Source organism: Callorhinus ursinus, unplaced genomic scaffold (assembly GCF_003265705.2).
Source record: "Callorhinus ursinus isolate GAN/ISIS: 27379988/994484 unplaced genomic scaffold, GSC_fseal_2.0 scaffold35, whole genome shotgun sequence".
NCBI lineage: Eukaryota > Metazoa > Chordata > Mammalia > Carnivora > Otariidae > Callorhinus > Callorhinus ursinus.
In genome coordinates, this window is record NW_027397097.1 from 877,330 (window position 1) to 949,418 (window position 72,089).

The window sequence follows — 72,089 nt, forward strand, 5'->3', positions numbered from 1 at the left end:
AACGAGTTAGAACTACGGTCCTGATCCAAGCCCTCTTCCAGGAATTCCTAGGAAATTTCTCAGGGAAATCATTTGTTTACAGAGGGTAGCCAAGCTGGAGGAATTGTTGTCCTCATGAGTGCAAAACTCAGAAGGCAGCTCAAAAAGTCTGTGATCTATACATAAAGGTCTTAGTCAACAGATGTGGTACACTCAGGCTGAGAAGCCTGTAGCCTAAAGTCATTTCTGCTTCACTATGTGGTCAAATGGTAAGTGCAATGGGGCCCAACATAATTGTGCCTTATAGTATGGCTTTGTATCCTTAAGTGTGTCTGAAACTTGAGTACCCAAAGAACTGGGTACTATGCATAAGGGGACTGGGAATGAGGAGCACTGCATGGAAGCTGATATAAGGAGGGCTAAGAGGTGAAAAATAATTAGTTAATTAGTTAATTAATTAATAAGATTGCAAAGAGGGGAAGGGAATGGAGGGAGCTTTTCTCAGAGCAGTGTTTGCCTGACAAGAGGAGAATTTAACTTAAATTTGGAGAAGAAGCTATGAAAATTAAAAATGTACTGAATCTTCTTTTAGCCATCCACTGGCACTGTTCACTTCACCCATCCATGGTTGATCTTAGAAAGCATCCAGTTGTTCACGCAGTTAGACAAAATGCTAGACAGAGTGAGAGAGGGACTGGGAAATAGGAAAACCAGTCTGATGAAAGCATAAAATTTATCTGGCTAGATTAAAAACAGAGAGGGAAGCAAACCATAAGAGACTCTTAACTATAGAGAACAAACTGAGGGTTGCTGGAGGGGGGATGGGTGGGGGGATGGGGTAACTGGGTGAAGTGTTTTAAGGAGGGCACTTGTGATGAGCACTGGGTGTTACATGTAAGTGATCAATCACTAAATTCTACTCCTGAATCCAATACTACACTATATGTTAACTAACTTGAATTTAAATTAAAAAAAAAATTATCTGCCTAAGCAAAGAATGGGAAGGTAGATATCCCAGGTTGAGTCAGGCCATGGGTAATAGGGTCTCAGTCGCTAGACTGGAATTACAGGAAGGGCTTTAGTCTTGGAAGAAAGAGCAGCTGAGATGACATTATAGTCTCAAGTTATTGGAAGAACTTTGGAACAGGGACCAGAGGACAACCGAGTTAAATTAAATGAGTCACAGGAGATTGGAGAGGAAGTAATATAAGGAGCAGTAGAAGGTAGTGCTTGGCATCTGGCAGGAGAATAAGACACACTTGGGTTTGAATTCCAGTTTCATCCTTTTCTAGCTGTTTCTTTCTTTCCTAATTCATAAAACAGAAATAATAATAATACCTGCCTCATGGGGTTGCTCTGAGAATTAAATAAAATGATGTACACAAAGAGTTTAAGGTACCATTCATCTAAGAGGAAGTATTCCTGGATTTTAATTCTTATCAGTAATAACATTTAAGACTTTCTCTCAAGACAGTCAATTTACTAAAGAAATATTTCAGTAATGTCTCTGCATGAGGCACGGTACTTGAGAAACAAATGCATTGGGCCCTTTTTGATAACTATTTTTGCAGGATTTCTCTGCCTTTAGTGCCTGCAGTTCTTGGTGACGCTGCTTCGAAGAATGAAGAGGTAGACCAGACGAAGAGTGGTGGGCAGCAAAGCAAAGTTTATGGAGCAATAGTACAAAACTCCCAAAGAGGGAGGGGACCTGAGAGGGTTGCCCTTGGAGTTTCTAAGTGTAGGGGTTTTTATGAGCTCTTTTGCAGAACTACTTTAAGCAATCAGGGTGTGCTGAGTCGTGCCAATCAGAGCTTTGGTCACAGTCACCTATCTACCTACCTATTAGGTTAATGTCTATGTGCCGATGGTCTTTTTTTTTTGCTGACATCTGGGGACTTATGTCTTAATTGCCCCTTGCCCATGATACTGACAAATGCTTTGGGGTTAATTGACTTATTTTAGGACATTTTGCAAAAGTCATGTCTGCAAAGGCTGCAAAGCAGAATGCTAGTGCAGTCCTGTCTAAGCTACAGAACAGGATATTAGTGCTGTTTTATTTTAGCTGTCCTGACTCCATATTTCTTTATTGGGGACCCTGGCCCTGACTACCTAACTGTCCAACTAACTCCTAACATTATTGCTGGTAGGTTTATTTTGTTTCAGACGGATCAGGGCTTTGCCAGTAACCATATCTTCAAAGAAATTCTGCTACTTTGCTCTCTCCTGTTCATTAGTAGGGCTGTGAGGCTTCACAGATATTTATTTCCAAGTTCACATAAAAATGTGAACAAAAATTTTGAAAGCAGAAATAGCTACATGTAAAAATTGTCTAACACAATGTTTAACACATAGTAAAAGTTCCCAGTGCTTTCTTTTTTCCCTATTTTTTAAAATACCTACACCACTTCTCCCCCCTCAGCTTAAGAACCATCTCTTACCTTCCTCACCCCTTGATCTGGCTAAACAGGTACTGATTACATACTTTTGCCTTTACTGTTTCACAGTAGGTTCTATTTGCTGGATTTTGCTATCAACAATCTCTGTTGGCCTTTTATTTCTCATCTGAAGCAATTTTGTCAGAAATGAAATTGAAATGACTTATGTTGATTAAAATAGCTGAGGAGGTAACTCTATAGGGCACTGACACTGGAATGCGGTAAAGTTCAAGGCTTCAACCTTTTTTGCCATTTATATTACTTACTACCAACACTAATTTTTTATGTCTTCCAACAGAATGCAATTTCCTTGTGATGTATTCAGTTTTTAAACTTATTAATTAACATGAGATAGGAAGCATGGTATAACTGAAAAAGCTTGAAATTCAAATGACATTGGTTCAAACTGTAAGCAGAAAGAGTCATGAGTCCCCAGAAAAAGAAAGACAAGATGCTGCATTCATGACACTAGAGAAGTCATTTTAGGCCCCCAGCTATTTTCACTATCTACACCCTACTTGGCCAAGCACACTTCTTGCTAAGAACTTCCTAAGAGTTGTCAGAATTACAAAGAAATGCAAAAACCTCAGTAGTTAAGGACTTTAAGGGAACAAAGGAAATAATGCAAAAACCAACAGTCTCTCTGAGGCCAGGAAGTAGCCTGACCAAATCAGAGACAATCAAGCAGTGATAAATCTCTTAGTGCTATTTCAAAACAGAGCAAGACCCTGCCTTCCTTACCCAAGATAAGGAGTCCAGTCAGTTTAGACCTGCTCTCAAAGCTTGCCCATAGTCCCTTCCCCTCCTCTGACAGTTACCTCTGCTTCTTTATAATGTCCAAGTCTCTGCCCCCAAAAAAGCACAAGCTTCACTGACGTAAGACAAGATGCATGTATGGGCATGTTTTCTAAGTACTCCTGCACCACTTTATGCCCTCCTTTACGTGCGATGACGAAGCTCCCCTTTCTGAATATTCATCCTAAACCCTAAATAATAGGAACCCACTCACCTCTGCTGGGTAGTCACTGCTTTGGAAGTTACTCCCCTTGATCTTATTTGCTGCAAATAAAGTTTCCTTGTGTGACAACTCCCCCTGGTGTAGTCTCCACCTGTTACTCACCAAGGAGCAAACTCATGTTAAGGTTACAACACCTCATGTCTGTTCATAACAATATACGTTTTTTCAAGAAATTAGTCTCTCTATGCTCCCATTTTCAAATTTGTCAATCAGGAATAATAATACCATATGAGGATTAAATGAAGTAACAAGTATAAACATCCACATAATTCAATAAACCCCTCCTGTTTCCCTACTTTCTCTTTCAATCCACTCTACTGTTCTTCCTTTCTTCTGTAGACTTTAGAATATGGGGATAAAATGAAGTGTTATATCTGTCTTTCTATGAAGTGATTTATTTATGCATTTATTAATTACCTAATGACATACACAAAGGTTAATAAGGTATCTTGACAAGTGTATTTTTTTAGTTTAAGTATTTTATTTATTGCCCTTAAGTTCAATTATTTTAATATTTTATAAAGAATATACTTTTAAACTAATGCTAATCCCAAGATCTTCTAATAAAATGTATTTTCAAAATACAAAAAAGACTTTGTTACTATAATAAATCCATTGATATTGTCCTTAAAAGATTTTTTCATTTATGTAACAAATATTTGAGGATTTACTGTATGCCAGAGATAAACAAACTGAAGTTAATACTGTAATTGGATCTGAGCAAGGGAATAGAACAGGACCGAGGCAGCTAGGGGGTTCAGGGAAGGCCTTTCTGAGGATGTGACTTCTGAGACAGCTGTTAGAGCTGAGGAAAGGGCAAGTATATTAGGGAGATAGCAAAGCCTCTGGAATGTTTGAGGATATTTAAGACAAATATTTAGGGGCATAAATGCTTTGTGAGTGAAAGAAATTAGTCATTGCAATATTGTGATTTATAATAAATATATTTGGTCTTCATGCCTGTGTTCGGCATTGATTTCCCTTGGAATTTGCTGTGTGATGAGAGAGATAAAGTTGTCTTTTCTCATGTTAATGTGATAACTTTTGGACCTCACCCAAGATTGGGGGCTGGTTGTCTGGAGAATCAACCAGGTGATAAAAGGGTTGGAATTCTCAGTCCCATCCCCTGACCTCCCAGAAGGAGAGAAGATGAACTAATTGAAAAGCTTGTGTTTCTGATTCCTAATAAGCAAGAGTGTTCTGTCAAAGCCCAAGCTTCTCAATTAAACCCTCCCTTCTCTAGGCAAAGGGGTAGAAACCAATATGCTCTGTGTATCGTGGAACCCGTTGTCCCTGATAAGTTAATCCATAAAGAAAGAGACAACTCTAAGGGTGCCTGGGTGGCTCAGTCAAGCGTCTGCCTTTGGCGCAGGTCAAAATCCCAGGGTCCCCCACGTCAGGCTTGCTGTTCAGCAGAGAGCCTGCTTCTCCCTCTCCCTCTGCTTGCCTCTCTGCCTACTTGTGCTCTCTCACTATCTTTCTGTCAAATAAATAAATAAAATCTTAAAAAAAAAGAGAAAACTCTCAAAGTTACATAGTGAGATCAGTTGTCTATAAAAACAAACAAACTACAGTTGTAGAACATCTATTTACCTTATGGAGTCAGAAAAAAAAAAAAGGGCAGAGAATACCAGTCTCCCTCATCACCAACATACTATTGTCTCTCACCTTGCCACCCACCATGGCTGGCCTATAGTCCAGTTGGCTGAGTCACTTTGTGTTTATGAGAGTATATGTTGGCCTATAAAGCAAGTCTAAGAAAGTCTCTCTCCTCCCATGCTCATGATAGAGAGCACTGATATGGAGTACTCATTTTAAAGAACATTCTATCTGCTTCCATACAAGAAAATGGGGTTTTCCACTATACTGTAAGAGAGGGTTAACAGTCAAGCACACACGACCTATTTTCTGTCCTTTCTTTGTACCTCTTCCTACGGAGAGCTTGTGAGTAAGGTCAGCTTTAGAAGCTCAAGTCCTGGCCTGAAAAACGTTTGGAGGGAAAGACTATAAAAATTGGAGAAACCACTTAGTATCTGCTCTCTTAAAAATCTACTTTTGGCAGTTTCCAGCTTTTTTTTTTTTTTTTTAATTCTGGGCTCACTCTAAACCAAGCAAAAAGTGTTATCTATGGTTCAGCCTAACTGTATAAAATTTTTCATTGGATTGGGGTTGGGGAGGGGCAAATCCTAATAGAAAAGGAGGAATTTATTTGCAGGTCACTGCTCTTCACGTAGGTGTTTTTTTCTGAGGACTTCTTTATGGAGAAATGTGATTGGTTAAGATAGTTCCTATATTCTCGGTTCTCCTTACCAATTAACATTATCTGACTCTATTATCAATAGCTTGTTCAGAAGAAATACTTCCTTCTTTTATTTCTTGATCTGAGTCCTTCAAAATTGCATTTCCTTTTTTTTTTAAGATTTTATTTATTTATTTGACAGAGAGAGACACAGCTAGAGAGAGAACACAAGCAGGGGGAGTGGGAGAGGGAGAAGCAGTTTTCCCGTGGAGCAGGGAGCCCGATGCGGGGCTCAATCCCAGGACCCTGGGATCATGACCTGAGCCAAAGGCAGACGCTTAATGACTGAGCCACCCAGGCGCCCCTCAAAATTGCATTTTCTTTATGTCTCAGACCAAAGTGCTGAAAGGAGGGAAATGAGCATAACAGACTTATGTTGAAAGTGTCATTTCAGATCTGGGAATAAATACTTTCCAACTGATGCATCATGCACACTCTCAATTCCTCTAAAATTGAGATCACCACCTTCTTCCTGATTGGAATCCCAGGACTGGAGCATGTTCATGTTTGGATCTCTATCCCCATCTGCCTCACGTACCTGGTGGCCATCCTTGTCCATTGCACCATCTTCTTTGTCATCAGGACAGAGCCCTCACTCCATGCCCCCATGTACTATTTCCTCTCCATGCTGGCTGTCTCTGACCTGGGCCTTTCCCTCTCATCCCTCCCTACTATGCTGAGGATCTTTGTTTTCAATGCTACAGGACTTTCTCCAAATGCCTGTTTCGCTCAAGAATTCTTTATCCATGGATTCACAGATATGGAGTCTTCAGTGCTCCTGGTCATGTCTTTTGACTGTTTTTTGGCCATATGCAACCCTCTGAGCTATAGCTCTATCCTCACCAATGCCAGAGTTGCCAAAATGGGACTGGTGTTTCACATTAAAAGCATGCTTTTAGTGCTCCCATTTCCTTTCACTCTCAAAAAATTGACGTATTGTAGGAAAAGCCTTCTTTCTCATTCTTATTGTCTGCACCAGGATGTCATGAAGCTGGCGTGCTCCAACAACATGGTCAACTTTTTCTATGGTTTCTTCGTTGCCCTCTGTATGATGTCAGACAGTGTGTTCATTGCTGTGTCCTACATATTCATCCTGAAGACTGTGTTGGGCATTGGATCCCATAAGGAGCAGCTCAAGGCCCTCAACACCTTTGTCTCCCACATCTGTGCTGTGCTCATCTTCTATGTGCCCATCATTGTCTTTGGCCTCTATGCACCGTTTTGGCAAGCACAAGTCCCCAGTGGTCATGATCCTCATTGCTGACATTTTCGTGCTAGTACCACCTCTGATGAACCCCATTGTATACTGTGTAAAGACACGGCAAATTCATGAGAAGGTTTGGGGAATATTATATCTAAAATGAAGGTATGGGAAAAAGTAAGGCAAAGTCAGCCAAGATCAGAGAATAAAATAATATATTTCAGATAGCCACTGATCGTTAACAACAAGATAAATACAACTATGGATATTTTTTCTTATTATGGATATTTATTATGAAAAGTATTATGGATACTTAGTCTTATCTTCCTTAACCATTCTTATAATCACTACAACATATGAGCTGGGCACTGAGGTCTGTGAGCCTAGGACTGACATGGGCATTGACAGGTAAGGATGGAATAATTTTACAATACTATTTTTTAAAGATTTTTATTTATTTATTTATTTGACACAGAGAGAGAGAGAAGTTTTGCAATACTATTAAAATCACGAATCAATATACTGATTTGGAATTTTAGTTACGCTATTTATTACAGCACAAGGATAAATACACATGGGAGTAGAGCTTGTGCCCCCTTATAGAAAATGAATACTAAAGGAACTGGAAGTTAAAGGATGTTACCCCAATCCAATTATGGATTTCTTTCAGGCAGACTTCAGACATGTATCTGTTGAGGGGTCTTCAGTCTATTTAATGCAAATCCTTGATTTTCCATTTAAGGAAAGAAGTGTATTGTCAAATACAAATTGGTTAAAAATTTCCTCTTTGCTCTTTCCTTAGTAATCAAGTAGAGACAATCAGTGATTCTCTTTTATGTTAGAGCTTTCATAGCCTTGAAATATGACAATAAGCTCTCTCATAACGTTCTTTAAGACAGACCAGATTTTTTTCTCCCTATTACAACAGGGTTCGAAGAAATTATAGTTACTAAAAGGAGAAGAGAGGAACAATTCTGCTATTGGTGGAAGACAGGAAAGCTAGTAGTTCAGTAATTTTTAAAACACTGATATTCTTCACTACTTTAAAATAATGGAATTCATGTTTGTTTAAGCACTTGGTATTTTGAACTATGATATATTCAATAACACTAAACAAGCTTGAAATAATTTTAAACTAGCAGAAAATATGACCATATGTTAAGCAATATAAAATGATATTCATACATATATGGTTCCATTTTTAAAAAATAGTCAACTAAATTAGATTGGCTATCTCAATATACTCGATAAAATTCATTTGTTTCCTGTTCATCTTTTATTTGTGAGTACTTCATAGCAGACGGAGGTATAAAACATAAAATTTAGACTAAGTCAACCAAAACCCTTAAAAAGTTTGTACTGTGTATTGGGAAAAAAACTATTGGTAATCAATTTTAATGTTTTATTGCCTCTGTTGAACTCACAAATAGTTAGTATTATTTGTTCCAAAGAACCATTTTTGAAGAAGTTGTTCTCTGATGAGTAAATATTCATATACATTTTATGTCCCCAGGTGAGTTTAACTGAGTTCTTATTGTTCAATAGCTGACCTTATCTAGATGCCCATAGTTTAGTCAAGACAAACTTTTGGGCTTCCTACCAGGTTGTTTCCAATTATGTTCTTAGTTCACCTGTCTGTTTTTCTTACTTATATTTTGTTTCCCTAAAGAAACTGTATACCTATCATATTTGTTGGCATATAAATGACATGTGGATAATAGTCTGACACATCTCCCAACTTGTTTAGAAAAAAAGACCACACAGGCACACATACAAAAAAAACCTTTGACAATTCAGGATATGATAATAAATTACAAGCATACAGAACATCTAAAATGATTAAAAAAAAAAAAACTATTGCCAAAATCAGTAAGGAGTAACTATAAATTTTAAGTCAAACAAGCTGCCCTGATAAATGGTTCATGTCCTGTGTAGCCACAAGGAAAAGCAAACAGGTTGTCATGTGAGAAACAAGACAGAATATTTATCTTCCATTCTTTAGTATTTGCCCTCAACTCAGAAATTCAGATCTTTACAAGAAGAAACTGATCAAGTCATAAGGTGTCAATAAATGTTTTTCTGGATCATAAGAGTGAATAGGCTACAATCTATTTTCCTCAATTATAATAGAGGTTTAATGCATTTCCAATCAAGCTTCCAGTAACATTTCATTGAAAATGTACCAAAATAATTCTAAAAACAGATTTTCAAGTGTCAACCGGGAATATAAGAAAAAAATAAATAGCAACTGTAAAAAAGTTTCATAAGATAGTGAAATTTATTAAACAGCTATAAAATTGTATGTAGTTTGCTCAACAAATCAATGGGAAGAACAAAGAAGGATAAACACACTGCAATATACTCTAAATGATATGAAAATAATGTATAATTAAAGAATATCAGAACCTTATTGAAAATAGGTTACTCAAATAATAGTGGTAGAAAAAATTACAACCTACTTTAGAAACCATATTTGTGTGTGATCTTTTATTACACACAAAAATAAACTAAAATAAATTAGGAATTAAGTACAAAGATAAGTTTTTATTTAAATTCCAGTTAATTAACATACAATATAATCCAGCGTTCACCAGGCACCAGACATTAGGCTATATACTTACTTGTATAAACTCATTTAACTTTTGTAAGAACATGGGAAGGCAGATTTTATTACTTCCTCCTGTTTCATGGATTAAGAAGCTAAAGCTCTGAGAACTTAAACAATTTTTCCAAAAACAAAGAACTATAAAGTGTTAGGAGCTTTATACACCCAGATAGTACATTTCTAGAGCCTACAACCTCATGCACTACACCAGACCAACTATTATTTTGCTTCTTTCTAAATTTAGTAATTCATATTCTAGGAATCTAAGAACATAATCAGAGGTGTGATCAAATATTTATTTATAATGTACATCAAGGATTATTTTCTATGATAAAAATACATAAACTACTGAAATATTAAGTAATAAATGATAACATAAACCATGATATACAAATAATAACAAATATTATTCACCTATGCAACACAGCATCAACAACTAAGTGGCATTTGCTAAGCATTGTATTAGATGTTAAGGATTAAATGAAACAAATTTAGACTTGCTATATCAAGGAGCTTACAGTCTGGTGGTGGGGAAATCAAGTAAATAAATAATTAAATTCACTGAGTAAAGTGTGGTAAGTTTAAGTACACATATAAGAAAGCAAATAAAAGACTGGTAATGCCTATTTTAGTGGAGAATCAAAGGAGAGAGCTTCCTAGTGGAAGTAAAGTCTAATATAAAAATCTGGTATATTATTAACAGAAAATGATAAATAATATCAAGCAAATAAGTAAGATATATATTTTGAGTATACACTACTATCCTAGTTTATAAATGTATGTGTGTGCAGGGGTACCTGGGTTAGCTCAGTCATTTGAGCATTCAACTCTTGATTTCTGCTCAGGTCATGATCTCAGGGTCCTGGGATCAAGCCCTGAGTTGGACTCCATGCTCAGTGGGGAGTCTGCTTGAGGATTTCCTCTTCGCCTCTGTCTGCCCCGACCCCTGCATATGCTCTCTCTCTCAAATAAATAAATAAATTTTTAAAAAAAAACTATGTGTGCACACATGTTGGTTATTAAAAAAAGATTCACTTATATATCATAAAATCTCTCATTAGTAGATTGTGAATGATTTTTGTTATCTTTTTAATCACAAAATTTTAATTATATATAGTATATATAGGTGTGTATAAGTATACATTTATAATCAGACATGACATTTATAATCAGAACAACCTCCAAATATATTAAATACATTCCTTGAAATAACAACAAAACAAATTCATGTCCTATTAACAATTGCTAGGGGGATGAAGAACACTGATAAAAGTGTTTTTGGTATTGAGCAGGTGAGTTGCCTTTTGAGCTAGATATGAAAAGCACATTTGGAATAGTAAAAGATGAACACAAATGCAGCACACTGCCTTAAGTATTGACCATCATAAAACTGGAAGAATGCTTGCACATTTCTACAACTGTTCAACTAAAACTCTTGGAATTCAGAATTTTCTATACTCTAAAAAGGCCCTACAACCCTGAGGCATTACACTAGCTTGAGCTGAACAGAAGGCCGGGGCAAACACACCAGAGTTTGGAAATGGTATTCCCTGTCTGCCAGGAGTAGGAAGTTGATATAGGGAGAGGAGACAGGTGGCTTAGATCAGAATATCTGTTTGTTCTCCTGTGCTCAGACATGAATTATCCTGAGTGGAACAAAGTTTCATAACTCTATGTGAAAAAAACAGGAAAATTCCAACATCCCATCAACTCAATAGTGAGGTTACTTCTTGACAAAACAAATATTGTTAAGAAAGGTACTCCAAAGATTTCCTACTAAGAAGCATCAAAGTCACTGTGCAATTCTACAATGACAAGTACACCAAAAGGTCGAGAAGCCCAACAGATAGGTAAAAAATTAACTACCCAAGAAACAAGGGCAAATGGAAAAAAAGGTGCTGTTGGGAGGCCGAGGTGACACGGAAGAGGTGTTATGGAATCAGAATCAAGAACTGTATTTAGATTATCTAGGCAATGGGAAAAATAACGAAAGGCAATATGTGACTTTAGATATTGGACTCATTGGAGGTATAACAAGTACCAATTAGTTCTGTGACAGTTTCACTTTTGCTAAGGAGAGAAAAGATTCAAGAAAAGATAGAGGTTCGGGGGGTACATCTGTAAGGAGATGGGGCTCCCTAGAGGTGACTTTAGGAACTGAAACCAGTGTGCAAAAATTTCCTAGTTAAATTACACATTGCAGTGTGCATGTCTTTGCACACACATAACTCTTTCATTTACCAGCTCAAGGAAAAATCTGTGATGCCCCCTGGGAAATTTGACCACAGAAATAAATGATTTTTGGTCATCTGAGCGCAGACAGAAAATTATAGTCATTTATTTTTGGCCTAAGAATTATCATTTTTAAGCAGTTAATTAAACTGTTCAACCAGAATAAAATGACCTTATTTTGTTTTTAAAGTGCATTTATTTTTGGTCTAAGAGTTGCCATTTTTGAGCAGATAATTAAATTATTCAACTAGAATAAAATGATCTTATCATGCTTTTAATGTGCAGAGGAGTTCCATGTAATTGTTTTAAATGTTTGAGGGGCAAACACAATTAATTTGTTTTTGAACTGTGGTGTTTTGTTTTGTTTTGTTTTGTTTAACTTTTCAGTAAGTTTAGGGGAAATGTATTCTCCTCTTTCTGCTCCAGTGATTTAATTGAAACTGCCTTAGTAACCAAAATGCCTGAGGATGACACAGACCCAAATCCCTTTCCTACTTAAATGTAACTTATCTCCCCCTTCAATCCCACTGTCCTCTAAGACGCCTCACACTGGGGGTCCGTGAGCCCTTAAACCGGAGCAGCTGGAGCATAGCCTGGCAGATCACCTTGGTCTTCAAGCTATAAATGATAGGGTTCAGTACAGGCGGTAAAAGCAAATAAACATTGGCCAGAATGCTACAGACCACTCTTGGGGTGGAGCTGAGAAGGCGGTGTGTAAAGGATAGGCTGATCATTGGCACATAGAAAACAGTGACAGCACAGATGTGACAGACACAAGTGCTCAGAGCTCTTTGTTGCTTCTTAGGGGCCACGATGCTCAAGACGGTTCGGAGAATCAGAACGTAGGAGGAAAGAATGAACAGCAAGTCAGTGCCAGTCAGGTAGAGCTGAAGAAACATGCCCAAAAAATTGTTGATCCAGGGGCTGGAATATGTGTATTCGATGATATCTGGGTGGTAGCAAAATGGGTGGGAAAGTTCTTTGCCTGAATGGAAAGATACACTCTTCAAGGCTAGAACCATGGGAAAGGTGAAAATAACTTGCCGCAGGCAGATGACCAGTCCCATCACCAAGATTATCATGTCTGTGAAGACAGTGGCATACTTCAGTGGGTTACAGATAGCCATGAAGTGGTCAAAGGCCATGGCTACCAGCACTGAGGACTCCAGGAAGGAAAAGCCATGCACAAAGAACATTTGAATGAGGCAAGCTTTCAAGCTAATTTCCCGGGCATGAAACCAGAGAACCCCAAGCACAGTGGGAAGGGTTGAGATGGTCAGACACAGACCAACAGTTGACAGCATGGAGAGGAAATAGTACATGGGCTTGTGGAGACTCCTCTCAACCATGATGATAAACAGAATCATGCTGTTTCCCAAGAGTGCAATGATGTAGAGACAGCAGACAGGGATGGAGATCCAAAGGTGAGCAAGTTCCAGCCCAGGAAATGCAGTGAGTAAGAAGTATGGGGAAGATGATGTGGTGTTATTGAAAATTACCTTGGTGGATTGAGAACACACCCTGAAAAGGGAGACAACAAGGATAATGTTTGTCATAGTGATCCTTTTTTCAAGTTCTAACTCATTTATAAACTCTTCCCAAATTACACAGTTGTTTCTCTATATTCAAAGCCCCCAGTCCAGTTATGGTACCTATCACATAATTCCACAATATCTTCAATTTTTCTTGTCAAAACTTGGCCCCGTTTTTCTTCCTCTACCCTCTCCCAACTACAACCATCAATCTCTTTAGGCTCGTCCCCACCCTACGGCCCAGACTAGTCCTGAGGCTTGAAGTAGGAAATGCATATAGGCTTATGTCATACACATGCACATACACTTGCATACACATACACCAACAAAACAACAACCAAAATTACAACTAATGGGTCTTTGCATTAAGTCTCCAAGCTGTATAAATTGCTTAGGAAACAATGGACAAGCACACGAGAGCCACTGGGCACGTGTGATAGCATACTCCATAATGTCTTTGCTGGAAGCTGGTCTGGGATATTGTATCCAGAGGTATCCTTGTACTTCTATCATCAGCCACACCCTCCTAGTAGACTCTATTAGAAGTCTCCTTTTGGTATCAGGGTTTCTTTGTTCCTTTTCCTATAGTGGAATAGTCCCTATAATTTCTCCCTTCCCCACTCCACATGTGTATGGGACTTGAATTTATCTTGTGTTCTAATTCTGTTTCTCCATGTACTTTTCCAGGTCTACTGAAAATAACTAGGTCTAGATCTTTTCTTCATCTTACATCTTGGGATACTAGTTTCTACTCCTTTCCATGGATATTTAAAATTAGCATGTGACTTTGGACCAACTCACTATGAGTAGACTGCTCCAATGAATTCTGTGAAAAATCCCAAAAAGTATTCTGGAATACATGATTTCAGGCATCCTAAGCTAGGCAAAGTAGGTAAGCCTAGACAAAACACCAGTATGAAATTCATGGGAAGCACTCAGCAACATGTGATGAGTGACTGTAAAAAGCATGGGTGGGATGGAAGTAGGGACTAATAACTAAAAGGGAATCACTGCAGGACATGGAAGGCTGAGGTGACATCAGAAATCTGGAATGTTGGAATATCAAGTAGCTCACGGAGTGAGAAAGTACATAGAAGGGCAGCTGCACAGAAAAGAGATGGTGTTATAAAGGAGGCAGAATCTGGAATCCATATTTAAGATGACCGTTGCAATTCTATTTAGGACTTGTTCACTGAATGCTGATGCCATCATCGCTGATTTTAAAATTTGTATGTAGGGCATTGAATCATCAATGGAGAGCTAGCAAGGAATGATGTACTCAGCCCATGTGTTGTGTAGATATGGCCAGCCATAAAAGTATTCTTATTTTTCAGTATGTAGGTTTGCTGTCTTGTGTCTGAGTGGATGCAAGTAATTTGCTAGTACCAGGCCCTGTCAATTGTTATATAAACATAAATATAAGGGATTGTTGGTTATTTTCTCCACCTCCTCCAGTCTACTGAAGATGGTGATAGAAAGGACCACTTGTTACTCCAAAGGGGAAAAGAAAAGACTAATTGCTTTTTCTGCTATAATATTTAATATTATTATATTATACATGGTTAAAAAAAAACACTAAGAATCAGGAAAACTAATGCCAAATGAGATATGGATTACAAACATGCTGAGTTATGTCAGCCATTTAGACTCTAAATTATTATTTTAATGTCAGTTACTGCTGATGGCCAGGGAAACAGAAATGAATAAAGAACAGTTTCTGCATGCAAAACTCCCTCAACTCGGTGGAATGATAGTGTGAGAAGCCAAGGCAAAATATTAATGAAGGGCTATTACCACATGGGGACACACGGGAAGACTAGCCAGAAAGGAAAACAGAAGGCTGTTGAGATTTCTGATTTCATTCTTCTTCTTCTCAACCTGATGAACATAGATATTAAGAGTGAATCTCTAACCAACAATTACTGTGTCATCACTGGTGAACTCATATGAGGGAACTTCAAGGATGAGAGGTGCAGATCCCTTCCTGATCCTGCCAGAAGTATAAGTGTGACCCATGGCAGGGGTGGTTAGAAACCTGGACTCAAGTCCTAGGCTCCTTTCAGTCTTCACATCACCTCAGAAGACTTATAAGCACGCCTTCTGTCCTTAAGTTGGTTGATTTGAAATATTTAAGAATTGCTAATAATATATTTGCAAACATTAATGTGAAGTAAATTGAATTTAATGTTGAATGTTTTCAATCATTCACCTAATAAAGCCACTGTTAAACATTAAAAAAAAAAAGGAGTGAATCTCCTCTGTGAAAACCTTCCAAGAATCTCTCTGCAACACCAAATCACTCAATCTATTGACTTTCCTTCAATAATACTTTACATATATTTTTTTAAGGCACTAAAATTCTATTGCTTGATCACATTTCTTTCTCCCTCTAGAATGCTGGCTCTCTGGGAATATAAAACATATGTGTTCATCTTTGTATTTTTTCTAGAGACAAGCTTAGTGATTGGTACATGATAAAAACTCAAATAATCTAACTTACATTAGATGTATTGATGGGTAGATAAATAAATGACAGATGATAGAGATATGGATAAAGACTAGATGAGAGAAATATATATTGAGCCTGGAAATTTTGAGGGAAGGATTAGCTAGCCACCAGGGAAACTAAGGAGAGTAATATCCTCTTCACTGACTGGAAGAAGGAGGGTAGGTTAAGAGAAAAGGAGATGAATTAAGAACCTCTGTATATGTCAACATTTACTAGCCATCTTACATATAATTTTATATAATCCCAGGAAAAATGGATATAAACGTTTTTATCCTGTTTTAAAGAAAGGAAAGTGGCCTAGCAAGATAAAACAGTATGGCAAAGGTAAAATAGATAGAGATTCAAAATTCAAAACCAGATTTACTAACTCTAAGGTCCATTATTTTTCATTAAACCATAAACCATTTAGAAAAGCTAAGCTTATGAGAGAAGTTGAGTAGTTGGACAGTGTGATTTCTTTCTTTTAAAATATAAGAATTGTTTATACTCTGTTGTATATATATGTATATAATCATATATATATGTGATTTAGAGGAGCAATAGAGATGAGAAATCAGTAAAAGACAAAACAATATCCTCATGGCTTATTTAAAGAAGAATATTTGGGACATCCATGTGTGTTTAGAAATATGTGTGAATGTTTATGTTTATATTGTGTGTATCTCTATGTTCTGGTATATGTAAAAGGAGTTTTGGAATGGAAGAGTAATCGAGAGATAAGGTGATCATAGAGCAGATTCCAGTTATCTTCTGTTCTTTGAATTGTATCACATAAAGGACCAAAAGATGACACTGGATGATGTGAGGGGGTAGAAGGAGAGGAGACAATGGCTCATTTTGCTGCTGGAGAACATGTTCCCTATGGAATGTAGATATGTGGACAGGAGAAGGAGCAGAGGGCTTCCTCTCTGGTCCAGTGAACTCATATACTCCGGAACCAGTTGTAGGATAAAGTTCAGTGCCTCAGTTCATCAAGGTTTTCTCTGCACTGCCCACTAACCAGAAAAACAGGCTAGTGCTTTCTATTTTCAGTTCTCCATCTGAATGGCCAGAAAGTAATGTCTACCAATTCATATACAAAAGCCTAGATTAAATGACTTGGATAAGATCCACCCAACTCAATAATTTAGTGATCCACAGGTCAACATCCCTGCTTTCCAGCATCAATAAAGGTAAAAAGCAATCCATGTTATCTACCAATCCCAAACCTTCTGGTCCTTTCTCAACACTGAAATCTATTCTCTTCACAATCCAGAACCTGCCCTGACAGCTCCAGGATATGTTAACCAAAAGCCTCCACTTCTCTGCACCACTTCATGCTTGGACCTTTCATTTGACTCTTAATATTGAGGCATGGCTGATATTAGTAATTTATATAAGCAGATGTAATCTTCTTTATCTGCTTGGAAGGTGAGTTCCTCAAAAGTTTGGGCATTCTTGTGTTTCTAATGCTAGCCACTAAAGTAGGATCTGGAATAATAGAAAGCTTCAATTAGTAAGGTTTACTGATGGCTGAATGATCTTGTCCATAAGAAGAGAGTTCTGGTGATGGGTATTAAAGAGGGCACCCACTGAATGGAGCACTGGGTGTTATACGCAAACAATGAATCATGGAACACTACATCAAAAACTAATGAGGTAATGTATGGTGACTAACATAACATAATTATATATATATATATATATACACACTGACCAAAAAAAAGAGAGTTCTGAGTCTCATCTTTTCTCTTTATCCTTCTGTTTCCTCCTGTCCTCTATTTCCCTATCTCAGTTTTATCCAGGCTCCATCACATCCCTCCATTTCTTCACCCCAGCTGACATGTAGCCCCCCTCATTCATTGTTCTTCTCCCTTCCCTCTTTCTCCTAGCATTTCTCACTCCTTAATCCCTTTGCCTCCTATCCCTTTCCATTTACACACTCTTCTTACCTGTTCACATCAGCAGGAAACACCACCAACTTCTCTTCAGACTCATCACCAAGCAAGGACTAAACCAGCTCCCAAGAATGGGGGCTTTATAGGAAAATGAGTAGAGTCACCAGGCAACAAAGAGCTATCTTTATTAGTGAGTGTACTGGGTGGAGCAAGAATTATGGGACCCATAAGAATATGTTCCTCTATAACAGCTCAGACACATCTCCCTGACAGCTTCAAACCCTGCTCCCAGGCACAAGCAAACTCCATACATCAGGAGCTGTAAGCATAGTCCTGGCCCTGGTGGCTGACAGTAATGGGTATCTTCTAAAACTGTCTGCTTGGGTCCGATAACTACAACCATTCCTCTTCACCCTGCCTTAGGCTACAGAGTCTCAGCCAGGGATGCTCCCTGAATGTCAGAGCAGGATCAGGAGGGTGCAGGCAAGTCCTCCCTCTGTTCTCTGCTCCAGTATGTACTATTCTTAACAGGTCTCATTGTGCCCTGGCCATTCCCATGTCTCTCCTCTTACCCAGGAGCCCCTCCTAAGAAGTCAACCTATTCATTGAGTCACATTTGCAGCCCACCTACCCTTCTAAGCATAATTAAACTAGCACTTGATGAAGTCATGATACACGCTAAAAATTGCACTACACCCATTAAATACATTGTTGTATTTATTCATTATCAAGTTTACAGGTTAAGTATTATTCTCCATTGTTTCACAGATGAGGAAACTTAAACTCAGAGAGGTTTAGAATAACTTTACCCATCTAAAAGTTAGCAAGTTACAGAGTTGGCATTCATGTCCATGTCTAACTTACTCTAAAGCTCTTAAGTCTATGCCATACTGCCTCCTATAGTCAACTGCTTCTACTCTATCTTCAGAAAATACGGTTGAGGTACATGTTCCTCTACCTATCCATTCTACAGATTGCTTGCTTCCCAACTGTATGCCCACATCTGGTTTAAGCCTCATTCTGACCAGAATCCGCTTCTCCATAGTGGGCTGTGAATTAATAATTCTGACCATGTATAATAATCTCTGACTTTCTAATCCTCCTTGAACATTTTCCGGTCCATACTCTTATATGTTTATTGGGCACACTGAGCAAAGATATCTATCCCAACAAGTATCTGGACAGATTAATTAACTCCATAAAATTACACAGTAAGTAATGTTCATATCTATATGTAAATACCACCCCTTTCCACTGGTTCCCATCAGCAAAAATGAATGACTCTGGAAATTTCAAATGAGACTTACTAATATCAAATGAAACAAAGAAGTTTGGAAGCATGAAATCAATCTTGATAAAGTACAGTTTTCATTCATTTGTTAATTCAAAAAAATTATATATTGAGTGTCCATCATATGTTCTGAACTACATTAAGTACTTGGGAGAGACCGAAATAAAGTTAAAAGGGTACCTGTTCTTATAAAGTATATAGACTAGCAGGGAAGATATACTATTAGTAAGTTATGGTATGGTATGAGAAACTGTAACATAAGTAAAGAAAGCCATGTCAGAGAAGCTTTCTGGACAAAAATGAAGTCAAAATTAAAATCTAATGTATATGTAGGAGTTCCTATTCTTCCAGCTCATTGACTGCACCATGCTCTCATACTTTACCTGCCATTTTCTTTTTAATATTTTTCTCTCTTGCTTCCAGCCTATTGTACATACACACTTTATTTTTATAAAAAATACTCAAAGAACCGGGCGCCTGGGTGACTCAGTCGTTAAGCGTCTGTCTTTGGCTCAGGTCATGATCCCAGGGTTCTGGGATCGAGCCCCACATTGGGCTCCCTGCTCAGCTGGGAGCCTGCTTCTCCCTCCCCTACTTCCCCTGCTTGTGTTCCCTCTCTCGCTGTCTCTCTCGCTGTCAAATAAATAAATAAAAATCTTAAAAAAATACTCAAAGAACATATAAACACAAAAGGCAAAAGAACAGAAATGTCTGAATCCCAGAGTGACTATAATGGAGCAAAAACAATCTGGGGATTTTTCTTGAAAAAATGGTTAATGACATACAATGGAATAGTGTTCAGAAATAAAAAGGAATAAACTACCACTACACACCACAGCATGAATGAATCTCACATGTATTATGCTAAGAAGCCAGACCTGGGAGACTACATACTGCAGGGTCCATGATACTCGAAAAACAGAAATTATAGGTATGGAAAACAAATGAGTGCTTGCCAGGGATTGGGTATGGATGCAAAGGGGTAACATGAGGGAATTCTCAATAGTGATGTATTTATTCTATATCTTGGTGTCACTGGTGGTTACAAGAGTCTATGTATTTGTCAAAAGTTGATTAGAACCATATACTAAAAAGAGTGAATTTTATTGTACATAAATGTTGATAAGCTGTGGGGTGCCTAGCTGGCTCAGTTGCAAGACTATGTGACTCTTGGGGTTGTGAGTTTAAGCCCCACAAGGGTGTAGAGATAACTTAAAGAAATAAAATTAAAAAAAAAAAACGTTGATAAGCTGTTATATACCATTTTACGGAGAATTCATATCTCTCAAGCTACCGAAGATAAATTATTGCTTTCATCAAAACCATTATACAAAGGCATATTATAACCCATTAGATTTGTACTATTCAATACAGTAGCTTCTAGCTACATGTGACTACTTAAATTTATATTTCAATTAATTAAAATAAAATAAAATTTAAGTATTCAGTTCCTTGGTTGTACTACCAAAGTTTAAAGTGTTCAATAGTTATGTGTGGCTAGTGGTTACTGCATTAAACAACAGAGATTTAGAACATTTCCATCACTGCAGGAAATTCTATTGGACAGTGGTACATTTGATCCTCTTCCCTGACTTGATTGCTTCTACACAGAACTCATAGATGCCATTAAGGGCCAATCCTGTCCCCACAGAACACTCAGACAGTCTGCTGCCAGATCTGCTTGGTCCTAACGCCGTACACAATAGGATTGAGCACAGGAGGAAGCAGCAGGTAGACATTGGCCATAAAAGTGTGTACTATTGGTGACAAATGCTTCCCAAAATGGTGAATCAGAGTCATGCCAATGAGAGGCACATAGAAGAACAATACTACACAGATATGAGAGAAGCAGGTGTTGAGAGCCCTGAGTCTCTGTTCTCGGGAAGCAATAGCCAGTACTGCCTGGAGGATTAGAAAGTAAGAAATTGAAAGGATCACGACATCCAGTACAATGATGAAGATCACAGCCAGCAGGCCATAGATGCTATTACACGGGTGTCAGTGCAGGCAAGCCTTATGACATCCTGATGGAGGCAGTATGCATGGGAAAGGACATTGGAGTGGCAGAAAGGTAGCCTTTTGATGAGGAAAGGCACAGGGAACACTGCACCCACACTTCGTAGCAGAACCTATTGCTCCAATCTTCCCAATGACTCCATGACTGAGAATGGTAGCATAGTGCAAAGGGAAGTGAATAACCACAAAGGGATCAAAGGCCATGGCAACCAGAACACCTGATTCTACTGCCCCAAAGGTATGGATAAAGAACATCTGAGTGATGCAGGCATCAAAGGTTCTTGAGCGCCAGTTGAACCAGTGAACACTAATCATGGTGGGCATGGGAGATAGTGAAAGGCTGAGGTCAGTGGCAGCTAGCAGAGCCAAAAATAATACATAGACTCATGGAGACTTTGCTCAACCTTGATGACAACAAGGATAATGACGTTGCCTAAGAACGTGGTACTGTAAAGAAGGCAGAGGGGCAAGGTCATCCAGAAGTCTTTCTCTGGCATTCCCGGAATCCCAGTCAAGGTGAAGTTCTGGTGGTTATCAGTAGTTTGGTTGAATGGTTACATAGTGGAATGAAGGTCTGACTGGGCAAAAAGAGAAGAATTCATTAAGTCAAACAGCTTCAGTTGGAATCAATGACTATAAGTATTGAGATAGTAGCCATAAGAAGGAGTAACTTCAATATTATTCTAATACACTTATGCTCACAATCTGATAGAGAAACTGATTGTCCTACCCCATGAGGCAAAAAATCAGTGACCATTATATGTTAAAATATACTTAGGAGAAAGAAAAAAGAAAAAACTTCAATCAACATCTGCACCCAATAGGGGTATAATTCATCCAGAAACATCAAGGAGTTAGCTGACTTGCTTCCTTGCTAAGAAAGAATTTTATACTATACATTTATGTGCGTAATGACACTGATGCCAATAACCAGAAAGGAAATGTTAGCAAGCACAAATGTGACATAAGGGTTGTTCATAAACACAGATATGCAGATGTGTGTGTCTTTATCTTGACTATGATATTAAATTATGATGATTTAGACATTATGCTCATTGCAACTCAGTTTTTCCACCTGCATGATGTGGGACAGAGGAAGAAATCTGCTCTTTAAGGACTGTAAAGTTCTAACCTTCTGCATTCCTGGGAGTGTGTGGGTACTAAAAGGACCTGAGCTTGCAGCAGGTGATGGAGGGAGAAGTTACTCTGGCTGCCAAAAAACTTTATTTTATTTTAAAGATTTTATTTATTTATATGACAGAGAGAGACACAGCGAAAGAGGGAACACAAGCAGGGGGAGTGGGAGAGGGAGAAGCAGGCTTCCCACCGAGCAGGGAGCCCAATGTGGGGCTTGATCCCAGGACCCTGGGACCATGACCTGAGCCGAAGGCAGACGCTTAGCGACTGAGCCACCCAGGCGCCCCACCAAAAAACTTTAGAAGGACCCATTATGGTAGGCAGAATAAAGGTCTCCAAGGATGTTCAAATTTTAACTCTTGAACCCTATGAATATGTTAGCTTACGTGGCAAAAGAGATTTTGCAGATGTGATTAAAAGCTAAGGATCTCAAGATGAGGAGATTATCCTGGATTACCAAGGTAGGCCAAATCTAATCATATGAGTCCTTAAAATTGAAGAAATTTTCCCAGCTGCAGAGAACCAGAGAGATAGCAGCATGAGAAAGACAGCACAACTGGTGAAGGTGTATATGTGCTGCTGAAGTGAGCACACAACTGGTGAAGGTGAAGGAAGGGGACAGAGAGTCAAGAAATATGGGCAGCCTCTAGAAGCTGGAAAAGGCAGTGGAACAGAATTTTCTCTAGAGTCTTCAGAAAGGGATGCAGACTTGCTGACGCCTTGATTTCAGCCCAGTAAGGGTTTTGTTGGACTTCAACTTTAAGAACTGTAAGATAATAATTATATGTGTATTATAAACCACTATGTTTGTGGTAATTTGTTAATGGAAAAAGTAGAAAACCTTACCCAGAGGAGCCAGAGAAGAGTTGCTTTAGCTCCTTTTCAGAAATATTCCAACTCTTCTCCTTCAGTCTTTTACTCAGGCCCTGTCTTTTTCTTTGGTAAGAAATGAAATGAATGAAATGAAATGAATTCCACACATAGAGGATTCCAAAAGACAAGGTCCAAATATTTTTCAGATTGGTGAAGTCAATATCCCTGGTGTTAAAAATTCAACTGGACTTAAGTTTCCCTGTCCGTCCATAGAGACTTCTCCTTCTCCGCATTCCATACTTCTGTGAGGCTGTTCTAGTAAACTCCACCTTGAGTCACCAGTATCTGTATTTCCTACTCTGAGTAAAACCTACATAGACCTGTGGGCCATTCTAGACATTAATGCCTAATACTCGCAGTGACAAAGATCAATATTAAAATCTTGGTGCCACACAGCCCTCTTCTATTTCAATTATTTGCTATTATCTTCAGGAAGATATATCCAAATGTGCACCTGAGCTAATCACTTTTTGGGCCAGTCTAGCCACAATTGATAAGGGTTAAGGATTAAATGAAAGAATAGGACTATCATGGCTCTTATTGTTTGAGTTATGATGCTTATGAGAATCTGATGGAGAGTCTCCCAAATAAGAATGTTACACACACACACACACAAATACAAGCAAAGTTCTGTATAAAAATTAAGTGAATTCATGTATTATTTAAGAGCATCTCAGGACCCATGTTAGAGAAAATGGAACAGGAGCCTAGGTCACAACAAGGAGAAGTCATTAGACAAATTGCAAGGGGCAGAAAGCTCTGGGTGCTTGGGCATGAACAGACACCAGACAGAGTTACTCCAAGTTTCTTGTAAGTCAGTAGTTTAGTTCTACACTGTCCAATATCATAGCCACTAGATATCTTTGCCTATTTACATTTAAATTAAATTAAAACATCAATATCTTAGTTTCACTAGCCACGTTTCAGGTGTTCAATAACTTCATATGGCTAGTGACTATTGAACTGTGTGGTACAAACATAGAAAATTTCCATAATCCAGAAAGTTCTATTGAAATTTGAAAAATTGATCCTGCAGACTATAGATTTAAAGGATACCAATATTCTAGCTGACCTCTTGACAAATCTTAGATCCAATTGGATTTGTGCATCTTTTACCTATATACTGTATAACCTGTGTCTCTTTATATACTTTTCTCTGTCTTGTCTCTTTTCTGGAAAAGTGAATAAGAAAATAGCTTTAAAACTAAAGACTCTGGAAGTAGATCACCTGGGTTTAAATCCTGGCTCTGTGATCTTGAACAAGTTACTTAATAATCTCTATGCTTTTTTCCTTACCTCTTTAAAATTAAAATGAAAACAATAGTATTTACCATGGGATAGTTAAAAGTATTCACTGGAAATATCAATAGGTTATTTAGGTGAGCACCAGGCAAAGAAGCAACACTCAATAAAGGGTAGCTATAATCAATGTTCATCTGTTATCTATAAATTTTGTAATGTTTGGTTAACTGTGAAAACTGTCCCTTGAGGTATTTATAAGCCATGAAATGCATTAATATACTGCTAAGTTTATCTACCTCTCCATATATTAGTTATATATTTTGATCAAATTCTATATTACCCAAATCTCTCCATGTCTCAACCAGTTTAGCCCAACACTGAAAATCTGTGGCTTGTAGGTAGTGGCTGTTGCAGTGCTCAAGATGGGAAATCTATGGGTCTGTGCTCAGTGATTCTGCACTTAATTATGAAGGCTTACTGTAAAGGATTTACTGGAAGCAGGTCCTAGGTAAGCCAGAGATGAAAGAATGATATGCTAGTAGGAGTCATGAGTAGTGAATATCAGTAAGAAGAAAAGAATAAGGATAATTGATTCTGAGGGACTAGCAACACCACACTGACCATCCAGGGAGCTCGAGCCCAAAGAGCAGCACAGTCCTTCCAGAATCCAAGAGAGGGATTACAAACTAGGCTCTTTTATTTATTTATTTTTTTAGAGAGAGCGCAGGGACAGTCAGAGGGAGAGAGACAATCTTAAGTAGGCTCCATGCCCAGAGCGGAGCCCCACGTGAGGCTTGAACTCACAAACCTGAGATCATGACCTGAGCCGAAATCAAGAATCAGACCCTTAGCCAAATGAACTACCCAGGCACCCCCAAACTAAGCTCTTGATTCCTTAAGATCTTAAGAACTCAGGAAGAGTTTTCATGTTTAATTAATTTATTGATTAATGGTTTCATATTTGTCAAATGCCTACTAAGTAGTAGGCATGCCATAGTAATCAGAGGACCAAAGGAGCAACTTCTTTCCTCATCAAAGAAAACATGAAAAACAAGAGCAAAAACAGGAGTGGAATATGTGCCTGGGGTTGAATGATGACATGCTTTACAGAAGGGTCAATATGTCCAGCTTGTATCCCCAGCTGGACTCAGCCTAACTCTGTTTCTGTCAATACCAGTGACAGACCATGGACAGAATCAAACCTAAACGTTCCTCACAGCAAAAGGGCAGGAGCTTCTGTGGCTTATGAAGCATATGTGGGGATGGAGGTGGAAGAGAAGATAGGCAACAAGAGTCTTTCTTTTCTATTGCTATGGAACTACAGTTCAATGCTCTTTTCCACCCAGGAAGCCAAGTGGAAGAGCTATTCTCTAAAGGACAGGACTGAGCATAATATACTCTAAGTGTCTGAGCTACAAGCTGAAGCACAGTTCTGGCCCTTTGGATTTGTCCTCTGTAGGAGCCATGGACTAGTCTTTGACTTGGGGAAGGAATATATTTGCTATTTACCTTGAGCCAGGACTGAAGGAAGGGCAAAAATTTGCAGATTCTTGATTCTCTCATTAGGCTTTGGTAGTAAAATATACTCACCACTGAATTCTTCATATGTATAGGTCAAATTGTTATTTCTATTTTTTTAATAATTTTTATTGTTATGTTAATCACCATACATTACATCATTAGTTTTTGATGTAGTGTTCCATGATTCATTGTTTGTGCATAACACCCAGTGCTCCATGCAGAATGTGCCCTCTTTAATACCCATCACCAGGCTAACCCATCCCCCCACCCCCTCCCCTCTAGAACCCTCAGTTTGTTTTTCAGAGTCCATCGTCTCTCATGGTTCGTCTCCCCCTCCGACTTACTCCCCTTCATTCTTCCCCTCCTGCTATCTTCTTCTTTTTTTTTCTTAACATATATTGCATTATTTGTTTCAGAGGTACAGATCCGTGATTCATCAGTCTTGTACAATTCACAGTGCTCACCATAGCACATACTCTCCCCAATGTCTATCACCCAGCCACCCCATCCCTCCCACCCCCCACCACTCCAGCAACCCTCAGTTTGTTTCCTGAGATTAAGAATTCCTCATATCAGTGAGGTCATATGATACATGTCTTTCTCTGATTGACTTATTTCACTCAGCATAACACCCTCCAGTTCCATTCACTTCGTTGCAAATGGCAAGATCTCATTCCTTTTGATGGCTGCATAATATTGCATTGTGACTATATACCATCTCTTCTTCATCCATTCATCTGTTGATGGACATCTTGGCTCTTTCCACAGTTTGGCTCTTGTGGACATTGCTGCTATAAACATTGGGGTGCACGTACCCCTTCGGATCCCTACATTTGTATCTTTGTGGTAAATACCCAGTAGTGCAATTGCTGGATCGTATGGGAGCTCTATTTTCAACTGTTTGAGGAACCTCCATACTGTTTTCCAGAGTGGTTGCACCAGCTTGCATTCCCACCAAGAGTGTAGGAGGGTTCCCCTTTCTCCACATCCCCGCCAATATCTGTCGTTTCCTGACTTGTTAATTTTAGCCATTCTGACGGGTGTGAGGTGGTATCTCATTGAGGTTTTGATTTGGATTTCCCTGATGCCGAGCAATGTTGAGCACTTTTTCACGAAAGACATTATAAAATTTCTAAAAGAGGCCTTTGAAACATCAAATGTCTCTGGGTAAGAAGTAGGCACAGGCAACTTTTTGTCAAAAGGGAGTTAGTTGACTTAGGGGATGGAAACCAGAACTTGGAGGTTTGGGCAGAGCCCAAATCCCTGAAGAATTAGTCTCAAGGAAGTAGCATCATGTGTCCCGCTGTATTTCAGAATTGTTGTGGACTAATGACTGCTGTGTTCCTCCTGCTTTGCCCTACTTAAATGAAAGGGTGTACAGCAAATGTTCTATGATCCCAGCATTGCATCGATCATGTGTGAGGCAGGTAATGTGCCTATCAAATACACAGGTGTTCACATTAAGAATCACACTTGACAAATTATATCTAAGGAAGCACACCTGAGGAAACTCACCACCCCTACAGCTAATTTAGATGAGCTCCTTGGCCTGGAGCCTGAGTCTGATGCTGAAATTGTATGAAACCATTTTGTAGTCTTCAGAAGGGGTGAATGTATTTCACATGTGGAAAAATGTATACCATTTTTGGCCAGAGGGCAGATTGTACCAATGTAAAACATAGCTCCTCAATTTTCAGACATGCCACCCATTGAAAGGTGGAGTCCATGTATGCTTCCCTTAAATCTGAGTTCTGTACCTCCTTGACTCATAGAAGATGGCAGAAGTGCAGAAGTGATTTCATGCCAGTTTCTAGACCCTGACCTTATGAAACTGGCAGCTTCTAAGTTCTGTCTCTAGCAATGCCCGCTCTTAGAATTGAGCCACCATGCATCTCATGGTAGCAAAACTCATTAGATTGAGAATCACATGGGTATTTTGTATTATGTCAATCAATAATGTTATCTTTGTTGTTACTGTGCAAGAAGAAAAGATGCAAATTTATTGTCATTTTCATATATAGGTCTTCCCTCAGTTTCTAAAATTGCAATTGTTAAGAAAAGATAATAAGGGTTATATCTAGTTTCAAAATTTAAACAACTAGGTTTTATTCTAAGCTACTAATTCTCAAAATTAAACTGCTGCATATATCCCCAAGCTTAGTGATGAAGTTTACACTTTCTCAGGGTTACTCTCATCCTGGGCAAAAAATAACTCTGATACTGATGAGGGTAGGTACAGGTATGTGTAACTTCACCTAGGTTTTAGAAGAAAATGTATGCCCCCTTTCCTTAGCCCAACAGTCACCCCTGGTGTGGGATGAGCCAAGAACAGTTGTACTTATGATACTGTGTGTAATTATGTGAATATAGAGTTGGATAAAGTTATGTAGGTCTAAGAATACCTACCTTCATGAGGTTTCAAGTGTTTAAAATTATGTTGGTTTTATACCAGTTGTATAAATGAGTCAATATTTGAGTGATACAGTATGTGTGCATATGTGTTCAGAGATGTGTGAATCTATTTCCTTTGCTGTATGGAAGTGTAAATGCGTGCATTTCTGTGTGGGTACACATCTCTTTGTATAAGTTTATGTGGAAGTACCTGCATGAATTAAAGTGGATACACATCCTTATTCATATCTCTATGTGTGCACTTTTCAAATGCCCACCAATGTATGGCATTCATCTATGAAAATATGGATACAGAAGTGCAGTGACACCATGTCCCAAAACCTGTTGCAATACAATTTGGAATCATCTACTACTATGGATTGCCTGTATTCTTTCTACCTCTAAATAATGATTACTTAAGAGCTATTTTCTAAGGTAATGTATTTTTTCAATAAGACAGTAGATACTGCTTTTTGAAAAGTATAGCGTGACTGCTACCAGGGGTGACTGCACAGTGTCTAAGCATGAGTTCAAACAGAATCAGGAGATGAACTTGGAAGTGTGCCTATCAGTACACAAAATCCCACCTTTATTTCTCCATCTTCAACGTTGGCCCCTATACTAGTTTCCTATCGCTGCTGCAGCAAATTACCACAAATTTAATGGCTTAAAACAATAAAAATTCATTATCTTACCATCCTGGAAGCCAGAAGTCTAAAATGAGTTTCACCAGGCTAAAATCAAGGTGTCAAAAGGGCAGTTTTTCTGGAGGTTCAAGGGAAAGTTCATTTCTTCTCATTCTTTGACTTATGGCCACCTCAAAGCTAACAACAGCAAGTCAAGACACCTCTCATCACATCACTCTTGCACTGATGCTCTGCCTCCCTCTTCCACATTTAAAGGGCTCTTGAAAAAAATGCTCAACATCACTCAGCATCAGGGAAATACAAATCAAAACCACAATGACATACCACCTTACACCAGTTAGAATGGTAAAAATTAACAAGAAAGGAAACAACAAATGTTGGCAAGGATGTGGAGAAAGGAGATCCCTCTTACACTGTTGGTGGGAATGCAAGCTGGTACAGCCACTCTGGAAAACAGTATGGAGGTTCCTCAAGATGTTAAGAATAGAGCTACCCTATGACCCAGCAATTGCACTACCAGGTATTTACCCCAAAGATATAGATGTAGTGAAAAGAAAGGGCATGTGCACCCCAATGTTCATAGCAGCAATGTCCACAATAGCCAAATTGTGGAAGGAGCCGAGATGTTCTTCAACAGATGAATGGATAAAGAAGATGTAATACATATACACAATGGAATATTATTCAGCCATCAGAAAGGATGAATACCCACCATTTGCATCAACATGGATGGAACTGGAGGGGATTATGCTAAGTGAAAAAAAATCAAGCAGAGAAAGACAATTATCATATGGTTTCACTCATATGTGGAACATAAGCAATCGCACAGAGGACCATAGGGGAATGGAGGGAAATCCAAAGGGGGAGAGATCAGAGAGGGAGATGAACCATGGGAAACTGTGGACCCCGAGAAACAGTCTGGGGGTTTCAGAGAGGAGCAGGGGGAGGGGGTAACAGGGTGACGGGTATTGAAAAGGGCATGTGCTGTGATGAGCACTGGGTGTTGTACTTAACTAGTTAATCATTGAACACTACCTCAAAAACTAATTATGTAATATACAGTGGCTAACTGAACATAATAAAAAATAGATGGGAGAGGAAAAGATGGTGGAGGAGTAGAGGACCCTATTCCAACTGGTCCCCGGAATTGAGCTGGATATCTACCAGACCACTCTGAGCACCCATGAAATCAGCCTGAGATGTAAGAAGATGTGGATCTCTACAAACAGAATATCACAGGCGGGTGGTTTTGAGGTAGGAAGCGGGGAGCCGTGATTCCATGGGCAGATATCAGAGAATAAACAGCAGCGGGAGAAAGCCCAGCTGTGGGGATCCTGCACCGCCGGTGAGCAATAGCATCCCACGCTGGGGATGGGGCACAGACTCACAGACCGGTCGCGGTAGGGAAAGGACTTTAGATGGAAACTGAACTGGAGAGGTTGCGCGTGCAAATTGGGGTGGCTGGAGGTTTTAGAAGCACAAAGGGCAGAGATGTGCCCCGCTTGGAGGCAAGGACTGGGAGCGCTGCTGAGGGGCACACAACCCAGGACTGCAGTTTATAGCAGCACAGACAGAAACAGAGATAGTGTGGCCTGGAGAGCTCACTGAAGAATAGACTGCAATCTCTCTGCTCTGAGGCAGAGGGTTGGAAACGTTCTCTTCTGCTCTGACTCTTGGAACAGACTCAGAAAGCCACCAGGGAAAGCCACCAGAGAACAAAAGCCCCAAAAAACGAGTTCCCACTGAGCCCATCCCCCGCCACAGGGGGGCAGGGCAACTCCGCCCAAACAGGGTTGCCTAAGCCAGTTTGCCTGCAAGGCAGGCCCCTCCCCCAGAAGACAGGCTGGGAGAACAAGAGGCCAGCAACCCTAAGGTCCCTAGAAAACAGGTGCATCTTGCTTGGGTTGTGGTCAATAATTTGGACTCTATACATTCCCTCAACCACCCTTCAACAGAATGACGATGAGGAGGACACCCCAAAATAGGAAAGACTCAGAGATTATGACTTATGCCACAGATTTACAAATGGATTCAGATATAACCAAGATGTCAGAGATGGAATTCAGGCTAGCAATTGTGAAGACAATAGCTAGAATGGAGAAATCGATTAATGGCAACATAGAGTCTCTAAGGGCAGAAATGAAAGCTGAATTGGCAGAACTTAAAAATGCTATCAATGAGATCCAATCAAATCTAGATAATCTAACAGCTAGGGTAAGTGAGGCAGGAGAATAAATTAGTGACCTGGAAGGCCATTTAATTGATAAAAAGGGAAAAGAGGAGGCCAGGGAAAAACAACTCAAAATCCATGAAAATAGAATCAGAGAAATGAGTGACACCATGAAGCAATCCAATGTCAGAATTACTGGAATCCCAGAGGGGGTGGAGAGAGAGAGAGGACTAGAAGATATATTTAAGCAAATCGTACCTGAGAACTTCCCTAATCTGGGGAATGAAACAAACATTCGTGTCCTAGAGGCAGAGAGGACCCCTCCCAAGATCAAGGAAAACAGGCCAACACCCTGGCACGTAATAGTAAAACTTGCAAATCTTAGAACCAAGGAAACCATCTTAAGGGCAGTTAGGGGGAAGAGATTCCTTACGTACAGAGGGAGGAACATCAGAATAATGTCAGACCTATCCACAGAGACCTGGCAAGACAGAAAGGCCTGGCAAGACATATTCAGGGTACTAAACGAGAAGAACATGCAGCCAAGAATACATTACCTGGCAAGGCTGTCATTTAGAATGGATGGAGAGATGCAGAGCTTCCAAGACCAGCAGAAACTGAAAGAATATGTGACCACTAAGCCAGCCCTGCAAGAAATATTAAGGGGGGTTCTATAAAAGGAAAAAGACCCCAAGAGTGATATACAACAGAAACTTACAGGGAAATCTATGAAAACAAGGTCTTCACAGGCAACATGATGACAATAAATTCATATCTTTCAATAATCACTCTCAATGTGAATGGCCTAAATGTTCCCATAAAATGGCACAGGGTTGCAGATTGGATAAAAAGACAGGACCCATCCATATGCTGTCTAGAAGAGACTCATTTTGAACCTAACGATATATCCAGACTGAAAGTGAAGGGATGGAGATCCATCTTCCATGCCAACGGACCTCAAAAGAAAGCTGGGGTAGCAATTCTTATATCAGACAAATTAGATTTTAAACTAAAGACTGTAGTGAGAGACACAGAAGAACACTGTATCATTCTTAAAGGATCTATCCAACAAGAAGATCTAACAATTATAAACATCTATGCCCCCAACATGGGAGCAGCCTTCTACATAAGCCAACTGTCAACCAAAATAAAGAGTCATATTGATATACATTAATTGTAGGAGACCTCAATACTCCACTCTCAGCAATAGACAGATCATTTAAGCAGAAAATCAACAAAGAAACAAGAGCTTTGAATGACACACTGGACCAGATGGACATCATAGATACATACAGAACATTCCACCCAGAACAACAGAATACTCATTCTTCTCAAGCGCACATGGAACTTTCTCCAGAATAGACCACATACTGGGTCACAAATCAGGTTTCAACCAATACCAAAAGACTGAAATTATTCCCTGCATATTCTCAGACCATAATGCTTTAAAACTGGAACTGAATCACAAGAAAAAATTTGGAAGAAATTCAAACAATTGGAAGCTAAAGACCACTCTGCTCAAGAATGTTTGGGTCAACCAGGAAATCAAGGAAGAACTTAAACAATTCATGGAAACCAATGAGAACAAAAACACATTGGTCCAAAACCTATGGGATACTGCAAAGGCTGTCCTAAGGGGGAAATACATAGCCATCCAAACCTCACTCAAAAAAATAGAAAAATCCCAAATTCATCAAATAATTCTACACCTTAGAGAACTAGAGAAAAAGCAACAAATGATGCCTAAGCCACTCATTAGAAGAAAAATAATTAAGATTAGAGCAGAGATCAATGAATTAGAAACCAGAAACACAGTTGATCAGAGCAATGAAACCAGAAGATGGTTCTTTGAAAGCATTAATAAGATCGATAAACCAATGGCCGGACTTATCCAAAAGAAAAGAGAAAGGACCCAAATTAATAAAATTATGAACAAAAGGGGAGAGATCATGACCAACACCAAGGAAATAGAAACAATTATTAGAAATTATTATCAACAGCTATATGCCAATAAACTGAGCAATCCTGGATGAAACGGATGCCTTCCTGGAAACCTATAAGCTGCCAAGACTGAAACAGGAAGAAACTGACAACATGAATAGGTCAATAACCAGTAATAAGATTGATGCAGTGATCAAAAACCTCCCAAAAAACAAGAGTCCAGGGCCTAGTGGATTCCCTGGGGAATGCTACCAAACATTCAAAGAAGAAATAAAACCTATTCTCCTGAAGCTGTTTCAAAAAATAGGAACAGAAGGAAAGCTTCCAGACTCATTCTATGAGGCCAGCATTACCTTAATCCCCAAACCAGGCAAAGATCCCATCAAAAAGGAGAATTTCAGACCAATATCCCTGATGAATATGGATTCCAAAATCCTCAACAAAATCCTAGCTAACACATTAAAAGGATCATCCACCATGACCAAGTGGGATTTATCCCTGGGATGCAAGGGTGGTTCAACATTCGCAAATCAATCAATGTGATAGAACACATTATTAAGAGGAGAGAGAAGAACCATATGGTCCTCTCAATTGATGCAGAAAAAGCATTTGACAAAATGCAGCATCCTTTCCTGATTAAAACTCTCCAGAGCATAGGGGATAGAGGGAACATTCCTCAAGTTCCTAAAATCCATCTATGAAACACCCACAGTGAATATTATCCTCAATGGGGAAAAGCTGAGAGCCTTTCCCTTAAGATCAGGAACACGTCAAGGATGCCCACTCTCGCCACTATTGTTCAACATAGTACTAGAAGTCCTAGCAAGAGCAATCAGACAACAAAAATAAATAAAAGGTATTCAAATTGGCAAAGAAGAAGTCAAACTCTCTCTTTTTGCAGATGACATGATATTTTATGTGGAAAACCCAAACACCCCACCCCCAGATTACTAGAACTCCTACGGCAATTCAGTAATGTGGCAGGATACAAAATCAATGCACAGAAATCAGTTGCTTTCTTATACACTAACAATGCAACTGTAGAAAGAGAAATTAGAGAAACGATTCCATTTACAATAGCACCAAAAACCATAAGATACCTCAGAATAAACTTAACCAAAGAGGTAAAGGATCTATACTCTAGGAACTACAGAACACTCATGAAAGAAATTGAAGAAGACACAAAAAGATGGAAAAACACTCCATGCTCATGGATCAGAAGAATAAACATTGTTAAAGTGTCTATGCTGCCCAGAGCAATCTATACCTTCAATGCCATCCCTATCAAAATTCCAATGACATTTTTCAAAGTGCTGGAACAAACAATCCTAAAATTTGTATGGAATCAGAAAAGACCCTGAATCGCCAAGGAAATGTGGAAAAAGAAAAACAAAGCTGGAGGCATCATGTTGCCCGATTTCAAGCTATGATCACCAAGCCAGCATGGTACTGGCACAAAAACAGACATATAGACCAATGGAACAGAATAGAGAGCCCAGATATGGACCCTCAATTCAATGGTCAACTAATCTTCGACAAAGTAAGAAAAAATATGCAATGGAAAAAAGACAGTCTCTTCAATAAATGGTGCTGGGAAAATTGGACAGCCACATGCAGAAGAATGAAACTCGACCATTCTCTAACACCATACACAAAGATAAACTCATAATGGATGAAAGACCTCAATGTGAGACAGGAATCGATCAAAATCCTAGAGGAGAACATAGGCAATAACCTTTACATCAGCCACAGCAACTTCTTTCAAGATACATTTCCAAAAGCTAGTGAAACAAAAGCAAAAATGAACTTTTGGGACTTCATCAAGATAAAAAGCTTCTGCACAGCAAAGGAAACAATCAACAAAACAAGGAGGAAACCCACAGAATGGGAGAACATATTTGCAAATGACACTACAGATAAAGGGCTGGTATCCAAGATCTATAAAGAACTTCTCAAACTCAACACCCAAAAAACAAATAAGTCAAAAAATGGGCAGAAGACATGAACAGACACTTCTCCAAAGAAGACGTACAAATGGCTAACAGACACATGAAAAAATGTTCATCATCATCAGTCATCAGGCAAATTCAAATTAAAACCACACTGAGATACCATCTTACCCCAGTTAGAATGGCAACAATTGACAGGGCAAGAAACAACAAATATTGGAGAGGTTGTGGAGAATGGGGAACCCTCTTCCACTGTTGGTGGGAATGCAAGTTGGTACAGCCACTTTGGAAAACAGTGTGGAGGTGCCTCAGAAAATTAAAAATAGAGTTACCCTATGACCCAGCAATTGCACTACTGGGTATTTACCCCAAAGACACAGATGTAGTGAAAAGAAGGGCCATATGCACCCCAATGTTTATAGCAGCAACGTCCGCAATAGCCAAACTGTGGAAAGAGCCGAGATGCCCTTCAACAGATGAATGGATAAAGAAGATGTGGTCCATATATTCAACGGAGTATTATTCAGCCATCAGAAAGGATGAATACCCAACTTCTACATCAACATGGATGGGACTGGAGGAGATTATGCTAAGTGAAATAAGTCCAGCAGAGAAAGTCAATTATCATATGGTTTCACTTATTTGTGGAACATAAGGAATAGCACGGAGGACATTAGGAGAAAGAAGGGGAAAATGAGGGGGGAATCGGAGGGAGAGATGAACCATGAAAGACCATGGACTCTGAGAAACAAACTGAAGATTTTAGAGGGGAGGGGGAGATGGGCTAGACCAGTGATGGGTATTAAGAAGGGCATATACTGCATGGAGCACTGGGTTTACACAAAAACAATGAATTGTGGATCACCACATCAAAAACTAATGATGTATTGTATGGTGATTAACATAACATAATAAAATAAAATTTAATAAATAAATAAATAAAACAAAACAAAACAAAAAGGGCCTTGTGATTACATTGGGCCCACCGATGTAATCTAGGGTAATCACCACGTCTCAAAGTCATTTTTTAGCAAACTTAATCCCATCTGTAACCTTAATTTTCCTTTGCCATGTAACATAAAATACTCACAGTTCTAAGGTCATGGAAATTATGGGGATGTCATTATTCTATATACTACAGTCCCTGACTTTAAGAGACAAATGTGTGCATCAGGAAGCTGGGGGTGAAACCAGGTTGAAAGACTTCATAATGTTGGAGCTATCCTTGAAGTTTTCCAACATTGCAAAGAGCAAAATTCAGGTTACTGAACACTGTAAGAGTCATAGTCTATCTAGATTCTTGAGATGGGTATACAGAAACAAATTGGAATTACATTATGTCCCAATGAATGTGGCCTCCAGACTCTGAGTATAGGATCTTGTCATGGCACTAAAAGGATTAGGTTCACATATCAACAAACCATCAAAAGCTTGCTGACTGGGATGCCTGGGTGGCTCAGTTGGCTGAGCTTCCGCCTTCAGCCCAGGTCATGATCTCCGGGTACTGGGAACATGTCCTGCATCAGGCTCCTTACTCGGCGGGGAGTCTGCTTCTCCCTCTGCCTGTTGCTCCCCCTGCTTGTGCTCTCTCTCTCTTTCTCTGACAAATAAATAAATAAAATCTTAAAAAAAAAAAAAAAAAGCATGCTGACCTTGGGCCATCCTTACCTGAGAAAGTGGGAAGCATGTCCTACTTTCCAGGTGACCTTATTGACACCTAGAAAGCATTCCTGTTTTTACTTGCCTTATCTCCACCATTAGACTATCTCTCTCTCTCTCTTTTTTTTTTCAGTCTTGGTCTTGTGGGTTTCATTTTTATTATATAGCCCTATGTCTACCTCAAACACATAGGATAGATATTTTTAAATTAACTATGAAAAAAAGAAGATGTATCTTGTTTTTTCTACTAAATCAGTATTTCTCAAATTATATGTAGTAAATTAATTTTGAGCTTTTTTTTTTAATTTAGTTCATCCCAGACCATCCTCTCCCTGCCCCTCAATCTGGACATGCACTTACTCCCCTCATCACACCATAAGCCATAATCATACCCTGTGGACTCCAAGTACACCCTGTTTGTCTTCCTGGGAAACCCCATACTCTACCCACTCAGACCAGGAAAAAAATTGCACCCATACAATTTTATTGTATTGTATACAAAACTGTGTGCTTTAGTGGTACTGCAAAGTCAAATTTGCTATAAAAATTTCCAAACTTTCTCCCTTTCCGTATTTGCCTCATCAATAGATAAGTAATAGTGCATAACACTTTCCCTGAAAGGGATGCTGTAATTACCAAATAAAATAACATGTAAAAGGCTCTGGCACTGTGTCTTTTGCTTAGTGGACAGTCTATAAATACAAGTTCTCTTATTCCCTTAAATTCTCAGACACTCCTTATAATTGCACAGAACCTCATGTTTACAAATAGTTGTACTCATATGATTAAATTTAATTTCATAACAACACTGGATGCCCAGGTAAGAGATACCCAGTGTCACAAATGGAAAAGCTAAACCTTACCCCTAATCTTTTGATCCCAAGTTATGCAACATAGTTGGCCCCTGCTCAATTGTACACATTTATATTCTTAATCCTAAAATTTGATCATTTTTCTGATTCATGTTTTATTTTAATAATGTATTATCCCCAGATGCTCTCTTATTATTTAATGTGTATAATTCATTTCTCCCCTTTTAAGAATGGAAGTCATTCCTAATTCTTGAGCTAGAATGCTAAATTAATTTGGTGAGATTTAATTTAAAAGGCATTAAACTCATGGCCTATTTGTGTTCAGAAGAGTTATTTAAAAATTGAATTAGTAATATTCCCTGCCTTCAGCTGTTATATGCCAACTCATAAATGCAGGGCTATAGGATAGTACATTGAACAGTTCCTATAAATGTCACTCTTTCTATAGTAAGCAAAGAACAATCTGGCGCAGGAAAAGAGATTTCCCTGCTCTCAGCGCAGGGAAATCTCTTTTTGTCCAATTCAAATGTCCAATTCAAATCACCCAGAAAACATGAAAAATATAAACCTTTATTTCTCATAGTCATAATTCAGCCTTTACAGAATAGATTCCTTCTCTCTCAAACTGGCAGACCCTAACCCTCTGCAGTAATCTTGGTTTGAACAAATATTTGGATGATTTTCTTTTGTATCTCCTTGGTCTTCACAGTATAGACTATAGGGTTCAGCACAGGGGGTACAAGAAGGTAGGCATTAGCCATGAGGGCATGAGTCAGTGGTGAAAGGTGCTTTCCAAAACGATGAATGACAGACACCCCAATGAGTGGAACATAGAAGATGAGTACAGCACAGATGTGTGAAACACAGGTGTTGAGTGCCTTCAGTTGGCCCTCCCCTGAGGCAGTGGCCATTACTGTTCGGAGTATGAACACATAGGAGAGGAGGATGGAGAGGGAGTCAGAACCCTTGGTGAAGATGACAGCAATAAGTCCATAGAGACTGTTGACCTGAGTGCTGGCACAGGCAAGGCGCATGATGTCTTGGTGGAGGCAGAAGGAGTGGGAGAGGATGTTAGAGCAGTAGAAGGGAAGTCGTTTGATGAGGAAAGGCACAGGGAAGACCACACAGACTGCCCTTGTCAAGATGACTGCCCCTATTCTGCAGACCACACCACTGGTTAGGATGGTGCCATACCTGAGCGGATTCCAGATGGCTACCAGCCGACCAAAGACCATGGCCACCAGCACGCCAGATTCAATGGCAGAGAAGGTGTGAATGAAGTACATCTGAACAAGGGAAGCATCAAAGGGAATGGACTTATAGTTAAACCAGAATATGCCTAACATAGAGGGCAAAGTACAAAGGGCAAGCCCCATGTCTGCCCAAGCCAGCATGCACAGAAAATAGTACATGGGAATACACAGTGATGATTCAGACTTGATGGTAGAGATGATGACACCATTGCCAAAGAGGGCAATGACATATAAAGTACCCAGTGGGAATGCCATCCAGTAATACTTTTGTTCAAGCCCTGGAATTCCAGTTAAGACAAAGTAAGGGTGTTGGAAGTAAGAGTGGTTATTATCTGCCATGAAGCCAATGTGACACAGGCATGAGGAGGGTGCTTGTGGGATCCTGATAGATGACTTCCTAAAAATACAGTGACAGGGATTAGCAATATATTAGAATCTGACTTCCCTGGGAGTGAAACAATTTTATTTTCACATGGGTGGGGAGGGTGTAAGAGAGGACTGAATCCCTGAAATTACTACTCCACTGTGTATCCTGTTGAAGAAGCTTCTACTGGCCCAGGAGAAAAAGACTCACCTAACCACAAATACGCCATATTCATATTTATTTTTGCATCCCTTATAATTTTTGAATAATTTGCCCTCTGCTCTTCAATTCTTGAGTATTTTACCCCCAGGCTGTATGTATCTCTGGCTGACCCATGCTCATGATGAATCAAAAATCCTATTATAACTATTTTTGACATCTACCAAAAGAGAAAGATTTTGAAAGATTTCTGATTCATATTTCCCCAGCCTTAGCCAGGATGTTTTCTCTCTTTCTATCAAACATCCATTTTTTCCCATTGCTCTTATGAAAAAGAGCTAGTTGTTGGTCCAAATATCTGGCCTATTAGATTGCCAGCATACATTTCTTTCCAATAAACTACTGTTTTAGTTTTTGTCTGTTTTAGTGATTTTTTGAGAAATAAAATGCTATAGTTCTCAAATAATTGTAATAAAAAGTGGAAATGAGAGACAAGTTTAAGAGGTAGACAAATAGAGGGGAAAAGAAAATAAGGTAGAGGGAAGGAAGGAGAGAAGAGAAAAAGAATAAAGAGAAAAACAGATCCAAAGAGCAGTGGAAGTATAAGTTGATCTATTTCACATTTTACTAATAAAAAAACTGAAGCCTAGATAAAGGAAACAACTTACCCTGAGTCAAAAACCTAGTTAGTATCGATGCAGATAAGAGAGAGGGAAAGGCACAGCCTTGTTGACGAATATTACAGTTAAGTGCAATCGGAGTTTGAGGGTTTAACTAGAGAAGACCAAGTCAAACTTAGATCTCTTGTCCAAGATGCTTACTCCCTAATATGGTCCTTAGATTTTGTTCTTTATCTATATTGCCCAGGATCTAGAAAACAGGAGTTCAAGTCTATCTCCTAAAGATTAGGCTTTTGAATCTCAAGTTGTTCCTTTGAAGGTTTAATCTAGCCCTGACCCTCCACTGTTCATACTGCCATGTTTATGGAAAAACAGACTAAGTGTTCTGTATCTGCCTCCAGGCTACCACAAGTTAATGGCCTTGTATAGATCCTAAATTGTAGGAGCAGGTGAACAATAAAATAAAACTACAAAATTCTCTTATGTGAGTAGCAGCAAACAAACAAAAAAACACACTTCCACCTGCCTAGGGAAACTTCCACGTTCCTAGGCAATCTGAGATCTTTGTAGATGATAGAATAAGATTAGGACTGGCCTTTAAAAGAGAGGCTTACTCTTCATTATACCAGGATGAATGAAAGATACAGAGAATCTGAGGAAACAGGAAAACAGAAAAATCCTCCTAATGTAGAGATTCATTATAACCATACCTCACCTGATAGTAGAGCCACAAACCCCCTTATCAAGGGGGAAATTCCCAAACTGCAATCATTCTAGGGTTCTAAATGAAAGTAATTTAAAAGTCCAATGTCTAACCAATATAGAAAGAGTTACTCAGTATTCTATAGCTGACACATATCTTCTGCCTACATTAGTTCCATTGACTGGGAGTTCCCTACATTTTAAGGCAATGCATTTACCGCAGAGGATCAGCTATCTATCCACCTCTTAGAAAAAAGGTGACCCATTCACCATGAGATTAAAGAAGTTATCTTCACATCTTTCCCTTAAAGGTGTGAATGAGAAAGGGGGCAAGAACATAGAATGTGGAGTGCTTGGGTTGGAAAGGAACAGGAAAAAAATGGTTGGGAGACAATTAGAAACTTAATGATGATATCTTTTTTTTTTTTAAGATTTTATTTATTTAATTGATAGAGAGAGAGAAAGGGAACACAAGCAGGGGGAGTGGGAGAGGGAGAAGCAGGCTTCCCGCCGAGCAGGGAGCCCGATGCGGGGCTCGATCCCAGGACCCTGGGATCATGACCTGAGCCGAAGGCAGACGCTTAACCAACTGAGCCACCCAGGCGCCCCCTTAATGATGATATCTTAAAATATTCTGTTGATAGGCCAACTTTATCCTCTGATTTTGCTCTAAAACTTACCTGGTTGCTGAGAGTATCCCTACCTGGAAGAGGATCTTGAGCAGCCTAAGACTCACCTGACAAAACCACTGCCACTACCCACATGAGGACTTTTATTTCTTGCACTGCTCCAAAAGTCCTCCTCCTACCACACCATGGAGAGTTTCATGGATCAATGAGCTGTGCTATTCCCTGGAGCTTCTGAGTAAAGAGGTCTCCGCAGGGCTGTAAAATCACCTCCTAGATATTCATGTCTGGGATATGAAATAGTATTGAGGAGGCTAGTAGAAAAAGGTGTTTGTGTATGTGTATGTGTGTGGACGGGGGTGGGGTTCAGAGGCTGCTCATTGCTCAGTCTGGTCTCTCAGGGCCATCTTAGGCACCTCACTCTTTCCATGCCCTAAAATGAATGATAGTTGCCTTTACTTTTCTCAAAACAGCACAACTAACAAACAAAAATATCCCAAGGAAAAGTGACCCCAAGATTTTCCCGTTCTATTTTCCCATGAAAGCTGCAGTTGAAATGACTCCCCTAGTGAATGAATTTTTCCTGATTCTTTATCTGCATTTTTCAGTTTTCAGGATCAACCTAATACGTCTAGCCATGCACTGTGCAAAAGGAAAGCAAGAGACCCTACAGGGAATCATCAAACATACCAATCAGTCAAGAGACAATTCATGTTGCATAATACCCAATTATCACCTTCAGATAATGCTACCATTCCTATCTGCCCTCTGAATACGAATAACATCAGCGGCAGCATTAATTCTGAGCTTCATCCGTTATATGATTTAACACATTTGCTTTACACTTTCATCATCATAATCCTCATAAATCTTCACGACTTTAAAACTCTTGTGAAGTTGATATGGTGAGTATTATCATCTTCATGCTTCCAAAGAAAAAAGAGGATCACACTGTGAATTAGTCTAGATTGTCGATGTAACTACAATAATTTTTATTGTAGAAATTACTTATGATAGAAACAATAGAGTGGGGGTTCCTCACTGCCCCAGGTATGTTCCCGAAGGTCAACATGACTAGATAAGGAAGAAATGTTCATATAGAATGAGCCTAATAGTCTAAGCTTTCTTAATCAATTGCCATTTATCTACATGATGGTCCTATAGTAATTTAACATTAGTAAAGATTACTCTTCAATACCATAGACTCGCAAAGTGTTCAGTTCCTTAACTAAATAAACTTCATCTCTACATCATATGATCATTCTTTTAATACTGTTTGGAGTAATTAAGCTGTGGAATTGCTCTAATTGTAATAATTTAACCTCTATATTCCACTGCTCATTTCAAAGATGACATCTTGCAGCTCAGTCACACTCTTATTCATATTTTTCATCTATATTGACAAATAGGGGGTTTTAAGACATTCACTGTAATTTTACTCCAATCTATCAGCCAAATGTCTTATTGTTTGTTGGTTTTTGAATGGTTGTTTTGGTTTGGTTGGGTTTTTTACTTATATATAGGTTGATCATTTATATCTCACATGGATTCTGATTTTTTTAAGGTTTTATTTTATTTTATTTTATTTTATTTTATTTTATTTTATTTTATTAAGAGAGAGAGCATGAGCAGGGAGGGGCAGGGGGAGAGGGAGAGAGAGAATCCCAACCAGGCTCAATGCTCAGTGCAGAGCCCTACACAGGACTCAATCTCACGACCCTGAGATCATGACCTAAGCGGAAGTCAAGCCAGATGCTTAACCAACTGAGCCACCCAGGCGCCCATGGATTCTGATTTCTTTCACTTTCTGTCTATATGTCAGCACAAATATAAAACTAAACAAATATCACTATCTCTCTTTTTAAATTTCAACCTCTTCAAAGCTGAAAATGGATAGAGGACGCTGACTATGCAATAGGTCAAACTGTATGGTCCTATAGGTTTAGAGAATCTATCTTCCATTAATTATTTTAATTTTCTTTAATTGGATACTAATACCATTCCTATCAAAAGCAATTTCAAATATTCACATTTCCAACCCCCCTCCCACTCAGTCTCTCTCTCCCATCACATTCTACAGCAAAACCCCTCCCCTACTCATTCAAAAGAATTGTGATGATTTGCCCCAGTCTTTTTCAGTACCTTACTCTCTCTTAGCTACTTCTTGAAATATATCCACGTCCATCATTTCCCTCCCAGAGTTCAAGTAAATTGCCTCTTTCCAAGTTCAATATTAACCCTACCCTGGTCCTAGAATCTTTGACTCCATTTCCTCCTTTAACTCTCTTTTCTCATTCAAATTTACATATAAGCAGATTCCTCCCAAATATATATCTCTGATCCTCATCCTTGTGTTGAGTTTCATACAGTTATATGTATCTGTCTGGTGGCCATCATCTTTATCTCACCATCACACACATTCATCAAAATCAACAAATTCATAACTTTAAAAACCAACTTGATGCTTTCTCCTCCATACTTTAACTGGTTATTTCTTTATGTTTATATCTCAGTTGATAGTTCAATCCATCTAGTCATGCAAATACAAATATATATATATTTACAAATACAAATATATATTAGATAGATAGATATATCCAATAAATAGTGAGTCCTGACATTTTTACCTCTTTTAAATATTTAAATATTTCTAATATTGTTTCCTTTCTTTCTATATCAAACAATGTTATTCAGTTCTACACCCTCTATTTCTCCTACATGGACTTCTTCAATAACCTTCTAACTTTTTTTATTTACATAAAAGTAAATTACTTTGCTTATTCTTGTTCTTCCCTGTTCCTTCTTTCTTAGCTATATGTGAGAAATGAGGTTTCTCTTACTGTCAATTTCTTTAGGAAATATTACTCTAATAATATTTGGCACTAACCAAATTTGAACTGGACATGCCTTATTACATGCAGTTAAATTATTTCATTGCCACATAAATTTGATTTTTTATGAAAGCCTTATGAAAAAATCATAATCATGAAAAGCTGAAAATGCATTTGTAAATAATTTGTAAGCCTACATAATATATCTTGTTTTTCCTTAAGCAGTTTTCATAACATCAAGATTATTTTTAACATCCATGCAAATGTATATTTTCCCCAAAACATATTCCTTCTTATTGACTCATTCTTGCTACATTTCTGAAGCATTTAAAAAACTGAATTACTAGAATCTGTCAAACACAAATGCTTCAATTCATGATCCAGGGCTATATATTGTATGACAAAGGTGATCAAAATATATTTGTTGTATAAAAAAAGGGGGAAGTGTAGAAGGACAGAAGAAAGGAAGAGTGGGAAAAAACAGGAAACCAAGGGAAAATAATATAATGACAAAATGGGAGAGAAAGAGGGAGGACATGAGAAAAGATGGATGAGTATTGAAAGGTAAATTTTAAAGAAATGAAACTGACAAATGCTCTTATGAGCATTTACATTTTTTATGGTTTTGAAATTTATATCCAATGAAATTTACTTCTTTTTGTGCAATTCTATGAATTTTGGCAAATGCATAGAGTCATATAACCACCACTTTAATCCAAATACAGAAAAGTTCCATCAACCCAAAACATTCCCTCATGTTACCCCTTATAGTTGATCACTTCCATCTACCATAAACCCTTGGCAACTACTAATCTGTTTTCTGACCCTATAACTTTGGTTCACTAAATGGTATGTAATCTTTCAAACCTGACTTTTTCCATTTAACATAATGCATTTGAGATTTATCCATGTTATTGCTAAACAGTGTTTCATGGTATGGATATAGGTGATAGTCTGTTTATCCATTTGGCAGCTGAAGGAAGTTTATTTATAAATAAAGCTGTTAAAAGCATTCACACATAGGTTTTCATAAGTACATAAGTTTTTATTTCTCTTGTTTAAATACCTAGAAGTGGATATCCCAGGCATATCTTAAGTATGTAACTTTATAAAAAATACCAAATTATTTTTCAAAGTGGTTGTGCCATTTTGTATTCCCATCACCAGTGTATGAGAATCCTAGCAGCTTTTGTTCCAACCAGAATCTTAAATTATCAATTTTTTTGTCATTCTTATAGGTATATAGTGACATCTCATCATGGTGGTTTTAATTTATATTTTCTTAATGACTAATAATGTTGAGCCTCTTTTTATGTGTTTATTGCCATACATATGTCTTCTCTGGTGAAATGTCTGTTCAAATATTTGGCCCATTATTTCCTATTGGGTTACTTTTTATTCTTGTTGAATTTATAGGTTTTTTTAAATATATATTTCGATTAAAAAAAAACTTCCTTGTTTATGTTATTTGTGACTTTTCCCCCTAGTCTGTCTTGCTTTTTAATTCTCTTAACAGTGTCTTTCACTAAGCATTTTTATAAAAAAGATATAAAAATATTTTATATAGTATATAGTATATATATTTTGTATATATATTTTGCCCTGAGCTGTGCTTTTGGTGTCTAATTTAAGAATTATTTGCATAACAAAAAGTCTTAAAGACTCTCATATTTTCTCTTCTAGAAGTTTTATAGTACTATGTTTACATTTAGGTTTATGATTCTTTTGTTCAAAAATCGATTGATATATTTCTGTAGGACTATTTGTGTATTCTCTATACTGTTTCACTGATTTATGTGTCTATCCCTTTGCCAAAACCAAATCCTTCTGATTACTATAGCTTTATGGAAGTCTAGAAGTCAGATATTGAAGGTCTTCATACTTTCTCTTCTTTTTCAAAATTGTTTTGTCTATATCAGTTTCTTTGACTTTCCATATACATTTATTTATTATTTATTTATGTAAAAGATTATTTATTTCTTTATTTAGAGAGAGCACATGTGAGCAGGGGAGGACCAGAAGGAGAGGAACAGAGAGAGAATCTCTAACAGACTCTGTACTGAGTGTGGGGCTCAATCCCACAGCTCCGAGATCACGACCTGAGCAGAAATCAAGAATTGGATGTTTAACTGACAGCCACCCAGGTGCCCCTGCATATACATTTTAGAATCAGCTTGTCTATCTCTACAAAAACATGGCTGGGATTTTGACTGGTATTATATTAAATCTTTAGAACAATTTGGACAGAATTGATATCTCAAAAACTGTTGAGTCCTGCAATTCAGTTTTGCCATTTATTTAGGTCATCTCTTATTTCTTTTAGCAATGCTTTTTAGTTTTCAGCAAAATAATCCTGCACAAATTTCATTAGCTACACACGCTGGTGTGTCATTTTGGTGCTATTATAAATGGTACTTTAACAAAACCCATTTCTAATTACTCATTGCCAGTATGTAGAAATATCACTGATTTATTTATATTGAACTTATATCCTATCATCTTGCTAAACTTGCTTTAAGTTTCTAGGACCTTCTCACAGATTCTCGGGGGTTTTAAATATAGACTGTCATACTGTTGTCATGCTATCTGTGAATACACAGTTGTGTATTTATTCCTTTCTAATCTATATCTCTATGACTTCTATATACCTTCATTGTACTGAATAGGACTTCCAGTACAGTACGCTTGCTTTTTTCCCCAATCTTGGGGAGAAAACATTAGGTCTTTCATCATTAATTATAATGTTAGCTAGAAACATTTTTATAGATGTCCTTTATAAAATTATGCAAGTTCCCTTTGTATTTTTAATTTGCTGAGAGTTTTGGCTATGAAAATGTGTTGGATTCAACATGCCATTACTGGCTTTGAAGGTGGAGTAGACCACATACAAGGATAAGAGCAGCCTCTAGGATATAAAAGCAACCCCCAGCTGACAGCCTACAAGTTAGAGAGCCTACAGAGTCTGGTTTGTCTTTTCTATTATGCCACTCTCTTGGGCTGGAGACATGTTCTTTTCCTGGCAGAAATATTGAATTCCATTGCCAGGTGTATTTTTGGGAATACTAGCTAATGTGAGAGCGATGAGTTTACCTATATAGATTATGAAGGGGAGAAAGAAATTTTCCTTTGTCCAAGGTTCTTCTTGCTGAACTAAGAATTAAATTTACATGAAACAGATTAACAGAAAAACCCAAGGTTTTATTAAGTGCACACAGGCCTAATAATGAAATTGAGATCCAAACAAATGATCAGGGCAGGCAGTTTTTATACATTTTGGACAAAGAGACAATAACTTTGTGAGAAATTGGCAGGATAAACAAAATAGGCATTTGGGAGCTTAAGCACGTGAAATTTTTAGTAAGTGAAATTTACTTTACGTATTAGTAGTAAAAAAGTAAAAAAGTAGCAAGTTTTATTTCTGCAACTTTCTCAGCTTTAAAATTTCTATCTTTGGTGATAAGGATGTCCTTTAGCTTCTTAGTACAGGGAAGGTTATCTTTCATATGGGAGATTTATTTCCTGCTTTCAGGGGTGACAGAAAAGTGTCTGAATGTCCCTGCCCTGGCTGTTTCCCAGGTAGTTTCAATTCAAAATAATCAATATACCATTGTGGTACATTTTGGGCAGCCTGCCATTGGCCCCTACAAACACTAGCATAGCACATTTGCTTACTCTTTCCCTCCCAGCAAATGTTAAATAGTTGCTGAGTAATGGGCTTGTATTGGTGGGTATTAAATCTGAGAATTTGTCATGAAACTTAGCATATTGTTCAAATTGCTACATTTCTGTGGCAACATTGACAGTGGACAAAGATTGTATTTGCTGAATCTTTTTTTTTTAAGTTTTTATTTAAGTCCCATTTTCTCAACATACAGTGTAATATTAGTTTCAAGTCTACAATATAGTGACTCAACATTTACAAACAACACCCAGTGTTCATCAGAGCAAGTGCCCTCCTTAATCCCCAACACCTATTTAACCCATCCCCCACTCAAATCCCATCTGGCGACCTTCAGTTTGTTCTTTATAGTTGAGTCTGTTTCTTGGTTTGCCTCTCTCTCTCTTTTTTTCTCCTATACTCATTCATTTTCTTTCTTAAATTCCAGATATGAGTGAAATCATATGGTATTTGTTCTTTGACTGACTTATTTCGCTGAGCATAATACTCTGGACTTTTTTTTTTTTTTTTTTTAACAATCTTCTGCTCAAATCTCTGGAGTTTCTTCACAAATCAGAAATTTCCTTCTTGAGTCTCAGCCCAGGAAATTTTAGGTAAACATCGTTTCATAAGACTAGAGTAGAATATAGATTGCTTAGGCAACATTGTCTGTTGTGACTGTGTCCATTTCAACTCCACTGACTTTTTCCTTCCTCATTGCTCTCTCTGGAAACTTCCATGAAGGACATCCCTGGATTAGGTGAGGATAGTCATGGAACAAAGACTATGTGTCCTGACCATTCTCAGGAATGGTCACTGTAACTTTTCTTTTCCTTTTTTTTTTTTTTTTTGAGTTTGGCTTTTGGTCCTTTACTTGAGAGCCTTTCACTCCTAGTATGCACAGGATATGAGTTCTATTTGTTACCTAACTGAATGTTGCTACAAAGTAATTTTCAACCATTTGCTTCTTGAGGCCAGCATTTAAAAGCAAAGTGTGTCAAGCACTGTAACTTCTGTTGCTATTCACACCTTCTTTTCTGACCATGTGATGTGGCCAAACCTGGTCCTGATGCCAACCATGCCGTCACTTGCTTTGCTGCCTTACCCCTCCCAGAGAGCAAGAAGCAATGTTGAAATAAAGGGTGAGCCAAATGTTCTAGGAAAGGAGAACAGAAATGTACTTTATGTCCTTTCTTCTGCCTTTTCACCTGGAAATATTTAATAATCCTGCCAAATTCCATATTGGGCTTTACTTTGCTATTAGTAAGAAGCTACTCTGGAGTCAAAAGAAACATGCATTCAGAAATGTAAACGTTAAGCTATTTGATATATGAATATTTTGTTATCAAATTTGATTGATTTGTTTTCCTGACTTGCAGTGATCTTGTTTAAAATGTTTGTATGATAAATTTTAGATAGGTATTCATATGCCTTTCTATCAGTGATTTATTGACTGCATAGCATAATCAGGTCCACACTGTATAGTATAGAGGGAAAAATAAAATATATTAAACCTTTAAATTCTCTAGTTATTATGTCTCTAGTTTCTCTCCATTGGACTGAACAATCAGAAATAATAATCATCTGTATGAATATACTATACTATGTTTTTTTTCCCCTTCATACTAACTCTACTGTGGAGGTACCAGTGAAATAAGAACAGGGCTTTGTGTCTTTTACAGCTGTTTCTCATGTTTATTTTGTTTTCTTTTGTTTTTTTAAAGATTTCATTTATTTATTTATTTATTTGACAGAGAGAGACATAGCGAGAGAGGGAACACAAGCAGGGGGAGTGGGAGAGGGAGACATGGAGCAGGGAGCCCGATGCAGGGCTCTATCCCAGGACCCCGGGATCATGACCTGAGCCGAAGGCAGACACTTAACGACTGAGCCACCCAGGTGCCCCTTCTTTTGTTTTAATTTAACAGATATGGGCAATATTTTTAGAAGCCCTTCATTTCATTTGTATAAAACAAAATAGCATGGAGCTGAACTTTGCTTTTAAAAAGCAGTTTATAACAATGGATCGTGGATCACCACATCAAAAACTAATGATGTATTGTATGGTGACTAACATAACATAATAAAATTTAAAAAACTTTAAAAAAATAAATGAAAAACAGTTCATAAAACCATGTGTAACGATACCTTCATCCATCAAATTGTTCATTGAGACTTTTTTAAAAGATATGTATATCTAGAAAAAATCTGATCAACAGTAACTACTGATTTCCTTAATGATGAAAACTGTATTTTTGAGTCTCTATCTAGAATACATCATGAAATTTTTCTTAAATTAATGGCTAAAGCTCAAATGTTGATTTCAACATTATCTGGATAGCATTAAGTATTGCCAGAGAAAATTTGTAAATTTTAATTTTATGGGAAAAAAGCATTTTAACATATTGTTAATAAACATATTGTTTATGTAATTAACATATTGTTAATAAACAAACATCATTAAAAAGTAGTTACTATTGGAATGTTAAAAATATGAGTGATGTCCTTTTAATACTATAAGATTCCACTTATATAGGTATGTAAAGTAGTCTAAATCATAGAAACAGAAAATAGAATGATGGTTACTAGTGGTTGTGGGGAAAGGGAAACACAAAGTTATTGTTTAATGAGTATAGAGTTTCAGATTCGTAAGATCAAAAAATTTGGGAGATCTGTGTGTATATGAGATTCAGAAAAGAAATTAATATTAAAATAATGGCAAGAGGGGCTCCTGGGTGGCTCAGTCAGGTGAGTGTTGGCCTTCAGCTCAGGTCATGATTCCAGGACCCTGGGATCGAGACCTGCATGGGGCTCTATGCTCAGCGGGAGGCCTGCTTCTCCCTCTCCCTCTGCCTGTCACTTCCCCTGTTTGTGTGCTCTCTCTCTCAAATAAATAAATAAAATCTTTAAAAATGAAATGACAAGAGAAGTTAAAAGTGTTATGGGCTGTCTGAGGAGATCAGACCAAGATTAGGCATTTAAAATGAGGAGAATCATTGTTAGCTGGTAGGGGGCAGGGAGGACTGAGGAAATTTAATGTGCGAAGTGAAATTAGACTAGGTATTAGAGAAACATTAGGATTTGGATTGCAGAGCTATTAGGGAGAATACTTCAAGTAGAGGAAGAGCATATGCGAAAGCATGTGGGTGAGAAAGTTCAAGGCATTTTCAGGAGACAATGCAGTAGCTCCACACAGCGAGTTACAGGGTGAGAGGAAATTAGGGGTAAGAGTAGAACATATTGGAAATAGTACGTGAGGGGCCTTAAATGCCTTAATAAGTTCACATTTATCTAAGGGGCAGAGAACAAACAATGGAAAAATTCTGCAGGAGAAGATGACATGATGAGATACATTCTTTATAAGAAGAGAGACAATAGGAAACAGGTTACCAAAGGTAGTGTACAATTAATGAGAGCTAGTACAACAGGATAGAAGAATGAATAGTATGTACAGTATGAATGCTACACAGACTCACAGAACTTGGCAAATATGCAGTGATTGGTCAGGGAGCATACAGATAATTTTGTCACTTCTTCCTTGGCCTAACTGAAGAATCTTAGCCATCTTTAAATGTACAATTGCACACACAAATGTATAAACATAGTTGTTTCGAGAGTCATGCTGAGTCAATTTCCACTAATCTCAACTGCCCAGGAAGGTTTCCCTTAAACAGTCTTCCTGCTTCTATTATGGTCAGCCAGAGTCCATCCTTACTCTACATGATGGGTGGCAGTAACTTTTGAAAATGATAAGTTAACATCTTTACACTGCTCTGCTTTTAAAACACTTTAGAGTCTTTCCTTTCACTTAGAATAAAAACGTCTAACCATGTCTGATCTGAAACTATGTGGCATAAACCTGTGAACATCTCTGATCTCTTCTTTCAATCTTGGGCTCTTTCCTTCTACTCCAAAGAGAATGGCCACCTTCTGGTTCCTTAGCAATGCCAAACTTACTCTTGCCTCACTGCCCGAATACTTGCCTGGAACATATGTCCTCCACACCTCCACATGGCTACTTCATTCTCAGCATTTAGGTCTCAGCTTAAATATCAGCTTCAGAAATATCACCCTTTCTGTGGTGTTTAGGTACTCTTCCTTTCTTATCCCATGACCCTTTTCTGTCTGTTACATAGACCATATATATACTTGCACTATCACTCTGTACTGGAAGTAAGACCCATAAAAGAAGGTGTCTTACCCTCCTTGTTCACTATGGTAGCCTGAAACACCTGGCATATATGAGGTGCTCAAAATTATCTGTTGAGAGAAAGCCATTTTAGACAACAAAGAGGGGAGAATAGAGAACTGAGATTGGCATGCAGGTACAGTAAGTAACAGGAGGCAGGCATTGTTCTGGACACTTCACTCACATTTCATCCCAATTCTCTTTCCTGATGAGGAAACTGAAGCCCAGAGATGTGAAGTAGCTTGTCCACAGCCTTACAGCTAGAAAGTGGCAAAGTGAGGATTTTTACCTAGATGGTCTAAATCTGAAAGCCACAGCACCAGACTGTGGGCTCCTAAAACATAAAATCGAAAGAAACACATGTTGATCTGAGAAAAGGAGGGACCCAAGGATGGTTTAATTCTGTCCCTCCCTCCAACCTATTAAGCCAGATTCATTTATCCCATGAATAAATGGCTATCCTGAACATTCAGGAAACCAGAGCACAGATAGCTATGGGGCCCTTCCTATGATTTAGAGGTCAGAGGAGAGGTAGCCCTGCATCCCAGGATGACAGAAGGATATAGAATCATTCACTGAACCAATCAGGGAGCCTGAAACAGGACCTGGTTACGGAGTTGCGGGAGTTTGCGGTGCTAAGACTAACTTAGCCCATGTCCTCAGTTCCATTCACCATGGAGTTAAACTTCAGTCGCAGAGTTTGAGGGCAGCTTCCAGGTCCAACAGATCACACCTGCTGGAATTGCTGGAAGGTGTGTGAGGAGGGTAACCTGAGTCCTCGAGAAGTGTAGCTGTGCCCTGGGGATAGAGAGATTAAGGCAGCATCTCCTCAAAGGGAGTAGAAGGAACGGGGATGAGCTGGGTAAACCCACGAGCTGGGATCTGGTTACCCAGGTCTGCTGCAGGGATTACAGGAACAAAGGCACCCTGAAAGTTCTCTGGGAGGGGAGGAGCAGCAGACAGCATGGCTTACAATGAGCGTTTAGGGAGATTTGGGCCGATTCTGCCCAGGGTGTGAAGGAAAAGCTACAAGCTGGCATGGGGAGCGGGTTGCCTGGCGATACCTGATCCATCCGCCAACAGGGCATCTATATAAAGAACAAGAAATGGTAGGGAGAATGAGAAAGTGCAGAGTACTGAAGAGAAAGAGAGAAGGAAAGAGAGAGAAAGAGAGTGAGCCAAAATGGGCCAGAGGAGTGAGGGGGTCCAGTCAGCTAGTTGTCGTATTTCAGAGAGAGTTGACTTTATGGATAGCAGTGTGCATGTGGCCAGGGATGGGGATGAAACGATGACGGTAAGAGACCATTCTCTACCCCTGCTAGTCTTTGAATTGATTCAGGCCTTAGCCTAAGGGTGCAAAGCAAAATGACTAAGTGATCTCTGCAGAGGTGGAACCTGTGACCTTAGAGCTATTAGCACCATGTGGTACTCCACTGAGCGCAGGGCAATCAGTTGAAACAGAAACAAGCAACAAAACCAGAAGGTGTCCCTGTGGACTGAGCCTGGGGCACTCTCTGGGGCTAATTATCTGCTCTCTGAAAAAAAGGCTGGGGAGAGGTTGTGGCAATGGTCAAAGAGCAGACAGGCCAGGGTGAGACAAGACACCAGGACCTATCAGGACTATGAGCTCAGGATTAGTATGGGGTGGAGGGGAACCTGCTTCATGGGCTATGAGGGTAGGACTGGATATTAGGGATGGAGGGACTTGTCCATTCCCGCTGCAGTTCAAAGGTCACCATGGTGCTTCCTTTGGGCAGAACAACCAGCCCTTAACTAACCACAGCATTCTCACTGAGGCTCCCTATGGGGTTCAGGCAACAAGAGGCTGGACACCTGTGCTCACCTTTCTTGTATCCCACACCCCACCCACTCGCCCAGATGGGGTACAACAAGGGGTGCATAAGGAGTACACCTGAGTCAGTCTACTAGAACACCAAAGTGTGTGAGGGTCGCTGGGAGAACCAAGTGTGGTGAGTGAACTGCAAAAGGGAGAAGCAGGTGTGGGGAGGGACAATAAGACTCAGGGTGAGAGTGATAAAGTAAATGGGGAGAGGGCAGTAAGTGGGGAGATGAAGTAAGAAAGAAAGAGGAGGGAGAAAGAGGTGTGGCAGTTTCTGTTTCTGAGCCTGAAAGGACAGAAAGGAGATAGGGCAAAGAATTTGACCATTCTCAGAAAGTTACTTCATTTTTTGAAGAGTTGGAAGGCAAATGGGGGCTGGAGAATTGGGATGGAGCAGGTAGAGAGATCAGAAAAGCATGGTGCCCTTTGTAGAAGGGAGGGGCTCAGAATCTGGGCAGTGAGACACATTTTTATTTAAGCCAACTCTTTAAAACAGCTGACGGAATTCAACAAACTTATTTCTTGTCTAAGGGAAAGATGTTACCATAGGAATGAAAATGAAAAAGATAGTTCTTGTCTTCAAATAGCTCACAGAGCCGTAGGAAGGCACGGGAAGAGCTCTGGTAGCGCACTCGCTTACGCAAGAGGCGTGCACAGAGTCATAGAAGAGAGAGTGATTCACTGGGAGGGAGCAGTACAATAGAAGGCCTGTGGGATCTGAGTTCCCGTAAGGAAAGGTCGTTTCCTGAGATGGAAAACTGGAGAGGAGGGACAGGTGACCATAGGTGCAAAGCCAAGGATTATGACTGAGCATGCAGTCTATTTGGAACTGGGACTGAATATTTAACATCATACTTTAGAACTAGGAAGTCATGTGGAGCGGACTTTGCTGACCAAACAGATCACAGAGGGATGTCTTCAAATTGCATAGTGCAGTTTTAAGTTTACTGGTGGCCAAAACCTCTGGATGGTGGAATTTAGGGAACCATAAAAATTCAGTGGTGGCATCTTCTGTCCCCCAAATATGGCCTGTTTTTTTGCTTACCTTGCCTGATAATAACCTGCCAGGGTCCTTTGTTCCCAGGTTCTTCAGGGCAAAGCTCTATCTCCCCAGTAAAGACATAATCTGAATATAGGGAGAGCCGAACTGATCATTGCCTTATATTCCAACTATCCACCAAGATTTGAGACTAAGAACATGGGTGGTTATTTTCTAAATTTGGGTCTTATGGGGCGCCTGGGTGGCTCAGTCGGTTAAGCGGCTGTCTTCGGCTCAGGTCATGATCCCAGGGTCCTGGGATAGAGTCCCACATCAGGCTCCCTGCTCGTTGGGTAGTCTGCCTCTCCCCTTCCCTCCCACCCCCTGCTCGCGCTCTCTCTCTTTCTCGCTGTCTCTCTCTCAAATAAATAAATTTTTTTAAAAATCTTTTTAAAAAAATAAATAAATAAATTTGGGCCTTATAACTTACCTAATCATTCCTCTTCCCTAGACTGTTTTATTCCTCCCTCCCACATGCTGTGTTTGTCTTCCTTATGTTCCTGATGTGCATAGATCTCTAACCATATCAATATTCCATAATGTACCTGATTTGATCTCATACTCTGTTAAGTGCTTTTCCATGGGATATACCACCTGTTTCCAGTGGATTGCTTGGTGCTCAGCACTAAAGATATCTCTTTCAGTACAATCCAGGTTAATCTGGAGACAAAAGGGGGCCTCCCAGGTTATGGAGGGGCAATTATTGCCTTGGAGACAGATCCACTCTCTTAGCCATTTCTTCCTACTACATTTTATCCCCTAGGGGCCAACACCTAGAGAGCTGATGCTATAAATCCTCGCACATTGGCCACTTCTTGAAGCCATCCTAATACTGCAGCATTCATCTGCAACCAAAGACCCTGTCTGACAGTCTTCAATGCTGGTCTGGTAAATAGCAGGGAGTATTGTGGTGAGGGCCCTAATTGCCAGGGCTAGGTCTAGGACCTAGTAAAGTGAGCAAATTTACCCATAATACTCTGCTATCTCTATGTGGCTGCTCAGAGCTCTCCACGACACCAGCATCAAATCTGCCCTGTAGCCAAATATCCTATGTTCCATTTGCCTTTCAGATGGAAGGGAACTAATCTGGTAATGAGAATAAAACTTTTGTTCTCTCCCAAAAAACATCATTCAGTATTTATACATGTGTTTTGGTGACAATGTCCCCACTTTTAGGTTTGAATCATAAGATTAAATCTATAGAGAGCAAGATTTCAGGTTGAGAAAAAGAGAGCTTACTTATCTTTGTAGCAATATATCAGATATTAGATGTGAGATAAGGATGCCTAATTGGTGTGATGTGAGATGTGACTCAAGATGTGTTTATGATCCCCTGCATTTCTGAAATATATTGATGTATGCATGTGGCTGCATATTGAAGGGACGTTTGTGAACATCTGATGAACATGTGTGTATGTGAGGAGATAAAGGTTACTCATTAGCTGCATATGTGTGTTTTGGAGAGTGACTGAATCTTTAAATTTACCTGTGATTGTGTGAGGTGGCAAAAGATTGATTAAGAGCATTGGGCATTTACAATTTGTGGAGGTGAGTGCATATATGATAACATACATGCACCTACAAGCATTTTGCTTCCACATGCCTTTTCACTTAGACATGCATTTCTATCAGTAGGTATTCAGAAGGGCTTCTATCTTCGGGAATGAGCATTTGCATATTTCTACACACTTGAATGTATGTATAAGTTATATTTTTGTTTGAATACGTTAATTCGATATGCATCTGCCTCAAAAATATTTCTGTCCATGAATATAAACCTTCTATACATGAGTGTTTCTGCGTATCACGGTGGGTAATTGTGTGTTTGTGTGTGCGTGTGTGTGTTTGTGTGTGCGTGTTTGCGTGTGTGTGTGCGTGCGTGTGCGCGTGCGCGTCTGAAAGTGTGTTGTGTGCGCGTACGTGTGCATGTGTTTGCGTGTGCGTGTGTGCGCGTGCGTGTGTGTGCATGTGTGTGAGTGCATGTGTGTGCGTGCGTGTGTGTGTGAGTGCGTGCATATATGTTTATGCTATGTGTGGGACTACATGTCAACTGCAAAATGTGAGTACCTTTTTGTGTTTGAATTGTATAAATGGCAGGAGGTACACGTGCTTCTTGAATGCTAGTTAGGTATATATGAGAGCACTTTCAAAATTCTGGGAAGGAGTGAACCTGTCAAATTTGAAGGTCCCATGTGGAGCTTTAAATATTCCCACAAAAGCCTCAGAGCCTTTTTTCAACAGGCATCTATCCCAAACCTCTTTCTGCTTTGCCTTCTATCAATTCTATCTACTACCTGGCCTGCTTTTAATGAGCAGGAATGTTCTGTGAAATGTGTAAGATTCAGCAGGAGCCTCTGTGCTCGGCATTGCAAGCCTAACTCCATCTAGGGGTCACTTCAGGCAGAGGCAGAGACTCCAAGAGGGTGGGGACTAGAAAGACATTGAGAAGAAAGGACTCTACTAGAAAAGAATAACATTTTGGAGAAACTTAAATGAGGTGTACGTACAGGAGGGGTGGATGGGAAGATTTTGAGAAAGGTGACAGTTTATGGAATAATAAAACTAAGTGGGCCTTTCAGAAAGAAGGATCAAATCCAGGAGAAAATTTAGAGAAAAAGAATTGCAAATGTGTGAAATATGTAAAAAAAAAAATGTATAAAAGGTTTATGAAGCATATTTATGTGAAGTTTAATATAAACCAAGAACTGGATTCACAACAATGAATAAAATAAAGAACCATCTCTTTATTCATTCCATTGAGGGAGGCACAGAAGTATTAATAGTTGAGAATGATAAGGACTGTATTAGAGAATGGGCTGATGTGATAGGAGAGGATAAATAATCTATCCCAGAGCCTGTTTGAGAAAAGGTGGTCACAAGGTTCAGGGAAGAGAGAAGCAATGTCTGAGTTGGAACTTCATAATGTATATGAGAGAGCAGGACATTCCACTTATAAAATGTATTTTTCAAATGTGTGAAAATTAATGCTCTATCTGAGGAATCACAGTAGCTCCGGAAGGCTAAAATGCACATATAGAAGCAGAACAGAAATGAGTTAAGCAGTAAAGATTGTTAGGGGACAGATGGTAAAGAGGTTTCTATGACAAAAAAAGGTGTGGTCTTTATTTTAAAGCAGTGGAAAATCAGATGGTTTAAAGGAAAGATGCCATAGCCACATTATCAGACTGCAAATTAGAAATAACACTGTGACACCTACGTGGAGGAAGATTAGGAAGGCAGAAGAACTGGCAGCAGGGAAACCTTAGCAAAACCCAAAACACTGTGGATGAGTAAAAGTGGATACAGAAGAAAAGTTTGAGATGAGACAATGGAGTTATAATAAGTAATTTATAGTTACTCATTTGGTATGAGAATATATCTTTCCAAGAAAAAATAGTGTTGGGGTTAAGGCCAAAGTCATCTTTGAATTCTATCTTCAATTCAATATTAGTCCCCTTGCTCCAGCCGTAACTACTTTATTCAAATCAATTAATGCAGGGCGCCTGGGTGGCTCAGTCGGTTAAGCGACTGCCTTCGGCTCCGGGTCACGATCCTGGAGTCCCCGGATCGAGTCCCACATCGGGCTCCCTGCTCAGCAGGGAGTCTGCTTCTCCCTCTGACCCTCTTCCCTCTCGTGCTCTCTATCTCTCATTCTCTCTCTCAAATAAATAAATAAAATCTTAAAAAAAATTGAAAAAAGTCAATTAATACAAATCTGTCCAGGACTTCTAGGCACTTATATACAAATGTAGCTATCTGGGGGATAGCATTAGGAGCCTTTTAAAACATATATGATACCATAATAGATAAATCATTATGCATATTTTAAACTCAACAATATATTTTCATTCTTAACCATAGAGACTACTATGCACCATGACCATTTCTCTGATTAGTTATCAGAATTAATATGAGAATTATGAAGAACTCTATTCTACTTATGTTCTCCTCTTGCAAACAAAAATATTTTATGCCTCTTCATGCATATGGGTTTTTCTGTCTGATAGATAGATCAAGAACTAGAATTGCCAAGTTAAGTATTTCTTATTTTGATGAAATGTACCAAATTGCTCCCAAAAGTGCTACAAAATTTTATAACTGACAGCCTTGATTAAGAGCAGTTTTTTTAATATCTTTTCCAGCATATAATTTTATCAAATTTTATGATTTTATCCCACATGACAGATAAAAAATGTTTCATCATTTTGTAAATATGTATTCCCTTGCCGTCAAGGGACTGGATCCCAGGACCCTGGAATCATGACCTGAGCTGAAGGCAGACGCTTAACTGACTGAGCCACCCAGGCACCCCATATATATGTGTATATGTATACACATATATATGTGTATATATATATATAGTTTTTAATTGCCCTGGCTATTATATATATATATAAAATATAAAAATCACACCTCATATTTTGCTAGATTTTACATCAGATTGCCCATCTCTGTTTCATTTATTTGTAGTTCCTTAAATATTCCAAATTTAAACTTTTTCAGTAGTATAAGTTGCAAATGTTGTCCCATTCTGGGACACTCTATTCCATTCTTTCCCTTATCTTTCTATTTTAAAATTTTTGATGCTACTGTGAATAAAATTATTTTCTCAAATTTATTCTCAGATGGTTCACTGATATTTATAAACATACAATTGATATTTGTATATTGACTTTGTATCCAGTGGCCTTGTGAAACTCATTGATTAGTTTTAGTAGTTTGTTGATGGATTCCTTGGAATTTTCTACATACAATTTCATGCCATCATGATTAACAATCATTTTATAACTTCCTTACCAAAGTGGACATTTTAATTTGTTTTCTTTCATGCGTTACATAGAATCTTCAGTACAATGTTGAATAGAACTGACAAAAGCAGATAACTTTCCTCCTTCTAAATCTTACAGTCAAGTATGATGTTAGCTGTAGGTTTATTCACAGATGCCCTTTATCAGATTGAGGAGTTCCTTTCTATTTCTATTTTGTGAAGAATTTTTATCATGAATGATTATAGGATTTTGATGAATTCTTTTTCTGTGTCTATTGAGATAACTATGAAGTTTTGGGTCCTTATTCTATTAATATGGCATATTATAGCAACTGATTTTGAAATGTAAAACCAACTTTGCCCTTATGGGATAAATCTCACTTAATCAAAGTATATAATTCTTTTTACATGTTGCTGAGTTTGATTTGCTATTATGTTAATACTTTGTATCTCTATTCACTTCAGAGATATTTGTCTATAGTTTTCTGTGATGTCCTTGTCTAGTTTTAGAATCAAGGTCCCACTATCGTCCTAGCATGAGTTGGATTTTTTATATATATATACATATATACTTGTAACAAGATAAATTTATTATTCAGAGCCTGAAGTCTGGGGTGTCCAAATTTTAGATTCCAGCTAATTTATTCCTGGTCAGAACCCTTTTCCTATCTCGCAAAAGGACAATTTCTTGCTCTATCCTCATCTGGCAGAGAGCTCTCTGGTCCTTCATCTCCTTATAAAATCACTAATCCCACCATAGGGACTAGAATGAGTTGGATTTTTAAAAACTCTCCCCTATTTAAAAAACAAAACAAAACAAAACAAAACCTTGAGAAACATTTAGTATTAGTTCTTATGCTGATTTTTTATGTAATTCACCAATGAAGCCATCTGAGCCTGGGGTTTCTTTGTAGAAAAATTTTAAATTATTAATTGAATTTCTTTATCTGTTATAGGTCTTTCAGGGTTCTTATTTATCCTTAAGTCAGTTTGGTAATTTATGTCTTCCTAGGAATTTTTTTTACTTAATCTATTTGTTGGCATATAGTTGTTTATAATATATCCTTATTATCATTTTGATTTCTGTAAGGTCAGCTGTGATGTTCCTTATTTTATTCCTGACCTTGATAATTTCTGTCTTTTCTCTTATTTTCTTTGTAAGACTTACTAAGAGTTTTCAATTTTGTTCTATTCAAAGAACAAATTTTGGTTTTATTGATTTTTCTCTGTTGTTTTCAATTTCCCATTTTGTTGATCTTTAATTACTTCACCTGTACCTGCTTTGGGTTTTGATCGTTTTTTGTATTACAACTACTTAAGGCAGAAGCTCAGATTATTGATTTGAAAACTTCTTTTCTGGTCTAGACATACTAACTTATAAATCTCTCTCAAAGCACTGCTCTAACTGTACACTATAGTTTTGGTATGTTCTGTTTTCTTTTTTATGTAATTCAAAATAGTTTTTAATTGCCCTGGCTATTTCTTCTTTAACCAATGATTATTTAAAAGCGTGTTGCTTAAAGTCCAGATTTCTTACTATTATAGATCTCTAATTTAGTTCCATTGTACCCAGAAACATCCTTTGTATGATTTACTGTTTTAAAGTTTATTGAGGCTTATTTTGTCACCCAGACTATAGTCTATTATACACAATGTTGTGTATTCTATAAATGTCATTTTTGATTCATAATGTTGTTCAAGATTTCTGTTTCTTTGCCGATTTTCTGTCTAATTGTCTAATTAATGAGAATGGGATATCGAAATCTCCAACTGCTACTGTTGAATCATTTATTTCTTCTTTCAATTTTGTCAGTTTTGTTTCATGTATTTTAGGGATCAGTGTTATTGTATATGCATTTGTAAATGTCCATCTTTCTGATATTATGAAATATCTTTGTCTCATACTATTTCCTGTCTTGAACCCTTTTTCATCTGATACTGGTATAGCCACTCTAGCTATCTGATAGTTGTTGTTTGTGTGGTATATGTTTTTTTATCTTTTTACTTTCAACTTATATATCTTGGCACCTACAGTATGACTCCTGTGTACAGAATATAGTTATTCCTTGCTTTTTTTATTCTATCTAACAGTGTCTACTTTTTGTGAGGAGTGTTTTGTCCTTTTACTTTGTAACTATTGTTACGGTTGGAAATCCATCTGCCATTTTGCCAGAATTCACTGTGAAATACCCAGCTAGTCCGCTGATCCATGGCTCACCCCAAAGAAGGCCACAACCTCAGGGTAGTAGAGCCTCAGGCCCTTCCTACCGGCCTGCCACCAACATCGCCACACTAACCGACAAGCTCCAAATCAAAGAAGCCAGCTCAGGCAGCTGGAACGAAGCTGTCAGCACTCCCTGTTTTACCGCCACCGACAGGACAGGAGGCAGTAGGGATAATGAGGGCAGCCCCCCGCCAGAATGTCAACAACATGGGAGTTATTTCCCAAAGTTCTGTAGTTTTCTTTTTTTTTTTTAAAGATTTTTTTTAATTTTTTGAGAGAGAGAATGAGGTAGAGAGAGAGCACGAGAGGGAAGAAGGTCAGAGGGAGAAGCAGACTCCCTGCTGAGCAGGGAGCCCGATGTGGGACTCGATCCCGGGACTCCAGGATCATGACCTGAGCCGAAGGCAGTCGCTTAACCAACTGAGCCACCCAGGCGCCCAGTTCTGTAGTTTTCACAAATGGGCTTATGTTTTTGATGGATTTCCAGGGTGTTAAAATGGTGTTATTGACAGCTGTACCAGTTTTTTTTTTTTTAAGATTTTATTTATTTATTTGACAGAGAGAGACAATGAGAGCAGGAACACAAGCAGGGGGAGCGGGAGAGGGAGAAGTAGGCTCCCCGCGGAGCAGGGAGCCCGATGCGGGACTCGATCCCAGGACCCTGGGATCATGACCTGAGCGGAAGGCAGACGCTTAATGACTGAGCCACCCAGGCGCCAGTTTTACCAGTTTTGCAGTTGTTTTTCAGGAGAAGATTTTTCAACCCCCTCACGCAATCACGCTACAAATGAATATCTTGTTCCTACTCATTCCATTTTTTTAAGGGGGGGAGGGCAGAGGGAGAAGGAGAGAGAGAAGCTTAAGCAGGCTCCACGCCCAGCACAGAGCCTACAAGGGGCTCAGTCTCATGACCCTGAGAGAGTGACCCGAGCCAAAAACCAAGAGTCAGATGCTTAACTGACTGAGCCACCCAGGCACCCCTGTTCATTCCTTTTTTAATGTTTTCTGTTTGATTAAGATCTTTGTTTCATTTATTTTCCTTTATAGTTTGAAAGTTTTACACTTAATTTTTAAATATTTAACTTCATATTTTTAGGATATATGCATTTAGAATTTCATAATAAATATTTAGAGTTAATCTACATCCATATTATTCCCCTAAGAACAAAACTTAGCATTTTTTTGTTTTTCTTTTCCCCATTATCACAATTTCATGGTCCTTTTGTCTGGAATTTCAGCTCTTAACTTTTTTGGGCATTTGACTGAGAGAAGGAGATAAGACTATAGTGTGTGTTCAGGCCTTCTAGTTGAAATTAGGAAAAATATTTGGACATTATATGTGAAGTGAGGTTAATTGTGGGGCTTTTATTTTGGCAAATTGGTGAGTGGTGATATCACCAACTGACTTAGAGAATCAAGATATGTTCCCTTTTTTTTTTTCTTTTGTCATTGTTGTAATTTCCCTAACACGGTCTCCTACTAATTGAGGAAACTGGAAGAGGTTTTAAGAAGCATTTGTGAAGATCTGTTCTGAATTATTTGAATTTAAAATAAATGGGACAGGAGCACCTGGGTGGCTCAGTTGGTTAAGCATCTGCCTTTGGCTCAGAACATGATCCCAGGGTCCTGGGATGGAGCATCACTTTAGGCTCCCTGCTCAGCAGGGAGTCTGCTTCTCCCTCTCCCTTGACCTCTCCCTCTCCCTCTGCTCCTTCCCCTGCTCATGCGCTCTCTCTCTCACTCTCTCACTCTCTCAAATAAATTAAATTAAATTAAATAATAAAATAAAATAAAAATAAATGGGACATAAAGGTAGAGATTTCCAGGGTGAGATGAATATAGAATGATCTAGGGGGATATATTTGTGATTCATCAGTTTACAGAGTTTAGTTAAAGTCATGAGAGTAGATAAGACCACTGAAGAAAAAGAAAAGACCCAAATAAAGATCCCTCAAAAATGCCAAGATATATCTTGGACAGGACATAGCAAGGTAAACTGAGCAGTTAACTTCTGAGAGGTAGAATTAAAAAGAGAAGGAGAAACTGGATTTATAACAGCCAAAGTTCATTAAGAAATACATTCGTTTAGGAAATATGAGTGCCCCTTGATTTAGTACTAAAGGGGTAATTGGTGACTTTGATGAGAGCACTTAAAGTTCACTGAAATGTGAATGTGTTAAGGCAGCATGGAAGTCAGAATGTCTGGGGTTGAGGGGAGCAGAAAAGGTATTTATAGGAGTGTGGACCCCCTTGCAGGTGTTCACCATTGATGGCGGGACATGAGTTAGGAAAAAGCTCCTAGGCAGGGTTAAAGGAAAGTGGGGCAACAATTTAGGGAGAGAAACAGATTTAAAGACAGCTTTAGAAAAACTGCGAAGACAAGAGATGGGTATGGCACAGATATTAGAATGTTTGTGTGTTCAGGGAAGGGAACATGTAAGCATTGTGCTGGGAGCTGCGGAAGGAGGGGGCAGGTTGTTTTAGATTGCATTATGCAAATGTTTCAAAATACTAAGTAAATCTTTCCAATCAGTTTTCAGGTTCCAAAATTCAAAGTGGGATCCAGAACTATGTCAACATTCCCCAACCAGGCAGCCCCCAGTAACACTTCAATGGCCCCCACCTTCTTGTTGGTGGGCATGCCAGGTCTGTCAGCTGTACCCTCCTGGTGGACAATACCACTCCTCACCATCTACCTTCTTTCTGCCCTGGGAAATGGTACTATCCTCTGGATCATTGCCCTGGATCCCACCTTGCACCGCCCAATGTACTTCTTCCTCTTCCTGCTAAGTGTCTCTGATGTTGGCTTGGCCACAGCCCTGATGCCAACCCTGCTGGGTCTTGCCTTTGCTGGTGTTCATGCTGTCCCTGCCTCAGCTTGCCTCCTACAGATGTTCTTTGTCCATGTCTTTTCTGTCATGGAGTCCTCTGTTTTGCTCGCCATGGCCTTAGATCGCGCACTAGCCATCTGCCGCCCTCTCCACTACCCATTGCTCCTCACCAACAATGTCATTAGCAAGATTGGCCTGGCTATCACTTTCCGATGCCTGGGTCTCCACCTGCCTCTGCCATTCCTCCTGGCCAACATGTCCTACTGCCACCCACAGGTTCTGACCCATTCTTACTGCTTGCACCCAGATATAGCCCATTTGGCCTGCCCGGGAGCTTGGAGTGCAGTCTACAGCCTCTTTGTGGTTCTGTCAGCCATGGGATTGGACCCCCTGCTTATTTTCTTCTCTTATGGCCTCATTGGCAGGGTGTTGCAAGGTTTGGGATCCAGAGAGGAGCGCTGGAAGGCTGGTCAAACCTGTGCTGCCCACCTCTCTGCTGTGCTCCTCTTCTACATGCCCATGATCCTCCTGGCCCTCATTGACTGTCTCAGGGTGCCAGTACCTCAGCCTGCCCATACTCTTCTCTCCTATGTCCACTTCCTGCTTCCTCCACTGATAAACCCTATTCTCTATAGCGTCAAGATGAAGGAGATTAGAGAGAGAATACTCAAGAGGTTACAGCCCAAGAAGGTGGGTTGTGCTCCATGAGGAGGATGCCCTCCACATTTGGTAGCTCAAGGCTACCTGGTACAAAGGTTTCCATGATAAGAACTCAGTTCACCATGCATGAAATGGTCACTCAGGCACACATAAGCACATATACATGGATGCCTATCCTTGCAAGTGTGCATGTGTATATTAAGGAAAGCTTACAAGCTCCAGAGAATGGCAGTGGTCTACCCACTGTTACTGATCCATGGCACAGAGAGGCCAGGATCTAGGTCTTGTCACAACCTTCCAAGTATGCATCTGTTGTTGTTCTGTTTTTGTTCATTTCCCCACCACATCTATACCCCAATAACTGAGGAAACTGGAGGAGTTAAACAGCTACACAGCAGAGAAATGAGAAGACAGAAACATTCGATGGCACTCTACATGTGTGTGTACATTGTTTTACAAAGCTTTTCATGGATTTTGATATATATGTGTCATGTATATAATCACATATCACTGATCTATTAGTGTAGCCTCATACTCTGACTTAGTTAATATGGTATAAAGTGATCTCCCTCTCATAAAACAAACACGAGCTTTGGAATCCTAACAAGAATTACATTATTTGTATAGATTAAATGTAAGAGAATCAACATTTATGATAAGCATTCACATCCAAGAATATATGATAGATGTTTCACTTATTAACACCTTTTTAAAATTTTTCAATAAAATTATTTGCGTTAAATTTATTTCTATAGTTTTAAAATGTATTTTGTTGCTCTTATAAAGTATTTCCCTATTTCTATTTCCACACACATAATGCTAGATTGAGAAATAACATTTTTATCTTGCATTACTATCTATTTTACCAAATTATCATGTAAATTATAGATTTTATTTCTGGATTTTATTTGTATTTAGCATATATAAGTAAAAATAGGTGATTGGTAATGTTTCCCTACTATTCATACAACTTATTCCATTTTACTTTATTTAATTTATGGAATCCCCAACCCACTGTGAAAGATTAAGAGTGAAAGTGAACACTCAAATCTTGTTTTTGATTTTTACAGAAGTGGCATTAATGTTTCACCTGTTAGAACAATGGTTGGCTGCTTGATCTTTGGGTAAACTTCTAATATTTAAATAATATATGTGTATTCCAAATTTTATTGATTTTTAATAAGCTTATTTGATCAATCCTATTAAGTGTTTTTTCAGCACCCACTAATATAACTATAGTTGTCTGATTTTTAAAAAAAAGATTTATTTATTTGAGAGAGGGAGAGCACACACATGAGTTGGGGGAAGGGCATAAGGAGAGGGAGAGAGACAGTCCCAAGCAGACTCTCCACTAAGAACAGAGCTCGATCCAGGGCTCAATCCCAGGACCCTGATATCATGACCTGAGCCAAAACCAAGAGCCAGCATCTTAACAGACTGAGCCACCCAGGTGTCCCTATAATTGTCTGCTTTAATGTGTTGTTCAATTTCCGATATTGAAACATCCTTGTTCTTTTGTGATTATAGAAGAAGCCATTTTAAATGAAAAGTAGCAAACTGAATCTATCTAGTGCTAAAACAAGAACACACAATGATATGTCAGGATACATTCCAGGAAGGCAGGAACAATTATATCCTCATCTTATACCAAGCTTCTCTGCAAAGCATATTATATACCCTCTTATTAAATTAGGTAATTAGTCTCTCCATTTCACAAATGAGAATACTGAGACTGAGAATTTAAGAATGCTTGAAGTATATAAAATGAGTTGCAAAGCCAGCATTTATTTCAAATTGCTTAGTCCAAAGCCCCTGCTACAAAATATGCTTTTAAAATTGCTGAACAGAGGAACAGTCTGGCCTTGAGGCAACAGGAATGAGGTCTCTGAGAAACCCTGCTTTTCCCAAAGTTTATCCTTTCTTCCCACCTCCAGCTTCTCATTTATTTATTGAGAGTAGAGTGATGGAAAGAGTTGAAAGTCACACTGGCCTGGTTTTGAATTCTCACTTCACTACTTCCTGTGCAATTTGTCAAATGTTGTTCTTATGTTTACAAAATACCTATAATAAGGACTGCATGAAATAAAGTCCCTTAAAAAAATATTTTATTTATTCATTTGAGAGAGCATGCACACACTGGGGGAGAGGAGCAGAGGGAGGGAGAGGGAGAAGCAGACTCCCCACTGGGCAGGGAGCCTGACTGGGAGCTCGATCCCAGGACCCCAGGATCATGACCTGAGCCAAAGGCAGACGCTTAACCGACTGAGCCACCCAGGCACCCCAAAATCAAGTCCCTTTATCAAGGTGTCTGAACATAAGAGATATTCAATAAATGGTAGTTACTTGGAATTAATGAAATTAAAAATAATTATATTTAAACCTTATATGCATACTCAATGTGAATAAAGAACTTTACAGCTGGAAGATTCTTTCAGTTCATAACACCTCATTTTATTGAAGGAAAACTTCAACTTGGGGATCCGTTGAAAGCACTTTTGCATGGGCCTTTGTAAGTCAGCAGGAGACAAACTAAACCCAGCACCGCTGGTGGCCTCCATCTGTTTACTAGTGCAGGGCAACACAGAACTCTCTCTCTCTAACGCTCTCTCCTGGCCACAGATACATCCACTCAATCATGTCAGTCTTCATGTGTCCAGTAGTTGGTATTACCACTCGTGGCCAGTCAGGGGACACTGTTCTTTCTGCAACTCACCTGACAGATTTGAGGGAAAATGTTCACACAGGGGAACAGAGGTATTAACAGGAATGTTTACAGTTGTAAACAAAATGTAACAGTGATACAGGGGAGTTGGTGGAAACTGAAAACCAGGAAGAGCGGTGCAAAATTCAGATCTCTGGGTTGGTCCCATTGCTAAACAAAGCTAAACAAAGACTTCAGACCTGTAGCCAGAATGTGTGTGTGTGTGTGTGTGTGTGTGTGTGTGTGTGTGTGCGTGTGTGTGTGTATGAAAGAAAGAGAGAATGAGTAAGCAATTAAGAATTCATAACAGGGATCATAAGTTCAAATACCTAGGGGAACAAGGTAATAATAGCAGTAAGTGGAACAAGCCCGTCCTCAGACTGTGATGATGGGGACTTTCCAGTGGGTTCTTACTGTTTCCATGTGGGAATGTAGACCTAGTATTACCGTAACTTCCTACTTTTAAGATAACCTGTAAATCTCTATTTTTATATGAACTCATCTAAATGCTATTTTGTCTAAACATTTTTGTCTAAAGACCATATTTGGATCTTATGGCTTTTAAAAAGATTAGCATAGTTATTCATATAATGCAGAAAGAAGGAATTTTTTTTAAATTTCTAAGCACATATGAAATCTATCATAATATACAACACACAGAAAGTAATTTCCTCAAGACCACATAGCCAGGAAATGGCAGAGCTGAAACCAGAGGACTGGTTTCCTGGCTGAGTCTTGAGCCTTTTTACTCCTCTGGCCACCTCCCTGACAGGACTAAGTTATCACAATAGAAGGTTTAGAGAACATGTTATCCCTGATAGGGCCTTTTTACTCTTTCTTCTATAGGTTGGCTTCTAATTCCCCAGTCTGGAGCTACATTATATCCTATTGATTAGCAGTAATCCTGGACTCTGATTCCTTAAATAAAGATGGCATATCTTCATAGCTCCTAAAGCGTCTTGGTTGACACTTTCTCATTAGGATGTCCTTGGAGCACTCTAATCTGGCTCCATTTACAACATCAGGAAGTGACAGGTGAGTCCAGGTAGGCTCAGGTAAGAAAGTTGTTTGGATGTCTGTTTGGCCACAGTGGTGCAGATTCCATGTTGTGGCTTGACAGTTATTGGTACCTAATGGTATTATGGGCTGCCCTAAATTCTCTGTCTCTCACAAAGGGCCCTTATATTCCCTGTCAATGTTAGCTTCTGGTAAGAGGTACAGAGAGTGCAGAGGTGAATTGAGTCTAGGTGATGACCGCCCTGATTCACCCCCAGCAAAACTTCAGACTATTTGTTTAGTTCAAACTGATATACATCTACCAAGCACATATTCTGAACAAGGTATTTTACTGTGAGGAGACTTTTAAAGTGATTAACTCACAACTCTTTCCTTGTGGAAAATCATAATGTAGTCAGTGAGAGAGATAATACATATGATATGAGAGATGTCTCTGGGTCTCTATCAATTGTGCCCCAAGGACTCAGCCCCCTGCCTTTACTAGAAATTGCCAAATGCCAATGACCACCTGTAATTTCCTCCTACAATTTCCCCCCAATTTGGCATCAGCAGAAAACATACTCTCTAGGTTCCCCTTTCACATTGTTCCCCACAAGTTTTCTTTCCCAAACATTAATGTACATACCAGTCATCTAAGGTCTTGGTAAAATGCAGATTCTCACTTAATAGGCTTGCAGCAGGGCATGAGATTCTGCAATTCTAGTTACTTTCCAGGTGATGCTTATGCTGTTAGCACTGTACCACACTCTGAGTAACAAGGAAAAGAACATATTTAAACCAACTTAGACACATTAAGGGCTTAATGTAAATCACAAAAAAGAATCAAATAAGGAAAGCAAATACAAAGATGTTAAATGGCTCCAGAATCTTGTAGAGCTCTACCAGTCACAGTTTAGGGCCGCTTATCATCGTTCTTCCTCAGAAGCTTCTCTGGATTCTTGCTCTTCATTCATACCTGAAGATAGAGGCCATCAATTCTCCAAACAATAACAAAAGGATTCCTACCTACTCTCTGAAATGCAGGCCTCCTCTTCCTTAAAAGCAGATATGCTGTGGTATATTAGATCCCCTTTAGGGATTAATTGATAGACTGACTAATTAATTAATGTAACTTAAGGACTAGGAAGTAAAGGGAAATATCTCCTCTTTGAAAGAAATATTGCCCTCCTCCTACGACAATTTATTGTAGAGAAAATGGAACTTCCACCTCTGCCCCATCATTTAGACTTTAGACTCAGTTTTCCAGGACTTTTATTCTAATCTGCCGAGTTTTTACACAATACACAATGGGATTCATCAAAGGTGGTACCAACAAGAATGCATCAGCTATCAGAATCATAGCCAAAGGGGATTTATGCTTGGCAAAGCAATGCATGGTAGCCAAGGTGATGATGGGCACATAGAAGATGAGCACAGCACAATTATGGGACACGCAGGTATTAAGAGCTTTAAGTCTCTCCCCATGGGATGCAATACCCAATAGAGTCTTCAGGATGAAGACATAGGAAACCGCAATGAACACACTGTCTGACATCATGCAGAGTGCGACAAACAGACCATAGTAAGAGTTAACCCTATTGTCAGAGCAGGCCAGTTTCATGACATCCTGGTGGAGGCAGTAGGAGTGTGAGAACAGGCGTTTATTACAGTACCTGAGTTTCTTTAAAGTGAAAGGAAGAGGAAGAACTAGTAGAATGCTTTTGATAGCAAATGTCAGTCCGATATGCAAAACTCTGGAGCTGGTAAGAATGGAGGCTATACCTCAGGGGGTGCAAATGGCTAGAAAGCGATCAAAGGACATGATCAGAAGCACCGAGGATTCCATGTCTGTGAACCTGTGGATGAAAAATCCCTGGGCAATACATGCATCAGCAGAAATCTCCATGGCATTAAATAAGAAGATCCTCAGCATGGACGGAAGAGAAGAGAAAGACAAGCCCAGGTCAGACAGAGCCAGCATGGAGAGGAAATAGTACATGGGCTCATGCAGGGAAGGCTCTGTCCTGATGACAAATAGGATGGTGCAGTTGTCCAGGATGGCCAGGAGGTACATGAAGCAGATGGGGATAGAGATCCAAATGTGCACATACTCAAGCCCTGGGATCCCCATTAACAGGAAGGTGGAGATTTCAAATTCTGAGGTACTGAAAGCAAACATCACAAATAGGTCTCTCATTTATATGCTCCTGGTAGATAAATAACATTAACAACAAATAAATTAAATATAGCTCATCCTTAGGTATCAAGCAATAATGTAATATAACTTCTTCTATATGAAGAAAAATGCAGAGTAGATTTAAGCAGGTTCTTGATGATATTCAAGACTTTATACTCTTCAAGTCTATCTTCGTTCCCTGACATACTCCTAAACAACTCAATAGCTTGGAAGCAACAAGGTGTTTGATAAACTTTTTTATTAAAACTACACTTTTTGAGATTTATGCATCAAGTAAGCTAAGTTCAGTACATTGCAATCAGGAAAAACTATAACACCCTGAATGTGGTCATTGGTCATATACTCATACAAATCACGGTGCTATAGTAGTAGGAGTTAAAGGAGGCCTCTTATATTATTGTTCATGCTACATTATGTGTGAAAATATAAAATGGATCTACCACAGAGTTTGGCAAACTAATGTGCAGAGCCAAATTCAACCCATGCCTTATTTTTGTACAACCATGAGAGTTTTAAAAATATTTTTAAAGAATGTTCTTAAAGAGGAGAAGAAAAAGCATATATGACAGAGACAAATATGTGGCCTGAAAAGTCTAAAAGATTTACTTTCTGGCCATTTACAGAAAAAGCTTCTTGACTCCTGTACAAGAAAATTATCCATCCAAGCACAAGCACACAGACACGAACAATCACAGTAGAATGAGTATGGTAGGAGTGGAGTATGGGTCAAAGGGAACTCCAAATTTAAGAGTAATGTTTTATTTTTCATTTTTAAAAAGCCAATAACATGTGAAGCAAATACACAGATGTTTTAAATTTTCCCAAAAGAATTGCAAAAACACAGGGCAATGCTCTGTACTTTTCTATATTCTTTTAATTCTTCCCCCTCCTAATTGTCTTACACAACACCACTCCCAGAACCATAAACCACCGAGAGATTTCCGGGACCAAACACTATTCACCAGCACATTACTGTAGCCTGAGGCAGTCTGAGTGAACACAGCAGGGAGCAGAGGAAGGACACCTCTGACACCAGCTATCATCCCCCAAGGGGCGAGCTGCTTGCTAGTAGACCAGAATAAGTGGTGAGGAGGG

General features: G+C 38.9%; 4 protein-coding genes and 2 pseudogenes across 4 annotated transcripts; 2 read left to right on the forward strand and 4 right to left on the reverse strand.

The window, feature by feature from the left end:
* Positions 1-6,158: 6,158 nt before the first annotated feature.
* On the forward strand, positions 6,159-7,095 carry LOC112840686 (olfactory receptor 51A7-like). The gene is given in 2 exon segments (XM_025894075.2): positions 6,159-6,929; positions 6,931-7,095. Coding segments are annotated over 2 exon segments (936 nt in total).
* Positions 7,096-12,287: 5,192 nt separating this feature from the next.
* On the reverse strand, positions 12,288-18,730 carry OR51T1 (olfactory receptor family 51 subfamily T member 1). Its single transcript, XM_025848610.2, has 2 exons — positions 18,552-18,730; positions 12,288-13,290 (listed from the first exon to the last, which is right to left on the reverse strand). Exons 1-2 carry the CDS (start codon positions 18,728-18,730, stop codon positions 12,288-12,290), a joined length of 1,182 nt encoding a protein of 393 aa, XP_025704395.2.
* A 1,874-nt stretch (positions 18,731-20,604) lies between these two features.
* Positions 20,605-21,554, reverse strand: LOC112806317 (olfactory receptor 51H1-like; annotated as a pseudogene).
* Positions 21,555-37,971: 16,417 nt separating this feature from the next.
* Positions 37,972-38,928, reverse strand: LOC112840712 (olfactory receptor 51H1-like). Its single transcript, XM_025894139.2, has one exon. The coding sequence runs from the start codon at positions 38,926-38,928 to the stop codon at positions 37,972-37,974; it is 957 nt and encodes a 318-aa protein (XP_025749924.2).
* A 25,251-nt stretch (positions 38,929-64,179) lies between these two features.
* On the forward strand, positions 64,180-65,148 carry OR51S1 (olfactory receptor family 51 subfamily S member 1). The gene has a single exon (XM_025848611.2). It carries the CDS (start codon positions 64,180-64,182, stop codon positions 65,146-65,148), a length of 969 nt encoding a protein of 322 aa, XP_025704396.2.
* Positions 65,149-68,176: 3,028 nt separating this feature from the next.
* On the reverse strand, positions 68,177-70,976 carry LOC112806319 (olfactory receptor 51A7-like; annotated as a pseudogene).
* Positions 70,977-72,089: the final 1,113 nt, after the last annotated feature.

What these genes read in the sequence shown, in the direction of transcription:
- OR51T1 (XM_025848610.2), bottom strand. Translation starts at nt 18,730, where the DNA reads ATGGAGAAGCGGATTCTGGTCAGAATGAGGCTTAAACCAGATGTGGGC. An exon ending in ATAGACTTAAGAGCTTTAGA is followed by an intron (nt 13,291 to 18,551) that starts GTAAGTTAGACA and finishes CTCCCTTTTCAG; the next exon opens with GGTGTGTTCTCAATCCACCA.
- LOC112840712 (XM_025894139.2), bottom strand. Translation starts at nt 38,928, where the DNA reads ATGGCAGATAATAACCACTCTTACTTCCAACACCCTTACTTTGTCTTA.
- OR51S1 (XM_025848611.2), top strand. Translation starts at nt 64,180, where the DNA reads ATGTCAACATTCCCCAACCAGGCAGCCCCCAGTAACACTTCAATGGCC.